Genomic DNA, 72089 nt, shown 5'->3' with positions numbered 1-72089 from the left:
TTTCCTCTACTTCATTCTGTCTTGAACTTTGTACTGCCCAAACCCCACCAGTTTTGCCTTGCCTTTTCTCTCTACAAAGCTTAACTTGAAGACCAATTTGAAGGAAATGGAAGGCAGATTTGCGGATCAGGTCTTGGAGAGCTGTGATTAGAAGAGGTACAGAGATATTCATAATAAAAGTGGACAGTGGAACAAGGTTGCCTGCAAGACTGACTGGCTACCATGAGGAGAGATGTACTTAGGAACAAGAAGTGACTAGTCAGACAAATACCTGTTCAAATGGGCCTTAGCGTGGAATGTGATGATTTTTGACCAACAGTTCAATAAGAAAATGACCTAATGTGTGCTAATACAACAGACAGAGGTGCAGATGGAGACCTTGATGACAGAGATGTTGATGTTATACTTCGAGTGCTTAAATATCAAGGGGGCATGTAGAAGAGAATCCTTAATGTATTGAATATGCATTACAGTTCACCAGCGTAACCAGGGCTACAGCATGGAAATTTAAGATGAAAATTAAGTCAAAAATGTTTCTTGGGGCACCTATGTTCTTTCTTAAAGACTTTTGGTCCATCAGGATGTTCTGAGTCTACTGCTTGTTGTGCAGAAGATGAAACAAATATGTATAGCTAGAAACCGAAACAAGAACTAAACCCATCTGTGGATACCACCTCACCAATGTTCTAATTGAATACACACTCCTCTTGATCCAAGCAATTTTAAGATAGTTCTCTTTCTCATGACTTTTTAGAGGAGGTCATGAGGTCTACGGTTACTACAGTTATATCTACCTTTTTCATTTGTTTTTCTTGAAAATAGATGGAGAAATTATAGCAGTGAGTATTATGATCCAGCAAGTTCACCATGATTTTGAAGATACGCTTCCCAAGCAAAAAATAGATGGCATTGAGTGTGCATAAGCCCTGAACCCCTCAGTTTCTAGTGACACTCAATAAATATCCCAAAGGAGCTATACAGTAAAAAATATTACTATAACAACCTGTACTTCTGTCTGGCTTATTCATTCATGGATCAATGTCATCAGGGAAATAAAGATTAACACAACTGCAATGTATACTTAAGCATTTATTTCAGTTCTCTAATGCCCTGCACCTTGCATTATTAACATGTTAACCTCTGTGAAGAGTTCTACAATGCAGTGAATAGTCCCATTATGTCACTAATTCAAGAAAATTCCTCTCAATCCCAATGACCCATTAGCTCTGCACAGTATGTTTCTCAGACTTTTTCAAAATATGTAGAAAATTCAGAGAACAAGAACATTAATGTTTAAGAAACTGGGGGAAGTCACGTGAAAGGAAATAATAGTAGTAACAGTAGTAGTCATAATAATAATAATCATCATCATCATAATAATATAGCCTGAACAAATAACCTCCACCCTCCTTTGGTAATGACTAAAGGAGTTCTACAGGATGAGACAAACTATTCCCTTGAATTCAAATAAGGACATTAGAAAAAAAATTGGAAGAGCCCAAGTGAGTAACAGTTACAATATCAGACCCCAGTTACATGCAAATAACTTATATGTACTTACATGACTATGGATGTATCTGAGTCCTTCATTATTATTAAGATATTTATCCTCTTAATCCTCCTGTGACACTGATAAATGTTATTATTGTATCATATGTATTAAAAATGAGAACTGAACAAGGTAGATAAATACATATTTGAAAATTTTGACCTATTGCAAAAAGAAGTGTATGGTAGACTAGTATTCAGAAAGAAACCCAACAACATCTAATGCCAAAAATAGCACTATTTCTGCTCTGCTCAACTGATTTGAATGTCAAAATGTCTCACAAAACCTAATTAATTTCACTTGTCCTTTTTAAATGCATGAAAAATACATGTAGATATGGAATATTTGTTTTCCAGAGTTTCATAATGAATCTGTGTCAAAAGCAGGGAAACAATCCAGAACTTCTAAGCCCTTCTCTTTCTCTTGTACCACTGAAGCACACTGCTCTGATTTTATGTTCTTGAAACTGTACCTTAAGTTTTAATAATTTATCTGAAATGAACTGGATACGTGACTTTGAATATCAATCCGTGGCCTTTCCAAAATTAATTGACTAAATAGTTCTGATGGTCAGTTGCAAATCACTACTGTTTTTTCTTTACTGTCCAGAAAAAATAGGAAGAAAAGACCCATAAGTACTACAACACAGCCAAGAGTTAAAGTAGACATGATATGAAAATTATACAAATGGACCCCATCCTGGGAAAAATCTCCAAGCATTTTTATTGATTTGAATATAGAATCATGGAATCATACAATATTTAGGGTTGCAAAGGACCTTAAGATCATTGAGTTCCAAGCCCCCTGCCATGGGCAGGGACATCTCGCACTAAACTATATCACCCAAGACTCCAACCAACCTGGTCTTGAACACCGAATATCCACATCGTTGCGCATAAAAAAAAAAGTTAAATAAGGTTAAAACTTTACTAGCTGGACTGTATGGTATACTCTTCAAAATATCTGGCATACAATCTTGATCTTGGAAGAGGTTAAGAACATGACTGCTGTTAGTGTTTCCTACACAAACCTGAGCCAGCACCAAAAATATTAGCAGAACATTTTCTATTTTCATTTAATTCTCTCAGCTTTTTCATTGGAAATGTACCATTTCAATATCAGGCTGCTACACTTAAGGAATTCTAAATTCTACATAGTTGATTGTACTGCTCAGTATCTGGTGTGGTTAACCACTTCACTGTGTCTTTGGAACACTGCATGAAGCAGGGAACAGTCACATAGAAACCTCAGAGATGTAATGAACCAAAGATAAAGATACTCAGAAATACTACTGACAGAACATTAGTCAGAAGATGGTTCTATTATGACAGAACTTCTAAAGCAGCTGTACAGGAAAGCAAAGCATACAAGTCAGGCTCAAGAGAAAGTAAACCCCAAGTGTAAATTGCAAGTTAATTTCAACCCAAGTTGATGCTCAGCATTTCACTGAATGCACCTTACAGAAACGTACTCACTGAAAGGCCGTTGATTCTACACCTTGTCTTGCTTGCACTGTTCACATCAAAGAAGAAATGCAAAGAAAAGCATACACTTTAAATTGCCATTCAGGAGTCATTGCAAAGTTCCTTGGATCTTTCCAGCCCACTGGTAAGACCCTTTAATGATCAGCGTCATTTTCACATATTTTTACACCATATAATGTACTTCCATGTCACGATATGGGTTCTGACTAATTGTCAATGCTATTGCAGATGACCTGGAAATGCATGGTAATACAATTGCACTGCCTCTGAAGCGCATTAGCTCAAATATCTACATAGAACTACTGTTCTGTGTCACATAGAAGCAGTCTTAGAAGCACTTCCATTTTTCTTTCTAAGGAAAAAAAAAAAAGAGGTTGCCCAACTTTTCATAAACACAATACTAAATTTTTGGCAATGCAAAAACATTAAAGTATGTCTACGATGGAGTAAAAGCTGATCTTGAGCAACAAGAATATAATTACCAATAAGGCCAGATTGGACAGGGCTTTGGGCAACCTGCTGTAGTGGCAGGTGCCCATTCCCACGGCAGAGGGTTGGAACTAGATGGTCTTTAAGGTCCCTTCCACTCTAAAGCATTCTGTGATTCTATGATTCTACAAAAACATCTGGTTGCACGTACATAATCATGGTAATTACCCACATAGCAAATGGGTGATTAGAGATACATGACATTAGAGTAGTCCACAGGAAAGCTAATTGCAGTAATAGATATGATGAGTGAGATGGGTTCTGATGGCTTTGGGCAACAGCAGGAACTAGGTTATAGAGACAAAGGAGGAATCATTAAACAGAAACCACCACAGATGGATTTTACTGTCTGACAGAATTCTGTTCCTTGCTAGAAAAAATGTAGTGTCATTTTTAATATTTAAGATTTAAAGAATTACTTCTACATAATGAAAATCCAACCGGGTAACAGTGTCCTTGTCATAAGCTGGGTATGCTAATGGAAGAGGTTGCCATTCCTGGCTACACTTCAGTAGCTTTCTGAAGGACGTTACTGTATGGAGCAAACTTCTAGTGGAACAATCGGTCTGAAAAGTTGCAAAAATCATATTCTTGAGATGAAACAGCTTTATTAGCCTGAAATTGCTTAGATGCTCAAGCAGATAGCTCTCCTGGAAGTCTGATGGGTCATAGTGCTTGGAGTCAGGGCAGTGCCTTGTAACAAATGATTGTAAGGAGAGGGACATAGTAGCTGTATTATCCTGCTATCTAATTAAAAAAAAAAAAAGAAAATATATGCATGTCACCTGATTCCTGCCCTTAAAATTATTATTTGACTCATTTCTTGCATCTTTTTCAACAGCAGAGGTCATTTGAGAAGATAGATTCAGAGGAGTGAAAGGGAAATACTCTAAGAAGCATTTTGAAATGCTGCTTAATTATTCTAGAGGAAATCCAGAGGCATGCTACTGCTTCTACTGCAGTGTGTATTTACATCATGGGAAAAACTAAGAGAATGGTAAAAAAATTAGAGACAGTCAGTGGAAATGGGGTGTAACATGATTGAAGAGAGGGGTCAAATTCTTTCCTGCCAAAAATGAGCAAACCTCTGTGAAAATGTCAGTGAAGCTTCACTCAGAAATGTCAGGAGAAATTTTAGCTAGTGTGGGAATTTCACAATGAATACTTTCCTGTTGTTGAAATGGGGCCATAACTTTAAGCTTTTTTCTGATTAAATGCAGGCATTATCAGTGCTCCCTGCCATGCACCATTCCATGAGACACCTTTCCTCTCTCCTTGCCTTGGATACAAGGATGCAGAGCTGCCAAAAAGCCCTTGTATCTGAACTGCATCAGAGAAGGGAACCCTGCAGCTTCAAGGCTCCTTGCCACAAATGTGGGAACTTGCAGTCCCCGGGGTGCTGGATCCTCACCAGGGTACATCAGTGTCCCATGGCCACAGCCTGCAAGGCTGGCAGGGCTTCTGGGAGGAGCGGGCACAGCCTGGGCTCCCCTGCCCCTGCGTCCATTTCCACAGCACTGGTGTGGGCTCTGCAGATCAGCGATGATCTTCTTAAAACATGTTAAAATCTGTTTGCATGGTATTTTTCAAACTTCTAATTGAAGTTTGGGGATTTCCACAATCAGTTCAATTCTAAAGCATGAAATTCTTTCCCCAGAATTTGAAGTCATGACCTTCACCCATTTTTTTCTTTTTGTAGATGGGTGAGAGGAAAGAATAAAAGCAGTTAATTGTATCCTGGCATGAATAACATTCTCCTTACCTCACTGATCAATACAGATAAACAGAAAGAATCAGAAATAATGCTTAAGAGTATTTCAATGGCACTGTTAATTCTGATAGATTTTATATTTACATCAATGTATCGGGACAAAAATCTTGTCCTTGGTTATATGTCCTGAGTTAGGCACTATAGGTCCTGCTAATCAGCAATCTTAATTTGGGCTAGATTAATAGTTTAATAGACTGATACTTTCCACAGGAAGGTTCTGTGGAACCCTACCCATATATCTTTATCCACAAGAATTCATAGCAAGACAACAAACAAATAAAAGTCCCAAATGAGTGTGAAAAAAAAAAACAAACCAAAAAGTGAGCAAAAACATTTCTCAGAGATTCACATCCCAATTAAACAAATAACTGACTTGGCAGGTCTTGTCTTTGTTCCATACCTGCAGCACAGTCTAGGAAACAGCATTCCCTGTGGGAGCTGTTGGTCTTGAATAATGAAACCGATAACATGCAGAGAAGGCTGAAAAAAGCAGTTGCAGAGGTTAAGGGAGAAACACTTATTTTGAAAAGTAATCCCAATGGTGGACATATAATAGGCATGAATAAAAGGGAATGCCCTTTCTTGTGGCAAGTTAATGCAGCAACCAAGAAGATAATCAGGTATGAAAAGCTTTGTTTTCCAATTAGATCAGTTTAGGGATTTTCATATATGTGCCATATTTCGTCTCTACCATGTCTTGTCCAGCTTCTGGTCTCTGTGCAGTTGGGTAGCTCTGGGTATGAGCCTGGATTTCTCCTTTGTCGGAAGACTTTTGAGGGGTAGATATATCAGAAAGACCCCATCCAAATTTTCTCCTCACAATTTAATTAAAGAGCTTTCTCATTTTTACTGATGTTTCTGCCCACAAGTCAGTTGGAAACCTAGAGGAGATCAAGACAATTTATAGATAGAAGAGCCTGCTCCCATATCTCTGCTTCACTATTATTGTCTGAGAGAGTTGTTCCTTATCTCCAGCCAACATCTGCTTTAAGATCCCCTGCTACACAAACATTAACACAGTCTCAGTCTTAATGCTTTGCTGAACTTCCCACTGAGCTGGAGGAAAATGTAAGGAAGAAAAGAGCAGGATACAGATTTACAATGCTGATGAAAAGGTGGTCAAAAATCTGCTTCAAGAAGATCTTGGTTGTTGCCCTAGAAGCAGCTTTAAAATATAACCTCCCCCGCATAGGAAAGGTGCAGCCTGAACCGTGCACATGCCTCAGTTTTGTCACTGCCCAGATTTCCGCAAAAAATCATGAAACTAGAAAAGTACTTGATAAATCCAAACTATAGGTCCAGGTAACCCCTGAGATTGCATATCATCCATTAAAGTTATGAGCTGCAAGGATAGGCGTATCAAGTGTTTGCATTGCTCCAGAGTGAGGAATAGGGATTAGAGTACTGGGACACTGGAGATCTATCCTACCTCTCACCTGTTCTTCTCTTAGTCAAGTCTCTCCACTTTTCCGCAAAATAGCAACATGAATAACACATATTTTTTTAAAGCATTAAAATGTTCCAAAGTAATGAAAATATCTGTAATAATAACAATAAAGAACCTTAACGACACCAAGAATAGCAACAACTGCAATAACAATTGCAACAACTGCAACAACAACAAAACCAATAATAATAATATTAGATTGCACCTATCAAAAGCAAAATGTGCAGGAACAGAACAGAAAGTATTTAGCTGAAAACATAGCAGACAGGAGAAAAATCTGTGTCATGTGCTGTAAATATGGAAAACAGAATACAAAAGGCCCATTTAATTCACAGGAGATTCCTGATCCCCCATGTTCCATGTTTGGTGTTGATTTATTTGAATTAAGACAGCAAGAAAACCTCCTCTCACTGCTTTTAGTTGGATTTTTACTTTAGTTTTGTTTTTAATCAAGCTCTTGCTCAAGCCATGTGAGTAAGAACTCAGTAACACATTGTAAATCACAGTTAGCAAGTTCTGTGACTGCAGAGGAGATAGTAAAAGATAATACTGCATAATACACATGTGGCTGTTTCGTCATTCAGGCACCACATGTCAGATTCCCCTCATGCGTAGCTGAATGTGTGAGCAAAAAAATTGGTGGAGATTGTAAAGCATATAATTTTAAAATCCTGGTTATTAGAATCCTTTGGTTATTATTGGAACAATCCAGAATGTCATGCCTAAACCATTGTTTTAACCATCTTTGAGTGAAGTCAATTTAACCGTGAAACTGTTTCAGAAGAGGTGTTCACAAAATAAAAAAAAAAAAAAAAAAAATAAAAAAAAAGAAGCCAGAAGAAATACACAGTCAGCAATCTGAGTGTCTGACATCCCATCATGATAACAAAAGATTTCTCAAAGCTTCACATCCCAATTAAACATCCCAGTAAAACCTTTTCAACAACGTAACATTTTAAAGGTGTCAGGGATTGTCACTGACTACAGACCAGACAAGTCAACCAGACAACGTTTATAGCACATCCATTGTCTTAAAATATATACTTTGTAGCCTTTGGAGAGAAACAGATGAGTTGCAATCCAAAAGAGCAATTTCTGTGTTACTGCTAAAAAAGTCTGTTTGGGAGAATACAGTATAGATGTAAGTCATAGCACTCATGTATGTACCATTTATTAAAATAAGGGACTAAATTGTCTACCAATTGACTCGTAATACAATGACTAAATACTGTTCTATAGTCCTACAGGTGTCAGTATGCAAAACAAACATATTCTTTCTCCTGTGCAGCTATAAAGAACTGGTTTCTTCTGATTTCCTATTCTGAAAATACCTGAGCTCCTCATATAGCTCCCTATTACCTACCTATTCACTCAACACAAATGCACATTTGCTTAAAAGCCTAAACAGGACACTGCAGAAGGAGGAGTCCTGGAGTTGTAAAGGATATGTCAGCCAGGACAGCCCTTCAAGACAGATACACAGCCAGTCAAGGAATGATCATCCTGTTTTTGCTTGAAGACATCCACATCAACGTCTGCCCAAGATATCTCTAGCTCAGTTTTGCGGTGATCAGATGAATCACTATCCTGTCAGCTACCAGAAAGCTTTATATGAATTCAATTTTTAGCTCAATCTTATATCAAAAAAAAGGGCTAACACAATCCAAATAAGTATGGTTTTGACTATCAGCAAGCATCGCGCAACCCTACTTCCTAATTAATGAATTTGAAATCTTTGGCCTAAACTTGAAAAACTTGACCCTATAAATACTTTGTGGAAATGGGCATCCCCATAAAGGAGAGATTCCCATCAAGTGATCTAACTGATGGAAGACTGTTATATATCACAGCTTAGCACATCAGAGAACTTAACTTATAAATGCTTCACACTTCAGTCAGTCAGAGCTCATCTTGTCTTGGACATCAAAATCACAATCAGAGAACAATGCGCTTCTAAAGGGAAATGAAATCACTGCTGCTATACTATTAATCTTTCAGCTCTGACTTACACTGGGTGAATACTCCTAAGCCAAAGAAGCGGCTATTAGCAAAATCCTGTAAACGTGAGTTTGGTCCCAGAAGGTGCAAAAATGAGGTTAAAGTTATGAATAAGTTGAAGCTTGAGAATCTCTGACCCATAGAGTAACATTAATTCCTTATGCAGCTTCTTCTGTTTTTCCGGTTTTCAGCTCTTTAGACTCTTTCCAGCTGTTAAAGATGCAGAAAGCTTAACTTAAAAAAAAAGAGAAAGCTGTTGTGTCCTAAATGATAATGGAATGGTCTTCATATCTGTAATATATAGCTAAAGATATGGGTATATCTTTAATATAATTACATACACATTTTATTACATATTTGTGTGTATATATTATGCATAAATATATAAAATAACAGGTATTCAATAAAAGCCAGTAAAAGAATAAGAAGTACTGTGTTAGGTACTACTAGAGAAGAGATTACCTGAAAAAGTCTGTAAGAAAACACATATATATACACTTATCCAGAGCATGCAGAGTGTGTGGTGCCACTATGCTTCCTTTCAAACAGACAAATGACCAGTTAGGAATCTATGGAGACTTTTAAAAATTATTTCTTCTTTCTAGTATATTTGGAGTAGAGTATTAACATTTGGAGGTATCATTTGAAGACAAGATTTTTATTAGTAATGTAGATGATTCACCACTTGCAGTTTAAGAAGTAACAAAAGTTTGCAAAATAGCTGTACAAAAAAGTGAACTGTAACAAAATCCATCCACAGCTATTGGTTGTCTTTTTCTTCTACTTTTAAAAGAATATATGATGTCAGTGTCATTCTGTCATGTTTCAGAGGCAAAATCACAGCAGAACAAAATAATATTACAGGTTTATTAGGTCTCAAAATATAGAAATATATTCCAACAGCATATTTTAAAGAATAATATAACAATAATCTTCAGTTTCTTATTCTCAAAATGGTAAAACATTATTTAAAAATATATTACTTAATGTACCCAAAATGTACTTAATGTACTCCATCAAATTCCATCTAGAATAAACTGAGTTCAAGAAGCATATCCACCTACCCAATTTTTACAGAAACCAGGAATTTTTTGAAGACAACCCAGTAATTTAATGGTTCCAAAATGGTAATTCAGCTGAAGACGCTGTATTTTGTTATACACCCTTGTGCATGAACTGCAACTAAATGTAGATATCTAGGTAATGTCAGTATAAAATGGAAATGGAAGTGGAAAATGAAACTGTTGTGTTGAGGTAAAAGAGCTCCAAAGACTGAAATCACAACTGTTATTTTTTCAAAACTGAGTGTATGCATAAAAGATATTCATGTATTACTTCAATAGCAAGATAAAATAAATTAGTTTCTGCAAATAAAGGCAGTTGCACATTCACATGCATATGCACAGTCACACGCACATGCTGATATTATCAGTCTGTAATAATATGAGTTTTCTGAAATATGCTTTAAATAACCAGAGAAGTCAGAGTTTATATGAATAAACTAAGAATAAATTTATATGTCCTATTAATTTTTAACAACTCTCTGAGAACTCTTTAAATGCAGCATTTTTAATCAAGGCAATTTATAACAAAACCATATTTTAATTAGTCATGTAATAAGAGAAAGCAGAGTTTCTATTTTCTCATTTTCATAACACTAAAACAAAGCTGTGTCCAAAGATATTAAATGTGGTTAATTAAAAATAAGCATATGGGTAGTGGTGATGGAAATGATAATTTGTAATTAGTTGTGCAATTCACAACCACAGGATTTCATATGAAGCCAAAAATTTAGGGAGCTTAAAAATTATTTGTATGGATTGAAGAATTATCAAAGTTATAATAGATAATGATAAAAAATAAAGATATCTTAAGTGTCATTACTTAAGCCAATCTCCACCTGAAAGAAAAGCAGATGAGTCAGAGAGAAGGCTGCAAATTACCCAGTAGCTCATTTTGAACAGTTTTTCATCTTTGCCTGAAAATGGCATTGATTAAAGAGGTGACAACTGCTGCATCCCCTGTACCTTCTCTTGCATAGTCAGAAAACACATCCAAAAGTGGATTGAAATGAAGTAAAGCCCTTCCATGCCTTGTCTTCTGTATATTTTGTATATATAGTAGCTTGTGTATATAATAGGAAGTCTTATGTGTTTGTTTGTTTGCTTGTTTTTACCTTGTGCTGTTATTATGAAAGTATTTGCCAGAATGGTGTAGTATATAATAGGCTGATATGATCTGAGGTAAGAATGTTGTAGTTCAATTTTTAGTGTTAACTTGGAAAGTCATAGATGAAGTTGAGACTGTCTCCACAGAATTCCTGAAGCTTTGAGCAGTTTGCAAACTCTGCAGTTCACAAGCCAAGAAGTAACATACTCCCCCAGTTACAGTCATCTTGTTAAAGAAAACAGTTATAACAATTATGTGCAATCTTTTCACTTCTATTTTCTATCTATTTAATTACTTAAGCACTGTTCAGTATTTTACTTTGTCTAATGGAGCAGAACTTCTAAAAAAAAAAAAAATATGTTTAGCCAAGAAGTTTTGTTTAGTCTGGGGTTTCTTCGTGTGCCTTTTTCCAAATAAATACCCCGCCACAGTTTTCACTGGCAAAATATGACCAAATGTATCTTAGTTCCTTCAACAATATGAAGCAGTTGCGGAAGTTTGGAGTTTCTAGCTTTAAAAAAAAAAAAAATCTATACAAAGTTTTTACTTTAAACTATTGAAACGGAATGCAACAGATTCCAGTACAGTCAACTGAAAAATTAGTTTGTGAAGGGAGGTGCATAGTGAGGTGACCCATAAAATAAATTGTTCAGAAATTTTGCTCATACAAAAGAAACTATATACTTTTAAATAAATAAAAGCTACTATATACATTATACTGTACATTTAAATGAGAGATGACATGAAATGGAATAAATTTAGGGCTGCCTTTTCATCCACAAGGCTCATATCTTGACTTTATTACAATTCTGAATAAACCCCTCTGCTTTAGATTATTTCTCATTCTAGTGGCAGCCACATGAACGCACCACCATATTCCTGTATTTTTTTAAAATAACATTGGAACTGTCATCAAAGTAGAGCACGGAGATTGCATTCAGTTTTGTTGGTGCACAGCATGGCTTTGGTACATGATCAGGGAACATCAAGTGAACCTGAAAGACAGATAAATACATAGCTCATATATCAAACAGAGAGGTACAAGGACAACATCAGTGCAAAATATGTCTTTGCATTTCAGAGTGTGTTGTGGTCATGGATTTTCCTTCGTTAGCAACTTTAAGGCACAGCTTACCTCCAGAACATTGCTGATTTCAATTGCGTGGGCAAAGTTATACAATAATAGCAGATGGAGAGATAAATGTGAAATAGCGGCCAAGACAGAAAGCTGGTTTTCAGATGAAATTTAGGAAAGAGTTGGAGTTAGGCGGCTGCTCAGGAAAACATTTGAACATACCGTCAGTACCATCTCTGCTGAGGACAGTGCTTAACATGAAGCACAGGCTCAAGTTCCAGGTCCCACCAGGACCCCAGCACATGCTAAAATGCTTTCCTGTGTCAGGGTCTGAGCTTGGAGGAAAGTCTGTTGCAGACAGCAGAGACTCTGCAGGCAAAGGCTCATAATTAAACTGTTTTCAGCCTATGAAAGGGGAAAATGTGGCTTTTCAGAGAGCATGAGTGCATTTTAAGGTCTTATCTAGATATTGGTGGATCCAATTCTACTTCAACTCAAGTCAGTTTCAGTCCTTAAGGTGGATGCCAGCTGGACAGAAGGTTTAAGGAAAGGGCTGAAGCAGCGAAGCTTATGTTCACTAGGCTAAAATATATCAATTAAAGGTTAAAAAGAAGTAAAACAATCTTGAAAAGCATCCCAGAACAAATGAGATCTAGTGGAAATATCTGAAAAAGGGGGAAATAAAGCTCTTCATACTTGAAAGAAAGTAGGATGTAATATTCTACACATGCTGAAGACTTGGAAACTGGGGAGGCCAGAAAAAAGGGGGTTGTAATAGAGAAAGCAAGAGATTATTAAGGCATGGATGAAGACTTCAGCAGTAATAGGTTTCGTTTGTATGTTAAGTCTCTGTAAGTCTGTCAGAGCCATCTGTCTTGCAGTGATATAAGCCCAGAGACCTTGCCAGACAACAGAGAATAGTCTATCAGGAAACAATTTTTACATAACTGTTACCATGAGAAGGTCTTTTGAAATGAGCAATAATAAATCCTGAAGTAGCAGTTCAGTAACGGTTTAGACATACATTTAAAAACAGTTTACTAAATGAATAGCAAAGCACTGGAGAAGAGAATGATTGTGCCTTGCCTAGGCAGATGCTTGCCCTGCCATGACCCACCAGCCACTGCCTCCCCAGCTGGAAGCCCCATGGCTCTGCTAGCCCCACATAAGAGCAGTGCTCACAGCCTTTTCAAGAGTGAGCCTGGAATTGAGTGCAAGTCAACCTGCTGATCCACTGGCTCACATGACTAGGAGGTCAACATTAATACAATTAAATGCAGTCTCCCTTCTATTTATATGTATCTGTATAGTTTCTCTGCTTAAATTCAGTCTCAGAAAAAGGAGAAAGAGGTACTGGCCCAACATTTCTCTTATACTTGTTATAAAAGAAAAAAAAGTCAGTAAAGTTTGGAAAGGTACCAAGGAACAATCACTTCCCAAACCAAAGAGTGGGCTTTTTTAGAATGGTGTAATCAGTATGGCTGGGAGATGATTACATTTGGATTAGGGTGGGGTGTGTGAATAATTGTTTCCCAAGCCATCCCCATGTGCACACCTTGTGTAAATCTGAATTTTGTATAATTTAAACCAGAAAGCATTCAACTACTGTTATCTCATCTAATTTATGTGCAGCTAAAATTTAATTAGCCTCATGATTTTTTGGCTGCAAAACTGAATGCATGTACAGTACATACAGAGGGAGACACAATTCCAAAAAGGCCATAAAAAGGGGGAAAATTTAAGTATCCAATATAAAAAATAGGACAAACTGAACGAATTTCTTAACAATTGGAAATTACCCATTTTTGGAAAGCGTAGACACAAGAAAAAGTAGCACTGGGCCACTTCTTACTCAACAGCCCATAACTGCAGGAGAGAACTCTTAACGTGGGGAATCTCACTAATATTGGCAACTTTTCTGGACAATTTTTTGCATTGTTCTACGCTATTGCTTTACTGCCTTATTTCTTTTCAGTTCAGAACTGCATATATGCTGTTCTTGTCTCCTAGCCTCATTGTTACATGCCTTGCCAAGTGGAATTTGCTGTTCCCTTTCACCTGAACCCCTTTCCACACTTCTATTTATTTCCAGCCTCTGACATTTTCCCTTCTTTTTGTAAATCTTGCTGACTCAAATTCCGGTATACAGGAATAATGTTGCATTGGTGGCTGGACTTGGAGAAGGTGCATAAATGAAAAGGTGAATGGAAAGGAAAAAGGTCTCGGCTTAAATTTTAAAAATGTCTCTCTTGTGAAGACACAACTGGCAATTTTCACAAGCAGATATTTTTTCTTTTTTCTATCAGAAAGAGATTGAACTTTCTTTGTTTCTGGGGTTTATTTTGGTGTGGAGTTCTTTTTAGGGGGTGGAGGGTAGTAGGTGCACCCATTTCTAAAGGAGGAAAGGTTTTTCAGACCAGATTTTTTTATGCTGAAATCAAAAGAAAAAGATCAACATCCAGGGACAGAATCATCAGCACAGTCTGATGGTCAAAATACTTTCCTATCATCATTTTAAAACAGAAGGAGCCTTAAACCCATGTTTCTCTAATTACAGTTGAGTGTCTTGACCTTTCCAGAAACTAATTAAGGATGGCAACCCTTTCCTGTTCTGATTTTGTACTCCCACTCCTTCTTTGTGTAGTACCTCTCATTCCTCTACTTCTTAATCATTCTGCTAATACTGATGCTGTTCAGGGTCACTTCTTCAGCTGGCACATCTGAAAATTCATGACCAGACATCAGACTCACAAAACTACATTCAGCCATAATCTAAAGGTCTTGATTTCTGTACCTGAATGCTGCTGGGGTAGAGGAGGCCTAAAGGGCTGCTTCAAGTAAGATCATGTTTTTGGCTGCTCCAGTTGATGCACAGGACTAACCTAAGAACCAGCAGAGGCAGAAAGCTGGCTACAAATCCCCTTTTATATGTACCGGGCAGAGCAACAGATCCAGACACACTTATTTATAAATTGTATTTGTTAGCCAGGCATGGCTGAACACAATTTCTTACATGCAAATGCATCTGCTTACAGAGCTTCACATTAAGTTACAGCATGAGTATCTCTGCCAACAGCTGACAATAGAGGTCCACATAGTGGCCAAGTGTCAACATTTCTGGAAGGTATAACATGTAGATGTTAACATGGTGCTTCAATAAACTACAGTAAACTCTTGGAAATGGGACTAGGGGGCCTCTTTGATTCATGTCTACACAATTCTCCAGTAATATGACACTTTCTTCTCATGTCTTATTACATTTGAAATGGAGGGGAAACCTACCACACAGGCCATTCTCCCAGAGTTTGTCTTCTCTCCAGCATAATCATCATAGCACATCTCTGAAATGGGTTATCATTTATCCAGAAATAATCAAAATCCAATAGTAGTAAACAGAAAGGAAGAGACAGCCCCTGTGCCAAGACACTTAAAATTGCACAATAGGCAACTACAACATAGGCAGAAGCATACCAGAGTCTGAACAATGGCGTGGTTTGTTGCATTCATGTGAGCATTGAGGGGGAAAGAGCACTCTCCATCGCAGTAAAATGCAGCATAACCCTCTGGTGCAATAATCCAATCCTAAAATAAAAACAAATAAACACACTCTTTTTTTTTTCTTCCTTTTTTTTTTTTTTTTTTCTCTCAGAGATTTAAAACTATATAGAATCATGGAATAGGGTTGGAAAGGACCTTAAGATCATCTAGTTCCAACCCCCTGCCATGGGCAGGGACACCATGCACTAAACCATGTCACCCAAGACTCTGTATCAAAACTAGCTCAGACTTACCCAAGGACAAAATGAACTTTGGACTGTGGCATGTGAACTTACATTTTTCAAAAAGGGGAGAGAAGTATTTTCTTTGTTCATGCAAAAATCAGATGAAAATTAAATTGAAGTTAGAAACCTGTATTGAGTACCAGCTAATGAAGCTATAAGGGAAATTAAAGGTCCAAATATGTTTGTTAGAACACTTTTCTTCCCAGACTAAAAATCTTAAGCACTTCTTGATGCAAGAAAAGTAATTACAGTGCGTCTTTTTTCTTCAGCATGCTGAATGCCATTAACTATTCTATTGCATGGGACTAAGGGTTGTTAGAAATTACTCATTAGAATGTCACTGAATCATGCATTTTGAGTATTTCTAGCAACACAGCATGGGAAAATATTTTAAAATGCTGATGAAAGCTATGTGTTCAGTTTGCTGAATTCCTCCTTTACTAGGAAAAGCTAATGTAGGTGCTGTGGGAAGGACAGAGAGGATCAAGTACCTACTTCTTGGGTTGTTTCTTTTGATTTTTATCTCATTTCACCCTGAGTTTCACTGATCAACTATTGTACAGTCTAGCTTTGACTTATCAACAGAAACTTTGAAATCTTCAAGTTGTCTTTTTTCTTTTGGGGTGGGGGCAAGTTCTTCTTTTTTCTATGGCCACCTTGAAAGACTGATCTGAGAGCTTTGCATATCTTGGGGCATATCAGAATTTACTGTTTCAGAAAATTAACAAACTTGATACCTAGAAAAATCTGTGCTCTACAGAGGGAGAATGCCTCACTTGTTCAGTAGCCCAAGTCAGTAACACAAGCCTGCTCTTTGGGTGTGAACAGGGTGATTATGCTCTGCAGTCTTGGGAAAACAGTCTCTGCCTACTTCTTCAGGCTGCTGTGAGGGTAAATGTACTGCAAAATACCAGGAAAAGTAACGAGACCATATAAGAATCTGAGCTAGATATGGAAAAGATGAGCTGTCACTAAGGAGACAGTGCACTTGTTCTGTTCCTGGAGAATTGCTTTAAAGTATTCAGAGAAATATGAAATGCACAGCCAGCCATCTCTGAGTTCTTACCTGCATATGCAATATGTCTAGGTTATAAGTTGCTGATGGCCTTCCTGTTCTTTCTTTATAGAGAGATCCTTGCTTTCTGGAAAAAAACCCTAGATTGATCTCTATTTTCTTTTCTCATATGCCCTGCCTCTGTCTTTAGGACCTTTTACTACAGCTACCTTTTTATTTTTTATTTTTTTTTTGTTACTGTATGGCAGAATGAGTTTTCCCCAGAAATTATGTAAACTTATCTGTGGTGTTATAAAGACCACTGAACAGTAATCAATTTCTAGCTCCCTATAGACTCTAGCCCAGTGAAATTTCTCTGACCTGCAGGAGACAGAACTGAACCAAGGAAAATTCAAGTGCAAATTTCAAAAGTTCCATTGCTTAGTGTACAGATTTTGCTTTTATTTACTGCAGATCTATTAATATCTTAAATAATAGTTCAGAGTATCTTTATGTGAATGAATCCAGATCATAAAGCCATTAATGTACACAAAATCTTTGAAAGAAGAACAGCTAAAAAGGGCAAAGAGATAGTGATAGGAATTCACTGCAAAATGCATTTAAAGAATCTGTCTTTCATCACAGAAATCCCAGTTATCATAAAAAAACCCAGATTGTAAATAGCAGGGGACTGTAAAATAGATTGTCCCAATTTGAGTTAATAGGAAACAATATTTATAAGCATACCTGCCATCCTAAGTCTCGGAAACTCACGTAAAGTTCATGTTTCTTACATGCTTGCTTTTGCTCACTCGTGTTATAATCTACAACAAGAAAATAATAATAAGTTGTTTAGAAGCACTGCTAGAATCAACAAGGTTTAGCTATTTTTGAGCTCCTGACCAAACTACATGAAGGAAAAGAGCAAACATACTGTCATTTATATTCCTAGGGTTGGTTGGAAAGGGAGTGTATACTTGGAAATGCAGAATCAGCAGTATCATCCTGATACAATTCATATACAGAGACAAAGTGGTGCATGTAACATTAGGGGAAAGAGATTTATGTCTGTTCACTGTTTAGCTAGGTAACAATCCTGATAACGTGCACCTAGGCAATCAAAAGAGAGCAAACAAGCTCCCAATCCAACACGTGGGAAAGTCATCTGTATGCTGGCACGAGTTTAATTGACAGATAAAGTAAGTAGCCCAATTGAAAAGATAAATTAATGATAAGAAAATGTCCTGAAACAATAGAATTTCCAAAAGTCTTTTATTTAAACATTAGCACATTTTGACTTTTTCTTTTTTTTGCCAGATTTTCTAGAAATATTCACCCCTTGAATATTTCTAGAAGGGAATCTCTTTAGTTAGTAATATTAAAGTAAACAAACAGACTAACAAATGCTGTTTGAAGGCCTGAATGTTTCTGCATTTTCAGAGACATGTCAGGATAAAAGGAAACAGACAACCTTCCACACATACTTCTCCAGGACAATGTGGAGAATATTGAGTTCTGAAGAATATCTAGTTCTCTTTCCTTACTGCCCCTGAGTAACAGGAAAGGAAGGGAATAGGGTCATGCCGTCACCACGTTAGCACCCCAGAGCTGGATTATAGTGCTATTCAAGTGATGCCATCAGTGAGGCACGCAATGGAGCAGGGAGGACATGCTTTTTCTGCTAGTTCCAATTCAAGAATGTTTAAAGTGGCTTTTTAGGATCAAAATAACAAAACAAAACAACCAACCAAACAAAACAACAACAAAAAAAAACCTACAACCAACCAACCAACCAGCAAACAAACAAACAAACAAAAAAAACAACCCATAGAAGAAACTGAAAAATAAACAAAATCTCCATTTTCAGGAATAGATTTCTTTTTTTAGTAACAGTCTTTTAACATTAGAAGACTTAAATAATTGAGGCTGGCATGGGAGGGTCTCTCTTGAAAAATTCCAGCAAAATTAAGAGGTCCTTATCGCATAAAATGAATAGAAAGGAGTTCTACAGTCTACAGAGTTCTATAGTCTGTGATATAATCCATTATTTTGCTTTACTGTTCTTGCAGGAAACTCTTCCAAATAGCCAGCCTACAGGAGCTTTCCTGCACATTTATCAGCTCCTTCTTGTCCCCTGTCCTGATCTGTGCTATCGTTGCTTCTTTGAGTTCTCTTTAGTTTCTTTGTGGCTTTCTGAAGAGGTGATAACCAAAACTGAGCACAGTGCCACTTAAAGTAAAATAATTAATTCTTACAATTTCTGGATGGTTTTCTAGCAGTATATCCCAGAACATGAGTTCTGGAGCAAAAATACACTGTTAAATGATCATCTTCAGATCTCTTTTTGATACATTCCTGCCTAGTCACCTTAGGATTATGTTGTATTTATGCAAATCCATGAATAAAGAACAGATTGGTGGTGAGCGTGTTAATGAGAACTGCAGCATGATGGGGCTGTAGCATCCATGATACAGCAGAATTAAAAGGGTCTGAGAGATGACCAACATCAACAAGAGCATTGCAGCCCTGGACTTCACGAGATCAGTCTTCAGCTTTTTCAGAGATCTTCTTTATATGATCTCATGGTGTTGCCCCTGGATGGCAAGGGAAACCAGGAGAGCTGGTTGATCTCCCAGAACAACCCATGAGAGAAGTACAAGATAAGTTCATACTTGTGCAGGTCAAGAAAGTATGCAACTAATCCACTGTGGCTGAACAGGAAACTCTTGACTAAGCTCAAATTCAAATAGGAAGTAAAAGTAATGTTGAATTGGGATGAACTACACAGAAATAATATAAATACATTGCCTGAACATGCAGGGGTGGATGATAGGAAAGCCAAAGCTCAGCTGGAATTGAAACTCCTGAGGGATGTGAAGGTCAAGAAGAACTCCTATAGGTACATTCATAGCAAAAATCAAAACTAAGAAAAATGCATCGTCAATGTTCAGTGAGCAGAGGACCTAGTGACAAGAGCTCAGAAAGTTTAAGGGTACCCAATAACTTTGTTGTCTTGTTTTTTTACTCACAAGAGGAGAGAATTTAATATAACAGAAAACCCCTTAGTCATACTTTGTGCTGAGTTGTCTGTAATAATCTATTATGTTCTATACATGTTAGAAGTAAGGTGAAGGTATTGGAAAGTAAAGGAACTTAGAAAAAAAAGAATTGTTTCATTGATCCTTCTTCACAAGGATCTATATGCTGATTTTAACTAATATCAGTTCTCATAGGAGATAAATGGTGAGCTTTTCTGTTTCTTCAGCTATGAGTGAGAATTTAAAATTCAGTCATATAGAATGCAAGCCACTTTGCAAAACACCTGAAAAATGTGAGAAAGATATGTGTATGAGAAAGTCAGGAAAGTCACAATCTGGTTTTAGATAGCACCTAAGCAGAAACACAAAAACTGAAGATTGTGCTTTTGTCAGCTGTCTCTCAGTAATGATATTTTCGTATTTAGGACTATGTAACAGAGCTTTTAGCACCAGAATGTAGCAGAAGGACCTACAGTTAAAGGAGAAAGGTTGAATAATAAATATGTAAGTCATCGCATAGATGTCTTCATTGTCTTGTTACTCTGAATTACAACATAGGAGGATAACCAGTGGTGGACGAGCGGTCACACCAGAACTTCGTGGTCATATAAGACAAATGTGTATAATTTAACATTTCATATAAGTATCAAATGTCACATTTATAATAAAATCTGATGCCAAGGATTAAATTTCAAGTACTGTAACTTCAAGGCCATATGCTTATTATGTAAAGAATCAAAACTGTAAGCTATTGTGACTAAGAAAATATTGTTCTTCAACTATTCGGAGACTGCAGTTGGGGTCCAAACCCCTACGTAGCAGAAAGAGCTGTAGAAGGAGGTCAAAAATATACTTATAAGAAACTTAATAAGGATTTTATTTATTTGCAAGGGAAATAGGGACATACAGACAACCTATTTATATTGTCACGATGTACAGAGGCTTTAATTAATTTTTGTGAAATCAATAAAATACAGGAAATGCAGAGTTAAATATTGTTTTCAGCCTTTTTTTTTTGTCTCACTGCATTATGAACAAAAATTATGTAGCTTAGGTTTTGAGTTTCCTGATGTCAGTCACTATTCGGTATTTAAATGTGGATATCCTTTAGTGTGCAATTACACTGCAACTCTTTTAGATGATATTAAAAAAAAATAAAAATTAAAGCCAGCCTTTGTTGTAATGAAGAGTTATGTGATGTACTTTAGGAAAATGCTGTCTTGGTCTGATTTAATTATTATTTTCCTTTTCATCCACAGTTTGACAAAAATAAAACTGGATAAGTAAAAACCAGTTCAATCTGCTGTGCAGGCCAGGCAGGTGGAGCATGAATGGCAAGTTTAATTTAGTCTGTCATTACACTGCACTGAGGTAATTCTCTCTTTAAGTTTTTAGCAACAGAGTGATGCTGAGATACAAATCTGTCAACAATTGCCCATCTGTTGTAATAACTGACAAATATAGATTTTATTTTCTTCATGTTGTACTTGCATATATCTTCATAGAATCATGGAATACTTAGGGTTGGAAAGGAACTTAAGATCATCTAGTTCCAATCCCCTGACATGGGCAGGGACACCTCACACTAAATCATGCCACCCAAGGCTCTGTCCAACCTGGCCTTGAACACCACCTTGGATGGAGCATTCACAACTTCCCTGGGCAACCCATTCCAGTGCCTCACCACCCTCACAGGAAAGAACTTCCTCCTTATATCTAACCTAAACTTCTCCTATTTAAGTTTGAACATGTTACCCCTTGTCCTGTCACTACAGCCCCTAATGAAGAGTCCATCCCCAGCATCCCTGTGGGCCCCCTTCAGATACTGGAAGGCTGCTATGAGGTCTCCACACAGCCTTCTCTTCTCCAGGCTGAACAGCCCCAACTTTCTCAGCCTGTCTTCATACAGGAAGTGCTTCAGTCCCCTGATCATCCTTGTAGCCCTCCTGTGGACTTGTTCCAACAGATCCATGTCCTTTTTATGTTGAGGACACCAGAACTGCACACAATACTCCAAATGAGATCTCACAAGAGCAGAGTAGAGGGGCAGAATCACTTCTTTCTACCTGCTGGTCATGCTGCTTTTGATGCAGCCCAGGATACAGTTAGCTTTCTGGGCTGCCAGTGCACACTGAAGCCAGCTCATCTTCATTTTCTCATCAACCAACACCCCCAAGTCCTTTTCCACAGGGCTGCTCTGAATCTCTTCTCTGCCCAACCTGTAGCTGTGCCTGGGATTGCTCTGACCCAGCTGTAGGACTTTGCACTTGGCATGGTTAAACTTCATGAGGTTGGCATCAGCCCACCTCACAAGCATGTCAAGGTCCCTCTGGATGGCATTCCTTCCCTCCAGCATATCAACTGAACTAAACAGCTTGGTGTCATTGGCAAACTTGCTGAGGGCGTGCTCAATCCCACTGTCCATGTCACCAACAAAGATGGTGAACAAGACCAGTCCCAACACCGATCCCTGAGGGACACCACTCGTTACTGATCTCCAGCTGGACATTGAGCCATTGACCACAACTGTTTGTGTGCCAGTTCTTTATCCACCGAGTGGTCCACCTATCAAATTCATGTCTTTCCAATTTAGAGACAAGGATATCATGAGGGACAATGTCGAGTGCTTTGCAGAAGTTCAGGTAGATGATATCAACTGCTCTACACCTGTCCATCAGTTCCGTAGCCCCATCATAGAATGCCACCAAATTGGTCAGGTAGGATTTCCCCTTAGTGAAGCCATGCTGGCTGTCACCAAGCACCTTGTTGTTTTCCATGTGCCTTAGCATGCCTTCCAGGAGAATCTGCTCCAAGATTTTGCCAGGCACAGAGGTGAGACTGACTGGTCTGTAATTTCCTGGATCATCCATTTTTCCCCTTCTTGAAAATGGGGGTTATATTTCCCTTTTTCCAGTTGTCATGAACTTCACGTGACTGCCATGATTTTTCAAATATGATGGACAGTGGCTTAGCAACTTCATTCACCAGCTCCTTCAGGATCTGCAGATGGATTTCATCAGGTCCCATGGACTTGTGTATGCTCAGGTCCTTTTTGATGTTCTCGAACCAGATCCTTTCCTACAGTGGGCCTAAGGTCTTTATTCTCACAGTCCCTGTGTCTGCCTTCCATGACTGGGGTGGTGTGGTCAGAGCATTTGCCAGTGAAGACTGAGGCAAAGAAGTCATTAAGACCCTCAGCCTTCTCCAAATCCAGGGTAGCTAGTTCTCCTGAGAGCTCCCGAAGAGGGCCCGCATTGTCCCTAGTCTGTCTTTTATTCTCAACCTATAGAATCCCTTCCTGTTATGTTTCACGTTCCTAGCCAAGTTTAATTCTAACTGGGCCTTAGCTTTCCTAACCTGGTCCCTAGCTTCCCAGACAACATATCTGTATTTTCCCCAGGCCACCTGTTCTTGCTTCCACCTTTTATAAGCCTCCTTTTTTCCCTCTAAGCTTTCTCAGCAGTTTCTTATCCATCCAAGGAGGTCTCCTGGCCTTCCTGCTGCCCGTACGTCTAGTCAGGACACAACACTCCTGAGCTTGTAGCAGGTGACCCTTGAATCCCAACCAACAGCCTTGTGCTCCCCTGCCCTCTAGGGCTATATTCCATGGAACCTTACTAAGCAGGTTCCTGAAGAGGCCAAAGTCTGCTCTCTTGAAGTCCAGGGCAGTGAGCTTGATGCACGCTCTTCTCACTGTCCTGAGGATATCAAACTCAACCATCTCATGATCACTGCAACCAAGGCTGCCCTGGAGCGTAACATTTCCAGTGAGCCCTTCCCTGTTGGTGAGCACGAGGTCAAGCATGGCACCTCTCCTTGTCAGCTCCTCTATTACTTGCAGAAGGAAGTTGTCTTCCATGCTATTGAGGAACCTCCTGGGCTGCTTGTGCTGAGCTGTACTGTCCCTCCAACAGATATCAGTATGGTTGAAATCCCTCATGAAAACAAGGGCCTGCAAGCGTGAGGCTGTTCCTGTCTGTTTATATTCATGAATAATTAAAAAATGTCTTGCTTATTGAGAGGGAAGAACTGAGTTGCCCAGTTGGGGTTTCTAATCATTGTCCAAGAACTTCGAGAAGAAGGTGGCAAAAGGTAAAAGGCAAAAGGCAAAAGACAAAAGACAAAGGGGAAAAAGCAAAAAGAAAATGACAAAAGGCAAGGGGAAAGGGAAGGAGAAAGAGGGGAAAAAATATGGAAAAGAAAGAGGAAAAAAGAAACAGAAACAGAAACAGAAAAAGAAAAAGAAAAAGAAGAAAAGCAAGGAGAATAGGAAGCCATGACTACAGTAAAATTGGGATTGATGTACAAGGAGAAGTATAACCAGAACCTGTGACATATGGAAACATAGGATGGTTTGGATTGGAAAGGACCTTAAGATGGTCTAGTTCCAACCCCCCCTGCCATGGGTAGGCACACCTCCCATATAAATGACAGCATACCTGTCTGTGTCTGGCTACATTATCTCTGGCTACGTAAATGAGATTTTTCACTGTCAATGTCTGACTTAGATACTGTAGATAAAAGATTGTGGAAAAGCTTATGAAAGAAAGAACTAGGTCATACAATGACAATTGCTCATTACTGTGTCATTTATGTCAACAGTGTCTTGCATCAGGAGTGAATGGGTATTGAATACAGTCTATTGACAGCCTGCCATGAGAAAGATGATGAGCAGAATTCTTTGGGTTTTTCTGTAGTTTAAATATGGATAAATTAATTTTAAAGCACTGCTTATTACTGGAAGCTGTAGAGAGTTAGGAGAATTAGTCTTCTCCCACAAGCCTGCAGTACGCCACAATTTTCTTGAACTGCAGTCTTTTTTGACAGAGATATGGCATTCATCAACATATAGTGTTGTACCTCTATGCTTATGCAGATAGAGGCTTGAAGAGGTTAGGAGAAAATACGTCTCATGATGTACATTTCACTAGAGATGTACTGATTTTCTTTTACAGCGGCTCTGGAGCATGGCTGGATTCACAGATGAGGCTGATCAGTGTTTTGAGACATGCAGACAGCTCATGATGATGCAACTTGCTGGTGTTTGTAAAGGTTAAGTTTTTCCCAGGTTAAACCATCAGGGAGCTTGCGTTCAGTTTTCCTGCTATAATCAAGGAGGCTTAAAAAAATCCATTCAGTTCTCATTTCCTCATGGACTAGAAACATAGAATTCAACCTGAAAGTATGATATTTATATTCAGCTATGTTGTGTGTACCATGTACTTAGATGATTTTCCCTTCCACCAAAACAATGTGAGTCTCAAAATTAGTAGACATTGTTCAGGAAACATGATTTTTTTTTTTTTTTTTGGGGGGGGGGGTTGGAGGTATTGTGTTTTTTTGTGGGTTGGGGGGGAGGGGGGAATTTTTTTTTTGCAGAGAGATTATTACTTACCCTTAAGATAAGATACTGCATTTTGGAGTTAATGCAGTTGCACAGATCAAGGTTTACTTACTAAAAAAAAAAAAAAAAAGTGGGTGGAACAAGCAAACAAAAAAAGGAAAACCCTCCAAAAAGCACAGAAAAATGCTCATGTTGTATCATTCAGTCCAAAGCCCTTTTATGAAAATGGGGAAGTGCATCATATGGTACCAGTAAAACAGAAGGAACAGTTTCTGCAAAAAAAAAGCTGATCATACTAGAATTACACAAAATGACAAAACGCAGACTCAATTCTTGCACTGAAGTAAATGAATTTAGAAAAAAGCACATGCTAGCAAATTTAACTGATGTACATGCTTAAACCACATCTGAAAAGCAAGATGCTAAATCAATTTTTAACTTGCATTGTTTAAAAAAAATCTGAAGAACTTTAGGCAGTTAATGAAAAGAGAATGTGTAGGCAATATGGCTCTATAAATAATGAATAATCATCTTAAAAATGCCTTTCTATTATCGATATGTAATTTCTTTTTTTTTTTTTTTTTTTTACTACAATAAAGCTAAGACTGCCCAGTTTTGGCCTTCTTTCATTATTACTTGTAACTGCTCCCCTGCAAAATTGACTCATAAGGGATTAGACGTTAATTGTGTAGATGCGCTTTAGGTGTACAGTCATACAGTATAACAGAAAATTTTACAATACTTAAAACACCCCCAAACAATAAACAGTTATAGAGATCCCTGGTGCCTTAATATCAGGGGTTTTTAAAAAACTAGTGTCCTTAGAGGGAACACATGCATCCCTAAGTCACCTAGCTCAGAAAAAGCTATTCTCCAGGTTCTCAGTGGAAACTAGGGAAATAGCATATTTTTTTTTCTACCTGTACAATATACACAAAATTAAGCCCAATACTGAAGCTAGAGATGCAGTTAAAAAAGAGTCCAAATTTTATCTTTCACTGAGGCTTCCTAGACAAGCAGTTGGGGTGCAGCCCTTCTCTCTACAGTCTCTCTACTTTTCTGTTATGCATAGCAAAGGTTTCATCCAGTTTCAAGCTCAGATAATCTCTCCAAAACAACTTAATCATTTCATCTTCCGGGAGCCCATGGTACATGTAAGTGACCTTACTCACAAGAAGGTTTAAACAAAGCTAGAGGGGCAGATAGAAATGGAGTTTCTGACAGTTCATCCAGGGAGCAGTTGAGCTGCTGTGTTGAGCTTGTTGAGCTGCTGTGACTCCACTGTATTTGGCGCCTGTAACTCCTATAAAGAGGCTAGAAACATAGCTTCATCTTACCCCCAACACTTGGCATCCTAGAAGACTCCTGATGACTACTGGATTTGTTGCGGTTCTGATTTTTCCTTTTATTGTTGGCTGCTCGAACAGAACGGAAAAGCACTTCACTTGCCTTGAAGAATGCAACCATGAATGGCTGCTTTGACTGAGGCCCGTGTCTTCCAATCAGGCCAGCAGATTTAACGTTGATACTTCGACCTATAAAGTAATGGAAATTGTAAGTTAAAAGATGAGTTTCTGCCCCTCCTGAAGCCACAGTGGTAGTTCAGCTGCTGACTGACACATGGCAAGGATTTTGTCCATAATTCTGAATTCACATGATCAAGAACCCTAACCACATTTTGTCGAATGGAACTTAAAAAAAATCAACAATTTACAAAAGTTTCAGCAGCTTTACAGGTAGTTTCTCATTGCATAAAAACGTGCACTATTACACAGAGATTTTAGTTCAGCCTCATGTACACATTGATGGGAATGAAAAATAACTGAGCCCTGTTAAACTCTAAAGCCTATAGAAAGGATAATGTAATATGGTAATTTAATTTTTGCATCTCTTGAATGTGAAATGTGGAACCTTATATCCCCAGAGCAAATTGGTAGCAAATACAAGTGTAGATAATAAATATACTTCTGCTTTAAAAATAAATATTGTGCAGTGCCACTCAAACTGATGTTAATTCACAAGTAAGGGTAGGAAGGCGCTCAGTCATTCAAGAGAACAGAGTTTGAAATATGGGCATTATTGACTCTGGTTCTGTTCCCAGAGGGTGTGCATATTTCTTTAAAATATTTGGTCAGTCAGGACTGTGTGGTAACCTCACTGTATTATAGGATCTAAACCTCACTAAAAGAAAAGAAAGCAAAACAAGTCACTGAAACAGCATCAGTGACATTTTAGCAAATAAACCCTTGCTCTTAACAGAATTTACTTTGGCAGCATAAACACTTTTGTGTGTACGTGTATTATGCAGAGCCCCTCAACCGTCAGAAAATGAGACAGTGTCATGTGAGGCTGTGCAGCTGTGCTGGATGGGGGACACAGAGGTCCTTTAAATGGGAAGGTATGGGCACAGGCACTGTGTGCGCTGCGCGGCAGTGGGGCGCCTAGGGATTCTTCTAAACTGACTGGAAAAGTTGGCTGTGCGGGTGACGAAGGAGCATCTGCCTCACAAAAGTATAATACCGTTAACTCGATCACCCTGAAAAAGAACTTGCAAATACACATAGGAGTAAACCTTACAGAAATAAGCATAGAGGTTTCCTTTTCAAATACAAACTTACAGTGGCTGTACGCCAGAGTCTATATTTCTTAGAAAAACTCTATCACTGGCGTAAATGAAAGAGGCAGTTTGATTTGTGGTTAAAGTAGTTTCCATTCTACTTCCACTGTAACAAATGTATTAATTCAGCTCAGACTTCCTCCTTCTGGCAGCCCTTTTGCAGTAAAAAGAGAAATTAGAAGTTCCAGCCAAATACCATACCTTGAACTGACCCACTTCAATACATAAACACTTTTACAACATGTTTATTCAGGTGTACCACTTTAAATTGGTTTAAGATGTTTCCAGTGACAGAGAGCCCAGCAAAGGCAAAAGAAGAACCGAGAAAGTTAGCAGTTATGGAGCAGGGTAATTGGCAACATATTCTGAACAATTTTGATAATTACTTTTTTGACTGCAAGGGAAAAATACATTTGTTGAAGCTTCTAATTTCATTTTAAATGCCTTTTTAGTCTTGTGTTTCTTTAATTTTTCTATTCATGTGTTTGAATTACTATTAAATAATTCAGTAACATTAATTTCTATATGTTCCAATCTTCTGTTGCAAATCAGATATGAAAAACTGTACAGACTATTCTCTATTCATCACAACATGAACAAGCTAGCCTCTTACCACAAAGTTCCAAGTTTCCTGTCATTTCTAGAGGGAATATTTTTACTATTTTTCTTTATTTTTTGTTCCAATGACTTTCAGAATTTTAATTTTATCTGTGAAAGATTAATACCTTACTGGTGGACGTTTTAAGAATACTGTTAGATTTATATACTGAGGGTTGTAAAGATGTGTGGAGGATTTCTGAATTTAAATCTATGTTCTCTGAATTTACAATGGTGGATATTGTGTGCGAAGCAAAATATCCTTCAAACCAATGTGAACTCCCTTTAAAATAACTTTTAATATTATTAAGTTTCCTCTGGGTTTCCTTTAGACTTCAGCAATGAGATGGCTATTAAGATTCCACAAGTTAAGGCTTACTTGGTTATTCAGGGTACAGAGATATACTATAAAAAAAAATAATCCTGAAACCCACAGCCTTTTTATACACAAAAACAGCTTATGTGACTTTATTCCTTTATTTGCTTGACTTTTAAGCTGCCAGCCAGATTTTTTAGGGTTCATTTGTTCAATTCATCAATGGTATATGCACAAGATCTGCTTCTAGTGCAGTCAACAACAAAACTTTCATTGACTTCTGTGGGTTTACCATTAAACGCTTCTCTCTCAGTTTATCACATACCTTAGCTTAACTGGAACTTTCAGAAAACAAAGCAATCAAAATATACACTGCCCTTGAGACATTATATTTCTTCTGAGGACGATCTTTAAACTGTTTGGTTTGGAAATTCAAACCACATATGTTGTCTCCATTTTGTGTTGCTTCTGTGCAAAAGAAGTTTTGCATTTACAGAACTTCTATTATCCTTTTATTTCTAATATAAAAAAAAAGAAAAGAAGAAAGTGTGCATGTGGGAGATTTACTTCAACCTAAGAACACAAAGCCTTGCTCCTTCCTGAGCAGGAGATATTTCAAAGTATCCTGCCTATATACATGCTAAGCTTTCTGCCACATCTGTGTGTGCTGGTCTTGTTAGGTAGTCTTCACCTTTGTCCATAACGTGGATTTAAGAATACAGTAAGAAAAAATCTTACCCTAACCTGAACTGGCTTTTGTACCAAGAAGTATTCATGGGCTCCAGTTTCAGTAAGTGGTTTTAGTCTACCATTTCTTGTAGGCATTTTGAAAACTCTTAGCTTCAATGACAATTGAAAATCCATGTCTCTCCAGCAAGCAGTTTTCCCAAAGAATTATAGAATGGTTTGGGTTGGAAGGGACCTTAAAGCTCATCTAGTTCCAACCCCCTGTCATGCGCAGGGGCACCTTCCACTAGACCATGTTGTTCAAATCCCCATCCAACCTGTCCTTGAACACTGCCAGGGATGGGCCAGCCACAGCTTCTCTGGGCGACCTGTGCCAGTGCCTCAGTACCCTCACAGTAGAGAACTTCTTTCTAATACCTAATCCAAATCTACCCTCTCTCAGTTTAAAGTTGACCTGTTGTCATGTCACCACATGCCCTTGTAAAAAGTCCCTCTTCAGCATTTTTTGTGGACCCCTTTCAGGTACTGGAATGCTACTCTAAGGTCTCCCCTGAGCCTTCTCTTCTTCAGGCTGAATAAGCCCAGCTCTCTCCAGCCTGTCTCCATAGAAGAGGTGCTTCCACCCTGATCATCTCCATGGCCCTCCTCTGGACTTGCTCCAACAGGTTGACATCCATCTTGTGCTGGGGCCCCAGAACTGGACACACTACTCCAGGTGGGGTCTCAGAAGAGCAGAGTAGAGAGGGAAAACCCCCTCTCTCGACCTGCTGGTCATGCTCCTTTTGATGCAGCCCAGCACGCGGTTGGCTTTCTGGGCACACTGCCAGCTCACATCAAAAACACCTGCAAGTTCTCCCAAGGGCTGCTCCCAATGCATTTTCTCCCCAACCTGTAGTTGTGTTTGGTATTGACCCTGACCCAAGTGCATGACCTTGTACTTGGCCTTCTTGAACTTCATGAGGTCTGAATAGGCCCACCTCTCAAGCTTGTCAAGGTTCCTCTGGATGGCATCCCTTCCCTCCAGCATGTCGACCATACCACGCAGCTTGATGCTGGCAGACTTGCTGAGGACGCACGCAATACATACATACTCAATATATACCAATTACTGTGGTATTAGAAACGTTTTCTAAAATCAGCTGAATGACTCAGGGTGACTTGCTTAATTATACCTTTCCTTGGAGCTTCACCCGCATGAAACTGTTAAAACCAAAGCAGCAGTTGTCTCTCTCTGCTTCCCCTGAGTATCACTGAACAAGCATTGAGCCTGGTCAAGCTTCTAAAAAATGGGTTTGATTTTATCCTTCCATTGTATCTTTAATTATAAGTATTTCAAAGACTTTTCTTCAGACTTCAGGAGAAGAAACTGCAAGAAACTAGCAGTCAGCTAGTGCCTGCTCCACTGAACCTAGCCACTGCAATTGTCCCTACACCTAGAAAAAAAAGAAATAAACAGAACGGATGGACTCCCTCTGTGCAAGGACAGTGCAAAACCTTTGCATTTGTCACATTCTGGCATGTGTTTTTCAATCCTGCTATGATAATTTATTATCTCTTCTCCATATTAACAGGTATATTTGGAGACAAAGGCTTATTCAAAACATTATGTTCCAAATCTGCTGAACTCCTTAGTACTTATTAATGCAATTTTGAGTCTTTGGCAAGAAGTATTTGTTTAACGTGGCATTTAAGTTGTTTTTTTTTTTTTTCTTTCTTTTATTCTATTTGATAGTAAAGAGCCCTTAGCAGTTTGCATAAAAACTTGTATGGAAGTGCGGATTTGACTGACTGAACTGAATGAATATTATTTGCCTTTTCACATTCTCTGCCCTATTAATAAAGGAATTGCTGCTGCAAAAATAACTGTGAAGTTCAGCTTAGAAAAAGGTCCTACCTCAATAGTCCTGATGAACTTGTTATTTCTTTGTTTCACCCACAAAATAGGACTAGCACTCAGGATAACTGCAGAACTATTTGTGGTTGCCACTACATCTGCTTTTCTGATGTCACATGCAGTCATATCATAAAACTCTTTTAATGAACTGATAAAGTTCCATCTTAGAAGTTTGTTTTCTCCTCCAGCTGCTCCAAATGGAAATGCAAGAGTGCTTCAAGATTTCAGTAACAATCTGTCTCAAAGTCCTGACCTGGAGACATCGCCTTGTTTTTCATGATATTCAGAAAGTCATGATATTCAGAAAGTCAGCTTTTACTGAGATTGCCAGCATGGATGCCAATGACAGTGGTAAGATTTGTGACTTGTCTGCCTCTCTTCAAGCAATATATATTTTATAAGGCTTTGAGCAGACACTAATTTTGCAAGAGCTTTCAGCCATTATGCATCTTGGCCAGATTTACACTGGCAGCACATGACAATGAGTGATTCCAAGATCCATTATTTTGTCCTGAGTCATCGAACTGCAGCAAACCACTCATTTTGTTATGAAAAACAAGCTCTTTTTTACTTTCAAAAGTGCTCAACAAGCCACAAAACATGTTTTACAGATTAACCACTGCTGCTAGGTCACAGTAGTTATTTTGGTAATAATGTTATATGTTTGTAAATAGAAATGAAAACTTTAGTGATGCTGAGAGCTAAAAATTTTCTGGTTTGCTGGGAAAAAAAAATCTGATGCCACACCTATGGTTTCCTCCTTGTGTCAAGTGGTATCTGAAATGAATATTGGGAAAGGCCTTTTGGAGAAAGACCCTGAGTATACAGTGTCCAATAACATCTAATTTTTGAGCAAAAACTATCCTGAGTCTATGAGTCTGAAAGCTCCCAAAGTAGTTTTTTTTAAAGTTAGAAAGAAACTTGTGTGGTTTATCATGCCTGAGCAGCACTCTTGAGAGCAATGGGACTTCACAAAAACAAACAAATTGAGGTAGGGTTTGTCTACTAAAGCTTAAATGAAGGCTTATTAAAAAAAGAATGAGAGAAAGCGTAACAACACAAATGTGACGATCCACATATAAGACACCATCAACACTTCAAACAGTATTGTCTACTGTTTCTACTGTTTCTATTGTATCATCTACGTAAACTGCTATGTGAACTTTTCCTTTGGTGGGCCCATTTATCTGTATCAACATAAAATATGCTTTTGAAATCAGCTTCATGTGCTTTATTAACTCTTCTTCCTGAAGGCTTTAAGGAATTCTGAAAAATGAGTGGTGTATGGTTTGCTCTGCATTTTCTAGGCTTCACAGCTTTAGTCAAAAAAAAAAGATTCAACATTTGTTTTTAAAATCTTACATTATATTGATTTTATTCAATTCAGTTGAAGGACTGTTGTGTTGATTTTGGTATTCATAAAGCTCTTGAAGAAAATATTTTGGAATGTTAGGAACCATGGTCTGCTGTATGATGTGGCAATACCATGTATGTTTACATAAAAATTCAGATGTAATCATGCACAAATACACTTCCTAAGTGCTTGATTTATCCTGCCAATTTAATGTATTTAAACTGTGAATGGTTTGTGGGTGTCCCAGGGCTTTTCTGCACAGTTAAAAATGTGTTCAGGAAGGCAATAAAACAGAGAGAGATTACATTAATTGGTCATCCACCAAAGAATAAAAAGGATAAAAGTCTTCAGAATGAAATGAAACACAAACGTCAGTATCTCTAAAATACTGGTGCTGACAAGTAGATGTATCTTTCATCTGTCTGGGGAGCAGGATGGAGGGAGATTTGCGCAGCTGCACAATCAAGACCACTACGCACCAGCAAGCAGTGGTGGCAGGAGAAGTGAGTGGCAGGAGCCCATCTCACATCCCTGAAACTCCTGGTTCAAGTGTGCCCTTATTAACAAAGGGTGCGTTCACATCTCTTGCTACAGGCAGGCACAAGAAAATGCTGACTGCATTCCTGATCCAGCTGGGAACAGGAGTTACACCTATCTGAGTAAATTAAAGAATGCCCAAGAGTGAACCCAGGTGCTGGAGCTGGATCATCTGCTCTACTCAGGGTGGGAGGGTGCTCCTGGTGCATTTAAGTCCTATGCCAACTTCACCACAGAGTCCCCAGCACCCCATGGCAGTGCTGCAGGGACCACTCCCAGGGGGAGAATACCATGGGCTCATCCTGTTTTAGGGACTGAAAGAGTCATCGCTCCAGCTTGTTTCACACCACAGTACTCCTGATCATGTTTAATTTACTAGTGCAACTTTGGCCAAAGTCAGCTCTGAACCAGAACTCATGTAGCTGTACTTAGGCAGTGCTTGAGCCCAAGCTAATAAAACCTGCTGAGGGGCAGGATATATTAGCTCGGGTTCAGTGCTGTGTTAACATGGTTATACGGCTTCCAGATGGCTCAGAATTTAGGCAGACCTATTGCCTGCCAAGGTCCATATACATATCATTATAAATCCTATATTCCCCTACTCTAAGGATACTAATGAAGGTGAACTCACTTTTGATACTTTGTCTTGTAAATACCAGATGCACCAAGAGATAACCCAGCAGCACCTTCCAGAGCACTGATGGCTCTGGAGGCCATTAGGTACCAAGATTGACTGGGGGCAACCTTCAGATTAGATTTGATAACATAAGGTGAGGCCACAGCCAATGTAAAGTGTGCAGCCAACTACCTGAAGAATCAAGGGTGCTTCCACAGGTTGCTGTGGATTGAAAACAAGCCAGCCTCCCTCTGCAGTGTAGAGAAAGTGTGCACTTGTAGGACAAAGTGACCTTGCAAGGCCGAGGCTGAAAGAAGGAGAGGCTAAAAAAGAGAGAGTGTCTTTTAATGCCCTCCCCATTATCACTGGAGAAGGACCAGTCCTTCCTGCAGCATCTAGGATTAGGAGCCAAACACCTTTCCAGGTGATACATGTCTGAGTGCACCCATACAAATATGTGCTGGAGAGAGAATTTGCCTTCCCAAGGCTTCACATGTCTCAAGGAACCTATTTCTTTTGTTTCCCTTTGCTCTGGGGAAAAAAAGAAATATCTGAAGTAAGAGTCTCAAAGAGCAGAAAAGCCCAAAGAAACCTTACATAGGACTATTTGGTAACAGAAATCACCTTAGTCAGCTTGGGCTTCTCAAAGTTGCCACCAGTTTCTTCCCATCTGATGTGCAGCTGGATGGAAAATAATCGAGAACTGCAGTAATATAAGAAAAGGCACAAAACTGCATGGATGCAGGGGCTACCCAGGATGTTGTATCAAGAGCTGTGTATTTGAAACATCTTTCATTCTATAGATCAATAACCATCATTACACATTATCTGCCTCTCCAATTTTCTGTAAACAACACTAGGTTCTCTTCAGCAATGATATAAACAGCAAAAGGAATACTTTCACAGTTATTCATACTCTTTCAGTAAAAGCAATGTTTAAACTGTTGCTAATCCCCAATTATAAAAATATTAAATGTTAATACAAAGGTGCTGATTCACTGGAATATGTTTTAAGTCTTAGGAGACATATGTTATATATACAGGAAACGCATTGTGTGGAGCTTTTCAAATTGTTTCTGCATCTGCATTGATTTTGTGCTACAATTCATCTAACACTCGCACTTCCATCAGTGTGAAAATGATCACCTCTCATTTGAAACACTAAGGAGAGTTTTGGTGTCAAAAGGAGAGAATCAGCCAATAGGGGATGCTGCAAAATGTTGAGGAGACATTAAAAAAGAGAATAAAAAAAACCTGATCCTTAATTTACCACAGCCTCAGGGAAACAGTACATTATATGTTGACAGATTCCATATGTGTCATGCAAACCTTTATTCTTACTGTTCAGAATAAAATGTCCCATTAAGAGAAAAAGTCTACATTTCATGCTAAAATGGGATGTCTGATATCAAATACTGTCTTAAAGAAAAGAGAAAACACATTCCAATGTCATGTGGCTTTTTGTACTTTTTCATCATTTTCAAAGGGGAGAAAACATGAATTACAACAACTAGACGTTCTTCCAGATTTGTTTTTATCACAGTTGTATTAAATAGTCACAAATTCTTTTATTCCTCATGTAGACATTACTATTCCTATTATTATTATTAATACACCATATTCAGGGATGACCAAACAAATCTATCTACACAAGTAATTGCATGCAAAAAGTCACTGAAAGATAAGTTTAAGAAAGATTATTGTTAATGGTGGTGATAACAATATAGTAGAACCCTGGAGTCTCAGTAATTGGCAACCCCTTTCAAAGGTTTTGTATGAATAAATATAAAAATTAGTATGTGTTTACAGCACCTGAATACCTAAACCAGGGATCCTCTGACTTAACAGAATCCCATTTAGTTTAATGATCTGTTGCAATTGAAAGGTTAACAGATCAGGTCTTATCATAAATGTCTCTCCAGTTATGAGGGCATAACTCCTCTACCTCCCATGATCTCAGTGGACAGCTGGAGGCATGAAGAAATGTTCTTCAGTCCTGTATGGCCTAAAATTAATTTAAGCCAAGGGAAGGATTTTCGAGTGATCTGAGTCAGTCTCTGAGCTTTCATTGAAAACTGGTTGGAGGGAAGGTGAGTGGGGTTCTCTGGGTTACAGACTGAGTCCACTACATACAGAGTCATGTATAAAAATTCATGTTCTGTCTGTACACAAACATGTCATTCAATGGCTGGTGTTTCTCATAGCAGAAGTAACAGCAACCCAATAAAATAATCAGGCTTTAAGAGCAAAATTGTAAGAGCATGAAAGGATGACTTCCCTTATGCTAAGCTGAAGTGGTACAGCACAGGTCTTCCCTATAGTTTTGAAAGCATTAGTCCATAGAAGAGCACTCTTCTTGCATGAATAAACTGAAAAGGAAACAGAAAGTGAGGGAAGAGGGGAATTCCCTCCTCACTTGAGCAGCTGGGTTGAAAAATTCAGTGAGGTGCAGAAGGTAAAGCTGCTTGTGGCTTTGGAATTTAAAATAGAAAATTGACTATCACCTTTCTGATCTTGGGAGTAGGACAGGGGAAATATTTACATAAACTATTCTTTTACAATTTCTTCAGTGTAGTTTCCTTTTACCCATACAAACTTTTCTGCTGTTTACTGAATGAATATAATTTTGAAGCTAGAACCAACAAACTGCTGGTTCCAAAATTTCTTAATGATGCCTTTCATGGATATTTAATTTTCAAGAATTTCTGTATTTGAGTCTCCTGGAAAAAAAGTTAAGGATGAAGTTTATTCTGGAGCAGGAAATCTGGCAAGAAGCCAGTCCACCTAATTTGGATGCCTGATGGAGGAGTCACCTCTCCAGAATTTGAAGGGCTTAAAAATGCCCTCATAAAACCAGGCTGAAAGAGCTGCTCTGCATACAGCCTAAGGTCAGGTGTGGTGCTTTTGAAGGCTGCTTGAAAGCAGCAGCAACGTGATCTACTTTGCATTGCTGCCTCCCTTTCTCACTGACTGCAGTCTGAGAATCTAGGCAATATTAGGTGAAATGGTCATCTGCTCTGATTCAAGCCTGACAACTCCCTTTTTAAGCATCATGCTTAAAGGAGGGTAGTTTTTGCATAACTCTCCAGCAGGCAGGGCACTTGCTGAAAAAGTATGAGGCTTTGTTCACAGCCCAGCTGAGCCTGAGGGAGAATTCAGATCAAAAACAATGAGAAAATGTAGCCAGAACAAAGAAAGAAGAAAAAAATATTAATCCTTACACCAGGGTTTCTTCTGCTACTCATTAACATTATGTCAGCTAAGGTTTAAATTAAATAGCATCATAGATCCCTTGACCTTTGACACAAAAAGCTTTTTGACAAGAAAGAGCTAAATCTGAAAGTTTGCTTGTAAAGTAGTATGGATTAAGTGAACCATCACATAAAAAACAGTATATAAGTCTCTTTTTATTACTTTCTAAAGAAGTCTAAGTAAAGAACATTTCTTCTAAAAATATTATTTTGCATTGAGATGCATTTTCACTTTTTACTGCAGAGCATAACTGTGAATAATGTAGTAGCTCAGTAAATCTGTGCTAAAAAAACCCAGTTACTTCAGTTCTGACAGTGTTCTTTCTAATTTTTCATAAAAATCTTCAAGATTTCAAACCTTTAACCCATTTCAAGATAAAAAAATTAGAAATTCTTTTATTTTTTCTCCCAAATTATAGATAACCAATTCCCGCATTACTCCACTGTTAATCTTTCTCCAACAACAGTACCACTGGCCATGAGATCCCTCCTGAACTGTCCTGAGGTTTTTTTACAGCTTTGTCTGTGATTCAGCCCAAAAGTTATTTGAAACTTTTTAAATCAAAAATTCTGCAAATCTCCTGAATTTCCTGAATCATCAGCGGAAGAACATTAAAATGGAACTTCGTTTTTTATGTAGGAGTTATTATCCAAAACTTCATTTAATTTAATTTGATTCAGTTAACTTTACAATTGCCACACGTCACAGAATTAAGAATAATAGAAAGTTTGCAGTCTATAGCTACGGCAGGATAAGACTTGTGTTCTTTGCTTATAAATTCTCAGTAAATTGTAACTCAGACAAGTTATAAAAAACACCCATCCATAAGAGATTTCTGGGAAGAGATGACAAGAGCACATACAGCTTTACGATCTACAGTTATGATCTTACCGTCCCCAGTTTCAGCGCAGAGTTGCAAGCCCAGATTGTTCTGTGGATTAATCACCCAGTGATTGCTGGTCACAGTAATGTCAAACACAAACCAGCCCACATCAGAAGCTTGAGCCTTTCTCGTATCTAACAGGAACAAGTCTGCATCCCTGTTAAAGAATATAGAGTTAAGGTTTTCAAATATCATTATTTTTTTTTGTCCTTAATTTCCTTGCTGACAGTAACTTCCTGGAGTACAAATGAATAATCCTTTGACATGCTCAGTAAGTTTAAAGGTCTTTTTCAACCTAAAAGATTCTCTGGTTCTAAGATTCTATGACATACCCTCACTACACAGTACAACATGTGCTGAAGCTAACATGTAATTGGTAAGTACAATACAGGTATTTCCCATGAGAGGTCTTTCTGAAATGAGTCACAGCATGTAAAAACTACAGCTCTGGAAAATATGAAAAATCCAGCTTCCTGCTATAAATACAAAAAATATTAACTGAGGCTCTGTATAAAGCATTGATCTTTCAGCATTAGAAAGTCTCAGGATGATTAAGGTTTATAAGCCATTCAGTGTAAAAGACAAAAAATGTCAAAATCATGTTCAATTTTCAGCTAAAATTCAAAGGCATAGCATTGCTAAAAAAAAAATCTGTTATTAATAGCATATGACAGCAGCTATATCATGACAAAACTTGAATAGATTACAGTTCAGACTGTTTCATGTTAGTACCGATGTTTAGAAAATAAGTCTCTGTATCAAAGTAGAAATTTTATACCTATTCAATAATACAATTATTACATTTTAACCCTCAGTTGCCCAGTATTTCTGAAATTTGTTCCCATGAAATATTCCAGTAATTCAGAAGGACTGCTCAGGGGAGTTAGTATAATCATGTTACTAAATGTTTAGCATGGATCGTTTATTTGTTCTTTTTCACATATCTCATGACACAATTGGTTCCAGAACCACATCTGTAGTACAAATAATTTACTACAATGACGGCACTAAACCCAAGATACTTAACTCTCATCAGTTTCAGTTTACATGTTTCTACAAAGCAGCATGCATTATTAAAAACTGTTTTCAACATTCAGCTTTTTAAACCTAAATCTAGAGTTATAGAAACCTATTTCTTTTCTGCCATAAATAATAATCAAAACAATAATATACAAGAAAAAGTATTATATTCAAAATTTTGACTGTCCATGTCAACTAAAGACAGACTTGGATTATACAGACCTCAGAATAGCATTGTTACCTTAGAGAGAGAATGAATGTATGCTTAAAGAGGTAAGACAGAAATAATAAGTTTTGCATATAAAAAGTGGTTTCTAATTTATGATTGTCCTGTCACTGTATTTTTATGCTGCTTAATCACAATTGTAGGAAGTTACTGTTTTAGCTACACTAAACACTGTAAATGCACCTAGAAGGTCTGACACTGAAAGAAACTTCTCATGTAGCTCTTAAAACTGTGGTTGTTCAACACTCAGGTACATAAAACCAAATGAGCTACGACAAGCCTATGTTTACTTACATGTGAGAAGTAGCTGCAGAATTGGGTTACAGAGCTCAGAAAATGTAACAGAGTTGGGTTTTGTTTTGTTTGGGTTTTGTTTTAAGAAAATTGAAAGGGCTTTCTTTCAAGTTGTATTTTTCCTTCTGTTAAAGGATAATCTTTTGGTGGCCTCTTACCACTTCCATTCTAGTAGAATTGTGCTAATGACCACACGAGAAGAAAACATATGTTCTCCCTCTGGAGCTAACATGAAAACAGTCTTACAATTCAAAGGAGCCTGACCTGCTATGCTAGTACTGAACAAATTAACAACGTACCACAAGCTCATAAATAGTACTCTCTGGAGTCTTAAATGCCAACTTTTTTCTCTAATAAGCAGTTTTATCAGAACTTTAAAGCTGAAAGGTTTAATTCTGAATGTGACAGTTTTAAAAATGCTTATTTATAAATATTTCTTGCATCTATTAGTAGATTTAATAAAAAACTGCAAAATTGTTTGGAATATAAAATAGTACAGTATCACAGTGTTATAATTTCACATTTGTCTTATCTCTTCCAAGGATACATAATTGTTTTCCCATATAGATACTTTCAGGTCTAGCTTTTACTGAGATGGATACAAAATGATCTCAAAAGCCAGAATGCACGATGTCTCATATGCCAAATCAGAATAATGCACTACTAATAGTGCAGTCCAGAAACCACTATAAAGGACAAGTTTCCCCTGTGGATCTCTTCTTAATGTGACTTTATTAATTTGTACTGTAGCAGAAATTCACACCACAGTGTCTTTGGCATTGATATGTCAATCTTGTTGTCTACCTTCCTAGAAACATAGTGACCTAGCTAAGGCAATAGACTAAAAGAGTCACCTATTGACTCAGCAAATGAAACAAAAATTAGTTGTGAGTACCTAAAGAAAACTAGAACCGATTCTTGAGAATGCATAGTAGAATAAAGAAAATTTCTCCAGTGTTCATGCTTTAGCCCACAGAACTGCAATTTGCTAGAGAAATTCAAACTATTTGTCAGGGAAAAAATATTAAATTCATAACTGATACAAACATGGGGTGAAAACCTGATCCCTGAGGTCAGGATTCCCTGAGTAGCTGGTGTTATTCACCCACATTTTTCATCACATTTTGTGATGTTTTTAATTTTAAAATTCTCCTTTATTCTGTGAAAATAAAATGATCACACTTAAAATAAAAAACAGCTGCAAATTTTGGCTCTAATTTGAAAAAATATTTCTATTTTAAAAAATAGCCTACAGCACATAATAAAAAAGTAAGGCATTATGTCTTAAATAGCCTGAAATGCAACAGTGAACACATTCAGGCAGAATACAGCTGATTGGCTTTGCCTTATTGGAGGCTGTTTATGTTTAGTGATCTCAGTCTGGTCCCAGATGGCCAGTTGTCTACAGCAGAAATGCTACCACAGTCAAGAATTCCACCACAGAGGCTCTGGGCAGAATGTCTAAGAAGCTGTACATCTCCTGGGTCACTTAAGAAAGTAAAGGTGGAATAAACCATCTCATACATATTGAAACCCAGTGAAGTTTTTGACCAGATCAGATCACAATTACTATGTAATAGGCCATCCCCATGATGCTGCTTCACCTCTCGCCTCATTCCAGAAAGCTGCTTTAGTATCTTAATGTCACTTGAGGTTTCCCTAATGTGAGAAGAATCCTTGGGGTCCAGTTAAATTAGTGGCTAGCTGCCACCAGATCATGAACAAGGATTTGGCCTGTTGGACTGTGTTACTTTCGTCATGAGAAAAGATCTGGGTAGGAGTACATTGGCAGGGCTGCATAGGAAAGTTTGCCTTGCCATAAGCTGTGCTTTACATGTTTCCTTAGAACAAATAGAAAATCCCAAAGACTGTATTTTCAACTTCAGCCAAATCCAATACACACACTTCAGTGGCCATGCTATCGCAGAGACAGAAAAATGTCCAAGGCTACAATATAATCCTTAGTTTGCAACTCAGAAACACTAAACCCTGATAACTCCTTGCCTGAAAGCGTAGCATAACCCTGTCAGACACCCATGTTTCCTGTTCAAAGCAAAAAACCTAGTAGTTTTGCTGTAGTACGGCACTAGCAAGGAATGTGGCACATTAGAGAATCACAGAATGGTTTGGGTTGGAAAGGACCTTAAAGATCATCCAGTTCCAGCCCTGCTGTGAGCACAGACACTAGCCCAGGTTGCTCAAAGTCCCTTTCAACTTGGCCTTGAACACTTTCAAGAATGGGACATCCACAGTTACTCTAGGCAACCACCTCTGGCCTCACCACCCTCCTCTTACCCTCACATTCTGCAGTTTCAGCTGCTGAAAGTTTTTTACTTAAAATCTCATGTATGTCTGTAGGGGAAACCTGAGGTGAAAAAGTCAATAATAACACTAATAAGTCTGGGCCCTGAAGAAAAAACTGTAGCTCTATTTAAAAATCCCAAGCTAACAAAAAAAAAAAAAAACCTTGGAAAAAGAAAAAATATTCTTGGGAGCTGTTCTGTCTGGAGGTGTCCAGAAGCCTGTGGGAAAAGCATTTTGTTTCTAATTTGAACCATGAAGAGCTTATGGTCTCCTGTCCTGTTCCACTAAGACATTTGCCTCTATATACTCCATATATGAGACAGACTCAAACTCAACAACAGGAGGGAAACACTTTGTTTATATCCAATGCTTCGGTAGTTCTACTGGTGAAATCAAATGAGTGGCATGTCCCCCTATCTAGCATCATGCTTCCACTAGAAGACATGGGTCTTTTATGTTTATAAATGAAAATATAAAACATTTTTAAATTTATGTCTATGTATTAAAAGAAATCAAGAGCATTTTAATGGTTCCCAGGGACAGCTGTCATTTTAACAAGTGAGATAATATTAAATTGTGATCTTGCTTCAGAGTAGTAAGCAGATATGCTTTCTCTGACAGATAATAGAAACTACCTACTGTGAAAAAAAGCAAATGGGTCAGAAAAACAAGCTTTTCCCATTAGTGCTTTTAAAAAGTCTTAAGTTTTCAGGAGCTTTCATCACCCTACCCTTGGTCTGTGTTCTTTAAAAAGATATGTTTTATTCCTTCTTGCTTCGCTCCTTCCTCCAAGAAGTTTCTTTTAGAACTTATATCAAAAGAATTTTTTGCAAGCTGAAGGCAGAGATTAAAATATCCCACAGTTATCTTCATCCCTAAACTTACCAAGAACACAGAAAGTATTCTGGAAGGAGAGTGCTTTCCCTCCTATTGGTTCTGCTCTGCTGATATAAAATGTTTCCCTGTTTATTGCCATAAATATTTTAATACTTGATGTTCAGAGGTCTCACCTGAAGTTACAAGCTCATCTTTCTGTGGGAAGAAAAGATATTTGAACTCTGGCACAGCCTTCAAGCTAACTGGTGATGGGGCTTTTCTTTCTTTTCTCCAGAATACTTTGCAAGTTTAGACTGCCATTTGCTTTGCTTTTGTTAAACATGCCCAGGATAGAAATGTTTGATCTGTTCCAACATGAAGGAGAGCTTTTGTTTATTTCAAAACAAAACCTTTTCCCCCCACTTTTCTGAGAAAAAACATAAACTAATCTAATTTCAAAACAAAAATGTTGGGTGTATGTAGCTTTTTTTTAAAAAGTACCTTGGAATTGCTACTAGTTTTCAATGGAAATTTCCAGGTATTTTGTTATTTTGCCCAGCAAAATCTAGGTGTTCACTCAGGTCAGTGTTAAGTTGGCAGTGTTAAGTTTACGGTTGGAGTCAACGATGTTAAACATCTTTTCCAATCTAAACTATTCTATGATTTATTTCAATTCTCAGTTATGGTGAGCAGCATGTGTGAAGTACGCATATGTCATCTTAAAGTCAGTCCATGACTTTATCTTTTAATTACATTCTTCAAAATATTAAAGCACATGCACAAAAGCCATACTCCCCAAAAGTAAACAAAATTGAATAATCAATATGCCTTTAAGGAGCTAAACGAATCTTGGCTAATAGTACCTTAAAGTACAAATATATTATTTGCTCAGTGTCAGCAAATAGTGCATTTCCCATATCCAAAAGCTTAAACTGTGCATACAACTCTACCATTTGCTCACTGAGAATGTGAACCTTCAACCCCCCTGTTCATGGGCAGATTATTTGGTGAGATTGGACTGCAACTCTCCATTAAACTGGAATAAATAACATTGAAGGTAAGTTTTATTCTTGCGCAGTATTTGTTGTCATTGCTTAGGAATTAATGCTGTACAAGCCACATTGATAGCAATGATGCCTTGTTGAGGGTATACTTACGATCAGTTATTGTCTCCCTGTTTAAGACAGAAACATGAGATGCTATTCAGCATGTGATATGTTCATGCCAAGAAGTTACCTGTTTGGATACTCTTTGATGATCTGATATATGCTAATCTGAATGGTTTCATTCTCAAAGCGGCTGTTGCTTCGATCTTTGTATATCCGGAATTCAGCTGCTGTCACTGCTTCTCCGTGCGGGATCTGAGTCAGGTCAAAGCGAAATTCTTTGTAGTGCCTTCGCTGGTGGGAGAAGTCCTTGTCACTTTCAACTGTGAGAAAAAGAGTTGAATGTAAATTAAAGAGGTGAAACAAATGCCCATTTCCCATGATTAATGAAGCATTCCCTGTGCTTCAGAGAAAACAAACAGGACAACATAAAAACTGTGCAAATAATAAAACCACAAGCCCAGACATACTTCCAGTTAAAGGAAATTCCACCAGCCCAGTTTCTTCAGTTCAAAAGAAAAATCCCTCAGTGGCTTTTATACAAATTCCAGAAGCTGGAGGGGAAAGAATATCAAAAAAAGGGGCATGTTGTAAAATAACTAGAAATATGGACAAGCTAAAAGCTGTGAAATGATTTAGGACTTCAGTGTAGTCAGAAGCACAGCAGTAGTAATGTCAGAGCCATGGATGACTTTGGAAAACACTAATTGCTGCTAATAACCAGGCAGATGAGAGGAATGCTGCTCATCATCCACTTAATGTAATAAATTCTGAGGTGGTACTATATTGCACTAGGATAATGATATATTTAAGAAGCAGTTACATCATATAAATTAGGACATGTTGTACTCCAATGGCATAAGCGTCATCTTGCCAGTGGTCAGAATAAGGAGCCATGAGTCAGGGCTGAGTGGCTGCAGCACCCCAGCAGCAAAGGGAGCACACTCCTGCCTTGAGAAGTCCCCTCAAACCTGCTGTGGATGGGCAGATGTAGCTCCCACTGCTTCTGACACTGCCATTGTTTAAAATAGAAAAGTTAACATAGTCATTCCCTAGTTCACGATTGCATAGAATTTTAAGGGGAAATAAACAGGGGATTTTAGTTTATTTAGTTTATTAAACCTCCATAAATTAATTATTTAAATTTACAGCTGATCTGAGGCTAATTCCACTGTATGCTGCAGTTCTGACCCTTAACTGGGAGACTTGTGCAAGTGAATATGTGTTTTGATGTGGCAAGGGAAACTAGAGACCACAGTACTGGCTGATTAGTAACCCCATTTTGAGGGATTAATACTTCAGATTTTACGGATGTAGAAAGGGAAATGATCAATGGTTTCCACTGCCACAATGTAACGTATCACTGACCTATGAAGAAGCTGTGCTCTGTGACAAGAAATTCTCACTTCTGGAGAAGTTCTTCCTGCCTTGTCCAATAGCTGTTTTATTTTATTAGTGGTGGGCAAAGCGTAGAACACTCCAAGCTGGGGTTCATTTTGAATAATCAGCTAAACATGTATGACTGCACCCAGCTCCCCTACATGCTCCCTCCTATAAGCCCTGCTCATTTTATTGCATTAACAGTTTGCAAATCTGAGAGAACAATGCCAGTTCTGAGAAAGCACATATTTAAATTGCTAAATGTTACAAGTATAAAAAAAGTGTATGTTATTACAATATTTGTGTACATTTATACTTATATGTTCATGTATATGTGTACAAGCAATTTTGTCTACATACGCAGTGTGTATGTGCTTGTGGGTATGACTATATATATGTATTTGTACATGTGTATTATAATGTGTATGTGGTCTTACAAACTAAAAATGCATTGAAAGAAAAAAAATACATTCTGAGCTTGCCAGTTGAGCTTGTACAGTTACAGACATAATAAGGTGAAAGCTATTGAAGGAAAAGTATCCACATTATTTTCAGAGCAGTAGTTACTAGTTCAGTCACCTGTGGCCATGTAGCTAGCCAGTTACAGTGTACTTCCCTTTCATTCTTTCAAAAATGTAAACTATCCTTGCTTTCACTATCATACATTTTAAAAAAATTTGCCAATATATGTTGCCTTTAAGAACCACCAAAAAAAAAAGAGAAATATATAGGATATAAGAACACTTTATATTCAGTGAAAATGAACTTTCTCCTGGCTGACAAAAGGAAAATTGTCTGCTAACTGTGAGGTTTACTTGACTCAAGTGTCTATTTAGCTTACATGGGTTTGCCATCCTACACTATGTAGAAAAAGTACAGCAGAAAAGAGGCAGAAGCATGTAAACTGGCTGCTCTGTACCTGAAGATGAATGGGCTGCTACTGAAGAGAAACAGGATACAGTCTATTTAGCAGCTCCCCTGCTTGGCTCTAAACTGTGACATACATACGGAGAGCTGTCTTGAGGTTTGGGGCTTGTTTGCTTTTTTTTTTTTTTTTTTTTTTTAATGTCCATGCAAAGCCTTTCATTTTGGAGAGAACTTGGCAGAGATTAGCATATGCAAATGCACTGAACTAGGGAGGATTTTTTTTCTGGTACAAAGAGTCTGCTGCAAGTTTCTAAGGTAACTGAGAATTTTAAAGCTGACATGGAGCAGATAGGTCAATAACCTTCAAATGAAAAAATCTATTAAAAGCTAACCTTTAAAAGCAACCCCTTCTGACAGCTTTGGCTAGTATTTATTTCACAACTATTTACCAACACTCATGGGTAACTAAGCACTACTCACTATGAGTAAGCTTTGGAGAATTAGACACTGAATAAAAGGTTTAAATGCCAGTACTCTCATCCTCTAATTTTTATTTGGGTTTGAGGTTTTCTTTTGTCTAGTTTCTTGCAAGTACATTCTAATTAGTAACATTAGTTTGGAACCAGCAGTTCCCTCCATGTCTGTTATAGTCTGGATAGAAATCTCTACAATGCTTTGTGATAGCACTGGTGGGGTTCTCTCAGGACCATTCACAACTGCTGAAAGAATACTAATAGTTGCTTCCTGATGGGCCCAAAATTAATTATTACAGCTCAAACAGATAGTACTTATCTGTGTTCCCGTGTCTCCCCAAGGAAGAGACAGCACTGCCATTTGAAAGGGACAATAGCTCAAAATTCCCTTGGCCAAGACAGAATTTACAGGCAGGCTGGGACTTGGGAGTGGCAACAGCCTGCAGAAATGAAGGGTTGTAGGAAACAGGCACTAACCACCACAAAAAACTGAACAGGGAGGTCCCACTCTCCACAGTGAAGCCAGAATCTCTAACTGCAAATTTCTGTCAATGTAAAAAACATGAAATCAATTTTTATAAATGTAGAAAAGTTAAGATCTTACATTATAAAGTAGACTGTTAAAAAAAACAGTGATGGTGATGTTACAGTAATGACTAATGGCTAGAATGATAGCCAAGTTATAAAAGAGAAATGTTATTTCATGATTTTGAGTATTTTGATACACAAACACTACACAAGTCTTGATCACTTCTGCATCTAATAAATGCCTTGTCAGGGAAAACTGCAAATGCTCAGCAGGATATGTCTCAGGTCCTTTGTCCTGCTGAAAGAGTATGAAGTGTAAGGGGCACCATGTCTCCAATATTTCATTTCCTATACAAGAACTTTTTAACACTGGCAGCCAAAAAAATACAGGTTAAGATTTTTAAGGATTCAGTTCTTCCAGAGTGTTCTCATGTCATTCCACATCTGCTCAGTTCATCTGCCAAAATTCATCTCTGTAGGACTGATCACAGCATCTAAAAACTGGTAGACCAGAAAAATCCAGCTATTGAAGGAATATAATTTTTTTAGGTAAAAAAATACTCTTCATTTGCTCTCATTGGTCAGGATTCTCAGCATCGTATTTCTAAAATGGTGTTCTTTATACTACCTGAAATTAATATATGCAGCACTATGGTTACGTCAGACAAATCGTGGCTCAAGGGAATATCACAAGCACCTGTGTGTAAAATGGGAAAGAATTATATTTTCCACCAATGTGGCAAACTGATGAAATATTCGTGTTGTAGTAACACTAAGCCCAACTCTAAGAAGAATGAAGGCAAATCTACCTCAAAAACATGCTTTGGAAAAGGAGCTTTTTTACATCAAGAAAAAAAATATCATGCACTATTTTTATTAATGAAAGTGCTTGTCTTCTGGAAAAAAATCCAAAGCACATGTGTGGATTGATAGTATCCTTAGCAACGAGTATTTTACCAATTCAGCTATAAATATCTGATTAACTGTTGACTGAGCTTAAAAAATTAAAAAGTGCTGGCAATAAGTTTAGGTCATAGTGCATGAAGGACTATCAGTCATGCTCTTTCATTAGTGATTAGCTCCCCACTGACATGTGCTTTGCTTTTCCTGAAGAGGTTGGTATGTGGTGACACATAGGGAAAGTGAAAGCTTCTTTGGCAAACCAGGGAACAAACTGAAGATATGTTGTAATAAGCTGATTTTACAGTGTAAGATCCCAGGATCCAAATGGATTTACAAATAGTGAAGCCTCAATAATCAAATTAATGTCACAGTTTAACTACTGAATGGTTTGCCAAGGCAAAACAGAGGGTCTTAACAGACCACACGTAACTATCAGGGACCATTTACACTAATCTCACTGAATTTCACTGTTTGACTCTGAATTCTTTGTATAAGCACTAAGTAAACTAGTCAGTTTTAATCACTTCAAGGTGATAAAGGTTACAGTAAGCTGATACACTACAAATGACAGTCATTTACATCTTGAATATAATGAAATGATAGTTTATCTACAGTGAGCACTTGTGGTTATCTGACAAAAACAGGTCAAAGGTTCCAGGCGTTTTCTTCTGAAATTACTCAGTGCTGCCTCTAATGACTGATAATTGAAAGCAGAGGCTGGAAATATCAAATGTGGTAGGTGACAGATAAGCAACAGATTAATGCAAGTACTATGTTACAGGACACTAAAAGGTCAGAGGCCCTAGGAATTAACTATTGTGCTACTGTGAAAAGACAGACACCAAATAGCTGTTTTCCTCATTCTTGCTCTTCTCTCCAACATTCAAATTCTAGTAACACGTTCTCTTCCACTATTAAACAACTGAAAATAGTTAATTTTTTTACAAAATAAGGCAGCAAATGTTTTGTAGGGCATGTGGATAGTAGAAAATATGTGATCCTAGAGCAGAATTAAGGATTTATGTTTTCTTTTAACAGCTGTTTGAGGTAGGAATATTTTAATGAAGTGCATCAGAGAGAAGTTAAGAAGCACATTCATCAGAACATCACTCTCAGTTGAGGAAACCAGATAACAGATTTTTAAAAATGTGTTTCAAAGCTTTGTAACTTTGTTTAGGCTTTTACTGTATAGAAAATGGACATTGGCTGCTTAGCCTAATCTTAGCAAGTATCTCTTTCATCTTTTTACTCTAGAAGTCCTCAAAACACAAAATCTAATTCAAAGTGTTTTTGAAGTAAATGACAGCCTTTTCATTCTGCCCACTGGCCTTTGAATGAGAACTGCAATCTTTGTAAAAAGCTTTTAAATCAAGTGGATTTTTAAAGACCAGGTGTGATGAAAAATACTTTGCCAAAGTCATTATTAAAAAAAAAAAAAAAGAAAGAAAAGCAGATAATACAAATACTTGGGTAAGCACTACTGCTTTGATAGGTTTAATCTGGTTCACAGAATGGTAAGAATCCTGATCTGGACTCAGGAAATCTATTTTGAGTTAGGCATTGAAACTGATAAAAATAGTTGCCTGTCCTTAAAGGATTGTTTCAGACACCAGAGATGATTGCCTGATACAGTCAGTGGAGAGACACTTCTGTTTGTTAAAGGTCAGCTGTCTTGCACCATACAGTAAGAAGAACAGAGGAGTTTATCTACATTTCCCCTTTACTCATCTGCAGCTGCAGAGACTAAGAGATAGCTCTTGCTTGGTCAAAGGACATTTCAAATGTTATCATCTGCTCTCAGTGACCATATCCTAAATGCCAGGATGCTGAATAGCCCAGCAGCGTGACATCCTGGGCCACTGCACAGAAGAAATGCAAGGGTTGGGGGTCAAAATTAAATGAAATGAGCTTCTGTTCCCACACCTCTTTAAAAAAAATAAAAATAAAAATAAAATTCTTTTAACATTAGGCACTTACTAGATAACAGTGCAACTGTGTTATTTTAATTTCAAAGCTTCAGAGTCATACACTCACTTGCTTGTTCTCCTTTTAGTACCAAGTCTTCTGCATTTCTTCTTACCCATTTTCATCATCAGCATGAGGGGGGGCTGGTGCCCCCATGCATATTCTGTAGCCAGTAGTAAGGGGATGTAGGTGATTTACTCTTAGTAACCCTCCCCTTCCCTACCTGTCTCCCTCCCCAGGTTGAGGTGGGGGGTTGCACAAGCTTACATTGCACAAGCTTCAGTCATGTCTGCCCATGTGTCTTGGGGATATTCAGAATTCACCTTCTGAACTAAGATCTTTTGTGAACTCATCTCTGATCAAAGTGGATCATCCTGTAATCAAAGCCCAAGAGCACACATATAAGGATCCAACAGAAAGCCCTGGTCTTTCTAAGCTCTGCACCCACCATAATGGATGGGGCTGCCCAGGCAGAGCTCCAGTGGGAACATGCTGCCACCCAGAAAACAGATGCCAGCTGTGCCCCACTCTTACACTGGTATTACATGGCAACATTAAGCAAACCTGTTGGAGGTGTGTCCAGGTAGAGGAACTCCTCCGCTTGGTGGCAAAGCATGGGTTGGTCTACATGACACCAAATCTGCTGGCGACAGATGGGGAAGGTGAGGTTCACCTGACACAAAGAGGGGAAAGGATCTTTGCACAGGAGTTTGCAGGGCTCATTGTAAGAGCTTTAACCCAGACCTGAAGGGGGGAAAGGGATAAAACCAGACTTGCTAAAGATAAGCCTGGAGCAGCATGCCAGTGTTTGAGAAAGGGTACGCAAGTGTTCATGTGTTAGAAACAGTGAAGTGCCTGAGAATGGTCATGAAGGAATTGGGGCTTGTGTCTTCCCCCCCACCCCGCAAAAGGTGGCATAATCAATAGACCAACTGAAGCGCATGTGCATCTACACCAATGTACGCAGAGGGCAGCAAACAAGATAAGCTGCAAACCATTGTGCAGCAGGAAAGCCACGACATGTTTGCTGTCGCAGAAACATGGTGAGATGACGTGTACAACTGGAGTGCTGCAATGGATGGCTACAAACTCTTCAGAAGGGATAGACAAGGAAGGAGAGGTGGTGGAGCATCCCTGTATGTTAGGGAGTATTTTGATTGTCTAGAGCTTGATGATGGTGAGAATATGGTTGAGTACTTATGGGTAAGAATCAGGGGGAAGGCCAACAAGGCTTGACTAACCTGATCTCCTTCTGTGATAAGGTGTCTTGCTTAGTGGATGAGAGAAAGGTTTTAGGTGTTGTCTAGCTAGACTTCAATAAATCTTTAACACCATTTCCCACAGCATTCTCCTGGATAAACTGGCTACTCACAGCTTGGACAGGCACACTCTTTGAGGGCTAAAAACCCGTCTGGATGGCCAAGCCCAAACTGTGTTGGTGAATGGAGTTAAATCCAGTTGGCAGCTGGTCCCAAATGGTGTTCTGTACTTGGGCCAGTTCTGTTTAGCATCTTTATCAATGTTCTGGATGAGGGGATCGAGTGCACCGTCAGTCAGTTTGTAGACAACACCAAGATGGGTGGGAGTGTTGATCTGCTGGAGGGTAGGAAGTCTCTGCAGAGGGATCTTCACAGGCTGGATTGACGGGCCAAGGCCAATTGTATGAGGTTTAACAAGTCAAAATACCGAGTCCTGCATTTGAGTCACAAGAACAGAAGGAAGAGTGGCTGGAAAGCTGCCTGGTGGAAAAGGATCTGGGGATGTTGGTCAAAAGCAGGCTGAACATGAGCCAGCTTGTGCCCAGGTAGACAAGAAGGCCAAGAGCTTCCAGGCCTGTATAAGAAATAGTGTGGCCAGCAGAACTAGGGAAATGATCATCATCATGTGCTTGGCATTGGTGAGGCTGCACCTTGAATACTGTGTTCAGTTCTGGGCCCTTCACTACACTTCACAGACACTGAGTTATTGGAGTGGATCCAGAGAAGGGCAATGAAGCTGGTGAATGGTCTGGAAAACAAGTCTTATGAGAAACAGCTGAGAGAACTGGGGTTATTTAGTCTGGAGAAGAGAAGGTTTAGGGGAGATTTTATTGCTCTCTACAATTACCTGAAAGGAGGTTGTAGTGAGGTGGGTCTTGGTCTCCTACAAGCGATAGGAAGAGAGGAAATGGCCTCAAGTTTCACCAGGAGAGGTTTATATTTGATATGAGGAAAAATTTCTTCACTGAAGGGTTTGTCAAACATTGGAACAGGCTGCCCAGGGCTGTGGTTGAGACACCATCCCTCGAGGTATTTAAAAGGTATGTAGATGTGGCACTTAGGCACATGTTTTAGTGGTGGACTTGGCAGTTCTAGGTTAATGAGTGAACTCTATGATCTTCGAGATCTTTTCCATCCTAAAAGGTTCTAAGATTCTATGATCCCTTAAGTAAAAAATGTAGGCAGGGATTGAAAATAGGTGTCCCCAAAATTACATTCCACACATATCCTAGCTAAACACAAAAGACCTTGTCAGAAACTTAATTGAAATTCTGATCCCCTTCCCACTGGGGCAAAACTATTTCCTTAATCACTGAGAATTTTGCTTAATTAGGAAGGGTGAGTCCACAGAAACTTTACTTATTTTCATTGCAACAATTCTGTTACTTACGAAACGCTTTATTGTAGTACTGTGTATTTAAGTTTCTATGTATTTATTATTATTAAAATGGTTGTATTTAAAGTAATTATAGATTTATAGATGTGGGTTTGAAAAAATGGTATAAATTTCTTTTACTCAAAATATACTTTCTCATTAAAACACAAAGCAGAAATCTTGATAGGCCATATTCTGAAGCAAGTTACACAGTTGTGAATTTAGAGCTATTTCACTAAATTCTCTATTGTCAGGTCAGCTACTGACATCAATGAGCAATATTTGTCTATTTTGCTTAACAAAGTTAGGAATGGTTTGAAAATTTAAATACTGTGCAGGTAGTGGCAGTTTCAATAAAAGAAAAATCATCTATTTATCGAATGCAGACTTTTAATGACAGAACATCCCCTCCATAACTGTAGAGAATTACTGAAATGTATGAATTCCAAAGTAATTCAAGTCCAGATAAAGTTAATGGAGAAAACCTTCAGCAACTCTAATGGAATCTCAAACAAGAATGAAAAGGAAAACCATTGTTAAATTATTTTTGCAAGCACATACTGGTTTCCTTTCTTTATGTCGCATAGCAGAAATGTATTTCAATATCCCATCCTTATATAAAAAAAGTTAAAATATTCATTTATCTTGCCAAGTCTTTTAGAATTATTTCTTCTGAAAATGACCAGGAAAGCACTGTTCTATTATTAAAATTTGAAAATCTTGATATTTTTGTTGTCAATAAGATCTGATAGATTCTTACCAATTAACAAAACAAACGTTTGAAAAAGTCAAAATCGTTTAAAACACTAAATTATTATTAAGGTGGACTTTGAAGATACGTGATTTCTGCTTTCTAATCCCCTCAGAATGTACAGGCAATGTATTTAACTTTACTATGTGGTAGGCAGCAACTAGGCAAATAATGGAAATTACAGAAACATGGTAGAATATAAGTGAATATGTAAAAGGATAATTCTTTGGGTTTTTTAAATGAATTATTTTAATAATTACAGCTCAGTTAATAATTAAAAGCTTTCAGCATTCACCCTGAGCAGGAAAGAGTTCCCAGGAACTGTATAACAGTGCCTGCCAGCAACTTTTAGAAAATAAAATGCCTCAACCAAAGATGTATATTGTGCTTGGCTTTTTCATGCATAATCTCCCAGGTGTTCTGTACAGTGTGAGATTACCTATGATGCTTTCTTACTACTTCACACTAAAATATGGGATAAAATAAATGTTTTAATGAAATTGCTGGTCTTCATTCAATAGCCACTGTTTTGTTGAAAAATTCATTGGTAAACGTGTTATTACTTCAATTTACTCTTCTTCTAAGTCAAATGCACTTGCTCAACAAGTCAAAACAAGTGCTACACTGCAGCTGCTCCAATAATAATAATTAAATGCTGGAAGGCTTTCAGTTGTTGATACAGAGTAAGTGGTAAAGCAGCACCCTGCTTTTCTTATGTTGGTTTGATCCTGGCTAATGCAAGACTAGGAGTAAGTAACCAGAATAAAGAAACTGAGTTTTGAAAGTGAAAAGAATTATGCTAGTTTAAGTCTGGGTATCATCAAGATCCTAATATAAAAGATAGTTGACAAAGTGACTCCTCAAAATCTGTTTCAACAGTATAATGCACTATATCCTTTAACCTCACAAGTGTAAAACTTTCACTCCAGTTGTTTGGCTGTAGCATGAAGCACAACGGAAGATACACTGCGTATATGTGGAGTTTTTTAATTCTGTTAATAGTGGTACAATGAATCTCAGAGGAATGTTCTTTCATAAATTTTAAACCTGAAAGCCCTGCTGGTCACAACTTCTGGGATTAACAGCAACAGGTCATATTTGAACCTATTTTGTGTTGTCAGAAGTAACATGTGCCAAAAGAGGTAAACATCACAACCAGGATGCCTCTGGCAGGAGGCAGTGAACAAAAAGTCACATGCAGTTTGCTGTTTTAGATGTAATAAATAAGAACCCTGTGATTTCTCAATTGGTTTAAGTCACACTGTATTGAAAAGGCACTCCAATCACAAATACTTAGGTTAAAAATACGTAGCTACTATATTTTGATTGTGTTTATTTTCATCTCTGATAAATCTTTACTTGAAAGAATCAAGCAGACGAGAGAAAAGGTCATTCTGTTATGTAGTCCTGAGCTAATGCATAGATAAATTAGCCAGTCCTCACACCACGATACCTGACATTGTTAATTCAATGGTGTCTACTTTTCCTGGGCTTTGGCAGAGCCGGTATATTTTGATAGCATCTGTCAATAGACTTCCATTTTTTCTTGTATTTAATTTTGTTTTTTCTCTAGTCACAGGTTGTCACAAAGAAAACTAACAATTATTCCCAGGTTTCTGACTGTGTGTGAAAGTCAGGATGTCAGATCAACACAACCTCAAGGTTAACAAATGACAGAAAAAAAAGATCTCTCTTGGGTTCAGCTGCAACTGAATAAGAACAAAAGTTATACCTCTGGGATCCAATGGTCAGAAAATAGGTGTAAGTTATAACTGTTTTGACACTGTAAAAGTATACAGATGGAACATAACTTCTAAGGAGGGTGAAAGGGCATATATCATCATAGGACAACTGGCAGGGGAGTAAAATCTAAACATTAAAGCCCACTCTGTCTTCTCACATCTCCTTAGTTCCTGCTCATGTTAACCCTCTGCTCACTTCCACCCAGAGGTGGCAACTCACTCCACTATTTACCGTTCACACATGTCATCTAATAAACTCCCATTTCACACTTTGGAATTTGTTGGAAAAGCTTCCATGGGAGCTGTGTCTGCATAACAAACTGGGTAGGCAATATTTTCTGCTTACCCTGTGCATACATCTGAGTATTTTAATATTATCCAGACCCACTAACACTGAACAAACAATCCAGCTGGAACATCAATGTAGAAGGAAACCATCAAGGACATCTCATTTAGAGAATAGAAGGGTGTAAATTTAAACATTATTTTATATGCTATATTATAGATAAGATATTAAACACATCAGAAAAAAAATAGCTGATCACAGGCTATGTGCTTAGATAGAATGCCAGCATGGCTCAAATGAATGCAGAGTTCCTCGGATTTGCGTGCACAAATGTATAGTGGGGTAATTGCTGTACTTAGTCATCACCTTAAAAATGTAAAGAGATTTGAATTTCATCTTTAATAAATTACTAAACTTCATTTTGAAGGTGTGTCCCATGCATGCTTGCTACTGATCAACACCAAGGCCCCACCTAGAACTGAAGCAGTCCTGCTGAGAAAGTGCTATGGGGCCAGAAGTACAGCAGCTACCAGAAGTTACACCCAGGGGCAAATAGGAAGAAGATGAGGAGGAAGAGCAGCCAAGAGACTGGGCAGCAGTGGTGAGGAGTGGCATTTTCAGACAGCAGGTTTTAACAGCCAGCTTGGGAGCTGGCTGTGATTTTAACAGTTTTTTATACTGATTCAAACTACACCTTCTCCTCTGCAGTTCTGGTAATCTAATCTGATCATGATTTATTCTTGCAAAGAGAATTTCACCCACATATAGCCCTCTATATGGAATAAGTCCCCTCAACAAGAAGGAAAAAACACCTGGACTTTTTATTTTTTTTCCTGAAAGAAACTTGAATCTTACCGAAGTTAATAAACATTTCAACCCTCGTTCAGGGCAGAAACTCACTAACTCTTAGTGAATTAAAAGATCTCTGCATTGGCCATCCACCATTGCACTACCTGCACTGCCAGAGGCAAGGAAAACCAATCTTCGCAAAAAAATATTTGTACCATGAAACAGCTCAGATTAACTCCAGGTAACATGACAATAGGTGGTGATCCCTAACATAGCTTTGGTGAGACTGGGAAGAGAGACACATGAGTCTCAAAAATGACATAAAAAGCAAGAAAATAATTTCCAAAGTAGAAAGAAAAAGCACGACACTTTGAGCACACAGACCTGTTCATCCAACTGTTACCTGAGCAAGATCATAACTCCACTCAAGAAAAAGTATGAATGATTGATGTCAATGCATAAGACAAAAGTAAGATCCCCTTTCAGTTACAGAACAGCTGAAGCTGGAAGGGACCTCAGCAGGTCATCTGCTCCAATACCCTCCTCAGGCAAGGACACCTAGAGATTGTTGCCCAGGACCGTAGACCTGCTTATATCATTCCTTCATTTTCACTGTTATTCCACCTGGGACTGCATTTCTCATATTCTAAGCTAAGTTACATACAAACTCAATACCCAGCCTGATTTGTAGAGGTATCTATAGGTGTTACACATCTCTGGAACAGCAGAGATGATCTCCTATAGCTCATATTATGTGTTATAACACTGATTTAACTCTTAGTAGTTGAACTGATGTACCTCAGGCAAAATGTGTGTATCTTTCTGAGCAGAGGGTAAAAGAATGAGCAAGGTGTAGGAAACTGACCACTAACATAGTGCTTTTATTTCAAAAGCAATATTTTTTTGTACAATGCCATTAAGAATATTTGGCAAGTGTTTTACACCATCTGATCAGCCATAGCCTTCATAGATGCATGTGCTAAAACTTTGTTTCTATTACGGCTAGAAGTGACTACTGCTCTAATCTTTGGTCATAGGCCTGGTTTTCTTTTTCAAGTAATTTAGACCCATCCATTGCCCATCTCCAAAACTGGAAGCATCACAGTCTTCTGTTAGGCACTTGCTTTCATTCCCATTTTGATGACAGCACACTCCCTACCAGTACACAAGCTGAAGCAGCATGGTTAAATGGAGTCCATTGTAAACCTCATTGACCCAAGTTGATATAATATTAACAAATGAGGCTTAATTCCTATACAACAGTAGATGGTAAAGTAAATACAGGATGAACAGGTCATAACTTATTCAGGAGCTGTGCCCATGGAGCCAAGTTTAAGCTCATGCATGTGCTTGTTTCATTGCTTCCAGTCCTGTGATGATCCTCTTTTATGTTAGGCCTCTTCTGTACACACACATATACTAGTTAGGACATCCTTTGCATTTTTCCATTTCTAAGGAATAAGTAAAAATATGGGGAAAGAGAAGCACAACTGCTTGGAAACCAAAATGGTAGCAATATGTTCTTAATCTTAAAGAAATTATTCCCTTACTCCCTCCATTCTGACCCTGTGAATTGCAACATGATCAGCTTAGTATTCACTTCATATCATAAACTGTGTCTGGATTTTCCATTACTCTCTTTATATAAGCATATATAAACATATGAAATATGTACATACATTTTATAAGTTATTTAAAATATATTTACTTAAAGAAAAAAAATATATATAAAAATTCAGCTCATTTAAATGTGATCTCATTGTGATATACAGTCCCAGTAAATATGATTATTGATTCAATAATTTAAGAAGTGATGAAAAAGACATTAATATTTGAAGACATAGTTGACAGCTACAAGATGACATTGATAAATGAGCACACTGAGGAATCAAAAAAAAGAAACAACTTTATTCCGAAATAATACCTAATTTTAAACTACTTTGATAAACAACATTATTTAGTGTCATAGTATATGCTCCTCTCAAAATTCTGAAAAATTAACCAGCCCTCCCTCAAAGTAATCATATTTAAATGTATGATTTCACTTACGCTTGCGATTGTTTAACATCAAAGAGAATTTAAATACTGTGATCTTCTGAATAGCTTACTATGATTTTCATTAACTTTTATATTTAATCATATAAGCTTGTAAATTAAACCAACATTCAAAAACCTTTTAACTGTCTAAATGCAACTGTGCGTAGTTGAACTGTAGGTTTAATCCTTGCTACCTGAGAGACTTCAGACAGACTTAGCTTTCACAGAAGTACTGTTCAGATGATGTTGATAATCAAGGGCAGCAGTGTGCCAGCCCAGTCTCACAGCACAGCACTAAGTAACTCATCTTTTTAGTCTAGAATATGACTCATGGTGGGTGATAAACCTTTTAGAGTAACACCATAATTATGTGTGGTTTACTACTACATACAATTCATTCTTTTGGGGACTTCGTTCTCCAAAAAGTGTAATTACCAGTGTTTTAATAAGATAAAATTGAAGGTTTATTATTTTGCCTTATAATCCTTAAGGACATGGAAGTAGATTTTTACTTGTTATTAATCATTTTATAGCTTTTATTTCTTTTTGTCTTCATTCATTTGAGGAACTCCAGTTTACTATAATCTTATAAATCAAGTTTTTGGAAAGTGAGCTATGGAACAACAACAGCAGAGGAAGCATATACATGTATGTATTAAATATATATCTTGTCTTTAGTGATAAGAGAAGAAATATGGTTAACCCCGTGTTTCAAAAGCCATCTGCTCTATGAAAAGCTTTATAAAAGAAGAAATGTTTGAAGTTATTTTCTGAGTCTTTAGAGTACCCATTTTCAAGAACTGCATCTGTGTCTGGATGTTAATTTGATTTCATTTTTATTTTTCTGCAACTACAGGGGATAATTGTCTCTTTAGTGAAACCTTAGATGTGCCCATAAATTATCAATGTACAGACAATCTCACAGCAAATATTATAGAAGTCTCAAAAAGTTCATGGGAATTGGGAATTCTAGGAAAGCAGAAGTAACTCTGAAGTTTTGGAAAACCACAGAGACATCACTTGTGGCAACAGATGCTTGTCTCTTTATATCAACATATGTGAACCTCAGCCTTCGCAGTACTGTTGATAGGCTTCTCACTCCTTCCTTGATCTCTTTGGAAAAAGCTCCAAGCAGAAAATCAGAGCAAAGCCCTCCTCAGAACAAAGAAAATTGTGTGATTTTATTCCTAAATGGAGAAGGAATGGTTTAAGGATCCAGTTTTGCAATCAGCTGGATGGAGCACAGCTCTCATTGACCTAACTGTGAGATTACTCGGCACCTCATAGTACTGAATTCTGCTGCAGTTTTAGTCTTCAGCTCTTTGGAGCAGATCCATAAACTCTCCTCCTTATTTCAGAATGTTACAACAGGATGTAATTAAGTACAATTAACAAGGAGGTCAAATGGTCATCTGATAAACAGTGGCACAAACAGGCAGCATGAAAGGTCAGGGCTGCTAAAGCCACATAGTATTGATGGGAAAGAATATTGTGATTTAAGGCAGAAAAAATCCCAATGACTAAAACTGAAGAGATTTACATGCTTTCTATATTACATATACAAAGCCATGCACACAGACTGATAGTGTATGCACACATGCCTCAGAAAGACACAAACCTATATTCTGAGAACAAGAGCTAAACTAGCCACACATCCTTTTTCCATTACACCAGATCATAAATCTCAGTTTTTGTGCTTTAATTTCCAGTGTTTCTTTTTCTTTCTCATTATTTTGTAAGACTGTCTGGTTTAAGAACAATGGACTTGTTGCCCTTACAGAAGAGCTTTTTTTAGCCCTTTCTGAAATAATTCTCGAGATCACCATGAGGACACACAAGGTGTTACAAAGCTGTTAGGAGTAAAGTATTTTAAAGTGCACATAGCCAGAGTAAAAAGGTGCTTCATAAGAAGAAAGCTATTCCAGTACTCTGCAAGGTCAAGGAACGAGAGTGCACAGAAGTGAAAATTAACACAGAATTGTTTGCGTGTCCTCATTTTATGGACTGGAAAAGAGAGGCATGCTGGTTTCATTCTCTGTCTGAGGTTATTCCGGATTTTCCTATTTGGCTGCTCAGACATTTCTCTCTGTGACTTTCAGGTTAGGCTATGCTGGGGACAGGATGGATGCACTGCAAAATATTTTCACATATTTCATATATGAGGTAGCAAGGTAACCTGGTCATGAGTAGCAAATTAACCTTTGGGATCACTAGCATGTTATAGCTTGTAGTTATTGACAGATACCCCAGCACAGGTAACCTTGGGAACAACCTTCCCAAAGCTGTTCTCCTACTGGATCTCAGCCATCATAAATCACCACAAAGAATACAACTGTCATGGGGTTGTATGCTGGGCTTGCTCCCTTGGCTTTACCATCCACACCACTGTTTTCCCACTCTTGATTTCTCATCTAATGTTTTTACAAACCATACCACTAGAATCCCATGGCTCACGCATCAGGTGCCATCAGGTGCTATCTGCCCACTGCTCCAAAGTCAGGCTCACAAATCGTTTGCTGTCCCTACTTTTTCCTCTTCTGCAGTCTGTGTTTGTCAGGAGAGGACTCAACATCTGCCTCCAAAGCTGATGCCATCCATAGCATAAAAGTTGTATCAGACTTTGAAAACTTGTAAAAGTTTCTCTTTGAAATTATTTTGCAATACGTTATAGTTGGAATACCCCACTTATATTTCCCTTTCACTTTTAAAAAGGGATGTTTTAAATGGGTATGCCTAGACAAATTGTTATTAATTTATAATGATTAGTCTGTATTAGGGATACAGCTTTTCCAGATAATATGAATATGTATATTTTCATTAATTTTACTACAGTCAAATACATGAGAATTAGAACAACAATAATTTAATTTAATAGACAGTCTACAAAGGCATAGAATCACTGAATCATGGAGGTAGGAAAAAACCCTTAGGTTGTCCTGGGATCTGAATGGGTAATATTGCTAGGACAGATGAAGATAATCCTAGCAGAACTTTCAGCTAATCAAATTCCTACCTCCTCCGGACTTTCTCCAAAAAGAGAATTAGATGGAATTTTGTTTCTGCAAAACCAGTGGTTGTCAGTTATGAATATATATAATGTAGCAGCACTAGCTGTCCTTAGTTTTCTAGGCTCTGACTCATTATTAATTGTTTTTTCAGTTTGCCCTGAATTACAGTGGGGAAAAAAAAGCAAAGCCACTTTCTGGCAAGGTACCACATGTGCTTTTGGGTTGCATAATAGTGGTCGATAAAGCCAAGTTCTCAATCTGTAGCGCTGGAGCAGTTGCTCAAAAAAAGCTGTGAACTAATTTAAATTCACCTTTTGGAGCATCTCTCAGTAATAGCACGAAGTTTCTGAGTGGGGGGCTGGGCTGTAAACCCTCTCCTTTTCTGTTTGTTTTTCAGTAATTTTCATATAGAAGCAAATTCAGAATTCAATACAAAGCATAAATCACCTCCTGCTTCATGTACCCCACCCACAAACTTAAATAATGTAGTTGTCAGGGTTGACAAGTTCTGCCTGCTGTAGCATTTCTGTGTTTTATAGGAAATTTTAACCAAGGGTGTTATTTTAAGAGATGAGCAAATGGGGAAACCCCATGGCCTAGCCAATAAATATGAACTTTAGGTGCAATGGAGCACTCATAAATATGACTCAGAACAAGGGGATTCATTGTTTCTCCCGACCCTTTTAGCTGCTTCTCTGATCTCAGCCTCTCTGTGTGCGTCATGGCAGCCCTCATCCTTTAACCTGCGGTTTTTAAAAGCTAGCTTCTATGTTATTTATGGCTGCAAACGTTAGTAGCCCATCTGTGTGCTCCTTGCACATATATACTGAAGGGTGGGATAGCTGCATTTTATTTTGCAAAGACAAAAAGTTTTGCCCAGAGAGCCAAGTACCTGGAGAGGTTGGGGTAGCTCCTCTGCCATGAGCAATTAAGAAGAAAACTGCTCCCTTCATCTGCAAAGCTTACTAGGATAATAAACCTATACCTGGATTCATTTTCTCTTTTCTTTGCACATCATCTATTTTTATCATGTTCTTTGCCCTTTCTCTGCCCTCATGCACCTTCTTCGCCTTCATGGCAAACTTCCCTCCACTTTTGTAACTCCACTGGCAAGGGAAATGCTCTCAGTGCTACAACATCACACTCCATGTGAGGCACGGAGAGGCAAGACTAGCTCTCCCAGTAATACCAGTTCCTGCAGAGGCTGTTTCTCTGTTGTGAACCTTTCCCATGCTCAACAGGTCTGTGTCCACACGTGCACATTAGCCATTGCTTACTAAGAAGAAGAAGGCTGTTCTCCCTGTGCTTTGCCATTTTTCCCTTATGCCTGCTCTCATTCCTTCCCTATCCATCTCCCGCTCTGTCACCTAGTTTCACCACTTCTCGTTCTTTAATCACTTCTGCAGCCAAATGCCACTGACATAAAACTAAAGTTCAGGAACCCTGCCTGGATGGCAGGGGTTAGAAACAAGGGAAAGGATAAGGAGAGGATGGAGAAAAGTGTGGGAAATAATTATAAAGTCTGGTACCAACCAGAGCTCTCCTGAAGCCCTGGGGAGCCTTTCTTTAGCTGGAGGCTGCAATTGGCACTTCATAAACTGTTCATTCTCAGCTATGTGGAAACACCAGACGACACCTAGAATGATCAGACTGTAATCAATCAATTTTCTGCAAAACCCTATTAGTTTGCAGGCCTATGAAAGCAAGCTGAAAGGAACTGCTGTGGCTAAAAAGAGAAGAAAAAGGAACTGTCCGCGTCATAATTACCTCCATAACTCAGGCAGTAAGTAGGCAAGTAGCCATGGTAAAATGATTTGCATAATTTAACATTCAGAGAAAATAGTAACAGCAGCAGTAAGTGTGGGGGACCCCATATGTGCTGAAGTTATCTCCTGTTATCTAAGCAAACAAGCCAGGGTTTAGGAAGACAACCAAGAGGCTCTCCGTTAATTCCAAGACAGGCTGATTCTTCCCTTAATACCCTCCACACAGAGGCATCTCCACAAGCCTCCCTTTCTCTTTCATGGCTAGCCATAGTCACTCCAAGATTGTGTTTTCCTGGGAAAATATGTACTGTACAATACATACAATCCCCACAACCCCACCCAAAGTCTGTGTTTAGTCTGGAAAGGAGCACTTTCTAAAGAAGAAGCGGAACTGGGTCAGCCGTTCTTCCCAATGGGAAAAATATTAATAATAATATATATTTTTATATATCCATGCACATATATAGCTTTTCACCATGCACGTCTAACCATCTGCTAAATCAGTTTCTCTTCAGTTATCTGCAATTTCTTTCAAATCTGTCGGCAAGGAAAGTCAGACAGTTTTATACCCCAGTTAATGGAGAGCTTGACATTTTTTTGGCTGGGTAGATACAATAATTTACGTGGATTCAAAGTGTTAACTTTGGCAAAAAAATTAATTGACAGTTATAAAAACATTATTTTGTTAGATGATATTTATGGATCACACACAAACCTATTTTGAAGTAGAGCTGTGTAGTTCGTAAGGTTCATGTAACATAAGAGATTTCAAAAGACATAAAATATTTCACTATAAAACAACAAATGTAGTGTAATTACAAAAATGAATACAGAGAATATTTCTTGCTCAAAATCAAAAACAATCCCTAACAACCTGCTCTGTCATCACACAAAAATTGTTTTAAACTGCCTAATGAATCGTAATGTTAGGGTGAGGATTTTTAGGGAATGTCATACCATGGCCAAAGTTCTATTGTTCTAGAAATAAATAAACCTATTTTGCAGAAAGCTGTCTTAATGCTTAATTTGATCATATAATTTTATTTTATAATAGTTATTTCTGATGCATACTTAGGTCACAAAATATTAGCTCAACTCATTAGCTAAGAAAATCTTATGAGGGAAAAAAATTCTTGGGATTTCAACATGCCAAGTGTGGTGTATTTTGGGTGAAGATAAAATGAGACCCCTTGATCTAATTTGTTTTAAATTTTGTGTAAAAGAGTGAAAAATGTTATCTTACTGACTTTGGGTTGCCATTCGAAAAAACTTCGCAGATGTTTTCTCGTTTTCTCTCAGTATTGATCCACTTCCACAATTTAAAGACATGGGGTCTATTTGTTATTTAGCAAGTTTTATTTCTGTAATAGCATCGCCCTGTTCAAGGCAAGATAATAGCACTATTTCTGTCACCTCAGTTAAGGCTGTGTCAATATTTTTACTAGAAGCCTGCATTTTACGCACTAGAACTGAACCACAGCCAAGGAAATTCACGTAAGGTTAAAATTAAGACAGCAACATCTGAAATCCAGTGGAAAGAAAGAAAGTGTGTTCATTCCTAGGATTAGAGGAGAGAAGTTAATGATCCTGAAGCTTTTTTTGAGTGTACCCTTCAAACCCAGCTGCCCTTCCACAGATCCTGGCATTTTAAATCTTGGCACTCCATATCCCTTGCTGATGATATGTTAGCTGGGAGTGGAAGGCTGTAGGAGACGAATTAGATTAATTTAAGAAACTAGCTACTATATATGCTCAAGATTTGATTGCAGTTATGAATTCTTTCGTTTTTGTGTAACAAATATTTGTAAAGGTATTTGATGTGGACTGAAGTACTCTAGGTTTCTTAAAGTAATTGTTTAAAAGTTGCCTGCCATGTTAACATTCTCTGATGGATACAATGGGCTGTAAATCTTGTATGTACTTGCTTGGTTTCAAAGAAGAACATAATCTTCAAGACTGTGTACAAACTTTGAGTAAAGATGCAGAAATATGAACAGTCTGTCTCAAACAGGCAACATTTCCTTTGATTTCAACATCTTTCAGCATCTGATTTAAGAACTGATCACAGCACATGTGGTTTAAGGATTATTGTAATTCAGATTGTGGAATCACATTGTTTATGAAGTAAAAAACAGAAAAAAAGAAAAGTCTTTCTGGGGTGTATCAGTTATTTTAAATATCTCTGTAATATTTTTTCTTCTTTAAATAACCCTGTGTATAGGTCAGGGTAATAAATTTTATAGTGATCTTCACATTTAAGTTTTTGAAATTAATTTTGTATGCTGAAAAAGTAAACACAGCATAAAACCACAAAATGAACATATTGACTATGTTACAAAAACTTCATATCAATCCATAGAAATACAGAGAAAGAGAACAGAGTTGCTTAGCAAATGCAGCTCTCTGTTTACAGAAAAAATTACAGATGCATTGTAAACAAATTAAAGTAGAAATCATTTGAATTCCATGATGAGGAATGCTTAAGTACAGTGAATTTAATGATCACTTTAATGCTGATGGAAAATTCAGTCTTCGAGATGTTTAAATGTAGTTTATAAAGAGTGCTGCTGTTTCTCCAAGCCTCAGTCACATACAAATTTTTTTATTCAATCTTCCTCTTTTGGTGAGAGGTGAAGAGTGGGAACACTAACATTTATCTTAACAAAGTCCTTCCCTAACCAAATTTTGACTGAGCAGAAAAGTGAGTAGAACTACATGAGTATTATTTGTCTGTTCTCTGAGGAACAGGGTATCCTATATATGTCATTTTGGGAGACCGGCCAAAAAGAAGATGCCAAAACTCAAAACAGTCAGGGCTTTGCAACAATATAATAAAATATAACAACAGGATAAAAAAACAGCCAGTGAGGAAAACAAAGTACTGAACTTGTAGGTGATATAATCAGATCTCTGAAAACCCCAGTGTATTTAGTGGAGGATTTATTCTTTAACTGCTGGACCAACCCCAGTTAATTCTTCTGTTACACTCATCAATATTTATGGAGAGCTGCCAACACACACAGTCTTATACAAAATACAGGACAAGACATAGACTCTGTTGTGTTGTATCTTTCAAGAAAGAAAAGAGATAGAAATTCTGGTATAAATTCCAATATAAAGAGCAGGTGTTTACAATTTTAACTTCAGCAGAAGAAAATGCTGTTTGTCTTGTTTCTCTCCCTGCTTGCTTGACAGAATTACAATTGTGTTTCCCTTGATGATTATTTTTTAAATTTGTTATGGAAAGCGAAGCATTTTCATCTCTGACAGGGTGATTTTTATCAAAATAAGCATATAATTTTCATTTTTTATTCTTTAATATAAAATAATTTGTCCTTGTCTGTATTTTACTTTCTTTTTTTAATCCTATTCAACCTTTTCAATCTTAGACTTAATAATTCTAACCTAATATTGCAGCTACATATTTCTTGTTTTAATATACATGTTTTGAATTATTATATCTGGCTACAACTATATACAAAAGTTTCAATTTAAAATATCATGATGATTAATAAAGCTTTATAATTGCACCTTTTGTAATTAATGGTGTGCAAGTATGAACAAGGTGAATACTATTTCCAGAGCAGATTAATTTGATACAAGTTGACTGAGGTTTCTAATCTAAACCCAGTTGAGTTATTACAGTGCTGCATCAGCATTTATTGATTTTAAGGTACAGTGTTAGCATTCACTTATCACTGCATATTTTTCCCCATTGTACATTAAAAGAGCTTGCCCTCATCTGTCATGATATTATACTGCATAAATCACATAGAATGGTTACCCGTTTCCATGATTTATTTCATTTTTATGTTAATTATACTGAAACATAGGATTGTTTAATAAAAATGTTGAAGCTAATCTATATTGGTCATCAATATTTCTTACGCACATTACGTGGTGGAATGTGTGATAAACCACAATATCCAACATGTATGGAAGGGCATTTAAAGTGACAAGGGCATTTAGGATTTAGATTCACTTAGAGCTGAGACACATTTTAATTTTACAAAGGCCAAACGAAACCTGGCATTTACACAGTATTTTTTTTTTTGTAAGTTAATGGTGCCTATTAATCATAATCAATAGAAAAATAAAATATTTATCCTCCAGTTTTCACAGTTTACAAGTATAATATATGCTCAGAATTACTTTCTTAAGGAAACACTGGCTTCTCAACAAAATAAGACAAATATTAGAAACTTCCAAGTCAAGGAAAGACACTCAGTGGAAACTTGTGTTCTTCTAAGACAGGGTTTTTGTCTGGGGAAGTGTGGCAAGATCAGGCTACGATATATCTGACACTGAACCTTCAAAGACTTCTACTTATACACTGTTAGTCCCCTTGAAATCAAAGACATTTCATGAAATCAAAACCTAGATTCCATGTAAATAGTCCTCAGGGTCACTGATGAAATGGTCTGCAGCATATTTACTGAAGGTATTTCTCAGGACACATGAGGAAAATCTTTGTGGGATCAGAGCCTTGACTAACGCTGAGATCAGACCATTTCTTATTTTCCTTTATTACCATTTCAAATTCAGCAGACTCCAAGTATGATGGGTAAATCAAGGCATATAATGATAATTTAAAAGTAATACATGGATAATATGTAACTTTTTCTTAAGGACTCAAAAGCCAAAGATTTAATTTTTCTCTAGTCTGCTATTTCAGGAGCAAGAGCAACAAGAAAATGTATTTAGAGTTGTGGACATATGCTACTTTTACAGAAAAAGATCTCAGAATTGAACATCTACTTATCTGCCAAATAATTAATGAAAAGTAATTATATCATTACGACAAATAAACTGTAGAAACACTAGGGTATCATTTTCCTAGAAATTCTAGTTGTTAAGGATTTTAGTGTTTGGAAACATTTTTAATCCTGCAGCAAAAGATTAAAGACCTGGTTGATATAAAAGGTACAAAATGTCTGATAATCTGAAAGTATTTCAGAACATGTGCCATTGTTTAAAAAGTTTCTACAGAAAGTATAATCCTTGAAAATGAGAGTTCATCAGATTTTTTACCAGCTTATTGAGAAACTCCAAGTTTTCAATTAAATCTCTTGCTTTTCAGGTCACACAAGAAGGGGGGGGTTAGCGGACTTTATGAGTCCTGTAGAATTTAAATACTTATAAAAATAATGAATAAATTTCATAAATTATTTGCAGCTTTCTTAATGAGATTTAACTTGCCTTCTAGTAAAGAAATCTGTTACTGCTTTTTTAACCACAACATAACTGGTAAGCATGTTTATTATACTCAGAAGCCAATATAATCTAGTTTTATCAGTGTCTGAACTGATATCATTTTCAAAAGCATTCTTTTCTTGCATGTTTCTGGTGTTTAATACTCTACTTGTTATTTAATTTATTTATGACACAGAAAATAAGAACCATTGCAGACTCTAAGCACCACAGCAGTATAATAAAACACAGTCTGTGGTTATTAAATAGAAATAACAAAGAAACAGCAGCAGATTATTTAAAATCCAGCCATCCAGCTGAAAAGATAAATAAAATTCTGACACCAACAGAAAAAACCAACAACTAAATAACCTAAGAAATCTTTCTTTTTTTTTTAATGCTTTAACTTTTCCCTTTTCATAAGTTTCTAAGCTTTAAAATGTTAACAACCGACTTTTGTTCATGTCTGAGCTTTAAGCAAAACAGTGAAGGAAATAGCCAAGCAATAGACATAAGTGTTTGATTTTTGAGATTTAAAGAAAAAAAAAAAGGAAAAGGAGTTAGTTGGCCTAAGGCTAGAATTTTCATTACATCAATGAAAGAAAGAAAACAGAAGCCAGCAGAGGGGAGTTATAGAAACTGACTTTATATAAACACTGAGAAAAATCTTTTTCCATGGCCACCTACAACGTAGCTACTTTACCTCAGTACTTTTCTTTTACCGGTGGCACAGCAGCTGGGACCTGACATTTTACAGCAGGTTACGGTCCAGCCAAGAGGTTTGCCCCTAGCAGGACAAGGCTAACAGTCTGTTAGAAAGAACAGAAACAAAAAAAATTTCCACATACCTAAATTGACAAAGCTCATGACCATGTCAGCATCATTCAGAAAGTTGGTGTCGTGCAGGCTGGCTAAGGGAGGATTCTGTGTGCTCAGGGGGGTCATGCGAGATAATTGCATTCTCCGCGAATATCCATTTGGGGAGGCAGGGTATCCTTTCCGTATCCCTCTGCTGTCCCCTGCCATTGATCCCTTTAGTGAATACTCCAGCTCCTCAGTATCCTCTTCATTTGTCATAGCATTATACAGGTCCAGCATAAAGAGGGGTGCAGAAGAAGCCTGCTTTCCTGGTGAAAATGGTCTGGGTCTGTGAGGTAAACCCAGGATAGAGAGAATCTCTCTCTGAATCTCCCTTCTCTCATGATTCCGCAGCCTCCTGTAAATAAAGCTTGAATGGACATGATTGTCTCCTAAACCTCCCTGTGCATGACCCACCAGAACCCAGCAATTCCAGAGCAAGCCCACGAAAGCTTTGAGCACAGTTGTGTTCATCTTTGAAAAGGAAAAGAAAAAGGAAAAAAAAATAATAAAAAAAAATCTTTTCTCCTACTTGTTCTGAGTTCCTATGAGGTCTGCTTTTCCAGTGGCTGAAAAACAAAATTTACCTATTCTTCATGTCAATGTCATCTCTAAACGTAACATCTTTGGTGATTTCTCTCCCCCCACCCTGTTTAAATATTATGGAATGTGTCAGGTTGCAGTTATTTCTAAGAAAGCTGAAATTCAGACTTCCAATTTTCCACTGTTGTTATCGTTTTTTCTGCATTTATGGAGCAGAAGACCAGTATTTTGTCAGCTGACCTAGGCATTCCTATATAAACCTTAGATAACCAGGTCTTTGATGGGGAGCTGTGTTAGCAAGAGCTGTTCTTCTGACACATTGTAGTTCCCAGAGTTATCTTCCCTTGTTATTCTGAGTTCTTCGTACACCTTGCGCTCTTCCCAAGATAAAATCCTGAGTCACAGATTTGTCTTGATCTGTACCTTGGTGATGTAACACATATTTGTCCAGCAGCCTGGTGATAACTTTAACATCTTTTGAATCGCTTGAGTGTAAAGTAATTCTAAAGCATGTACTAATCAAATTAATGTGTTGCCATGAATTTACTCGCAAAAAATAACCTTCTGTAAATCCATTCAACCCTTTTCAGCTTCTGAACTGTTATTTCCAACTCTAGCAGGCACAAATATAACAGCTCTCTTCAAGAGAGATCTAAAGACTAATGTAAGCACAACCCTGCTGGGAAAGAAGAGGCTTCTCATTGTAATTTGAAACGGGTATAGCAAAAAAGTCCTTAACCCTTCTCTTGCCAGACAGAGGTTTAAAAACCTCTCCCCCCTCAGTTTACAGTAATATACCTAATTTTGGCTATCGTCTTTTTTTTTCCTAACAGCTTGCAAAATTAATTTTTACTTTAACAATTTTACGATGTGTAGATAGCTGAAGGCATGGCATAATGTGGAAGCCCTTTTGAGTTCCCTTATGAGTCCATGGTTTAGTAAACTCGAATAGGAAACTTATAACAGACTAAAACAGCATCTCACTAATTCAAGAGATGTTTATATTTTAGGTAAGTTTAGCAATCGAAGCTGACCTTTTTAACAAACTGCAGGAAATTTTGTCGGTGAGGTTTGATTCACTCTTTTCTAAAAAAGTTGGGAATGTAATCTGACTGAAACCAAATTTATTCAGCAAGTGAGATTTCAAGTTGTGCATAACCAATGGTGTAATTATGGTTACAATCACAACTTTCATAAACTGTAATTTGCAATGATAATTTATTCAAAGTACATTTTGACTTATAAATCTCTATACTACGTTTCGCAGTAAATATCAAAAGCTACAATTTAATCCCACAGCCTATTATTAACTGGAGAAAGAAACTGCTTAGCTGAAGAAATAAGAAGTATTAAATAGATTTTAAAGCTGTTGCCCATGAAGTTAAGGTTCAGTTTAGAATTTCTGACAGCCAGAAACTGGTGTTTTCTTTCACTAAAAAAAAAATAAAAATCAGTGTTAAATTTCATATTGCTCAGATTATTGGTAGTCATTTTACCCACTGCTATGAGTTGCCTTTGGTTAAGAGGGCGTTTTCTTTTGATGAAAGGGAGAATAAAAGGACAAAAAAGGGTTGGTTTTTTTTTGTGTCAATATGACGTTGAGGAATAAACCAGATATATAAAACTCATCCCCTCATGTTTTCCTCCACATGACTAGTACATATTCAGAGAATCATGCATCTCATGAGTAAACCTGGGAGTGTGACTGCAAGTATAGTCACAACTTACAAAGCCAGGAACAATTTATCTAGGATATTAAGAACAAATGAGCTTTTCTCATATATTCTGAGTCCTAGTCTATATTTACAGTCTAGTCCAGTTATTATTAAAATGTAGCTGATTCTCTCTCATAAATCAGCACACGTAATGGACAGTGCTTCTCCCAAGGAAGGATGTATCGCATACTAGACCTGCTGAATTAACACTAAAATTAATTATGAATGTATTCAGTAAAATTCCTATTTTCAGCAGAAGAACAGTCAGAATATGTTTTCTCTCCTCATTTAGGTTTTCCCTCAAAATCCATTTGTTATAAGAAAAATATTATTTTCTGGTTTTGTTTTGCTTTCACTTGTCCTGCTCAGACAGTTGCAATGATACATTAGACTTTACCATACATATATCTTCTTTTGAATTTGGCCATCACGTATCCTGCAAAAAAGTTTATTTCTCTTTTCCAGCAATATATTTCCTTTTTTTCCCTAAGCATTCATAAAAGCCATTGGATTGATTGCTCAGAGGATTTAAGTCCTCAGCCCATCAGTATGTCCAGCAATAGAAACTTCCTGTATTATCCCACTAGAGTGTCTGGAGTTCCACATTTAGTTAATCTTTTCCCATTGAAAAAACAAAAATGCCCTCAAATTTGAGGATGTTTTTATGTAGTAAACATTTTTCTAGACAGAGCTAGAAACATATGTTTGACGAAAGCAGCTCCTGTTATTTTCGGATAGAGCCACAGCCAAATATGTCACCTAAATACAAAGGATTTATTTTACATTAACCTACCCTACACTGAGGCACCAAGCATCCTTGGCCAGAACACAAAAATAAAAATAAAAATATTTTTTGTTAAAATAAGCACAATGTCCTTTTGTAATAAACCTGTGTTCCACAAACAGTCATTGTTAACATGGATGTCTCATACATGGGAGAGAGAGACAGCTCTGAAAATGAAAGCCATTGCTGAAGTAATGAAAGAGATCTGTAA

At 37.6% G+C, this 72089-nt stretch overlaps 1 protein-coding gene across 3 annotated transcripts; it reads right to left on the bottom strand.

Moving 5' to 3' along the window:
- Positions 1–11375: 11375 nt before the first annotated feature.
- On the bottom strand, positions 11376–70019 carry BMP5 (bone morphogenetic protein 5). Of its 3 annotated transcripts, XM_061354928.1 has the most exons (8): positions 69803–70019; positions 68827–69194; positions 43790–43982; positions 37902–38050; positions 26478–26675; positions 17506–17582; positions 15454–15564; positions 11376–11902 (listed from the first exon to the last, which is right to left on the bottom strand). In XM_061354928.1, exons 2-8 carry the CDS (start codon positions 69074–69076, stop codon positions 11753–11755), a joined length of 1128 nt encoding a protein of 375 aa, XP_061210912.1. In that variant the 5' UTR covers positions 69077–69194; positions 69803–70019; the 3' UTR covers positions 11376–11752. The 3 variants fall into 3 exon arrangements, with proteins under 3 accessions (XP_061210912.1, XP_061210911.1, XP_061210913.1); XM_061354927.1 differs by having other exon boundaries at positions 68827–70019; XM_061354929.1 differs by lacking the exons at positions 15454–15564; positions 17506–17582 and having other exon boundaries at positions 11665–11902; positions 68827–70019.
- Between the last annotated feature and the right edge of the window lie 2070 nt (positions 70020–72089).

Source organism: Neopsephotus bourkii, unplaced genomic scaffold (genome assembly GCF_033783945.1).
Source record: "Neopsephotus bourkii isolate Nb327-2 ecotype Australia unplaced genomic scaffold, CSIRO-AGI_Nbou_v1 NB_756, whole genome shotgun sequence".
In the NCBI taxonomy this organism is placed as follows: domain Eukaryota; kingdom Metazoa; phylum Chordata; class Aves; order Psittaciformes; family Psittacidae; genus Neopsephotus; species Neopsephotus bourkii.
This window is presented reverse-complemented; position numbering and strand designations above follow the sequence as displayed.

What these genes read in the sequence shown, in the direction of transcription:
- BMP5 (XM_061354927.1), bottom strand. Translation starts at nt 69,310, where the DNA reads ATGAACACAACTGTGCTCAAAGCTTTCGTGGGCTTGCTCTGGAATTGC. An exon ending in TAGGATGCCAAGTGTTGGGG is followed by an intron (nt 17,583 to 26,477) that starts GTAAGATGAAGC and finishes TTCTTGTTGTAG; the next exon opens with ATTATAACACGAGTGAGCAA. An exon ending in TCCGAGACTTAGGATGGCAG is followed by an intron (nt 15,565 to 17,505) that starts GTATGCTTATAA and finishes TTTTTATTTTAG; the next exon opens with GATTGGATTATTGCACCAGA.